General features: G+C 61.3%; 1 protein-coding gene and 1 long non-coding RNA gene across 2 annotated transcripts; one reads left to right on the top strand and one right to left on the bottom strand.

Annotated features, from left to right (window-relative positions):
- Positions 1-5,425: 5,425 nt before the first annotated feature.
- On the top strand, positions 5,426-38,429 carry LOC123586592 (calpain-8-like). Its single transcript, XM_045455816.1, is given in 15 exon segments — positions 5,426-5,825; positions 13,593-13,662; positions 23,293-23,411; positions 24,055-24,188; positions 24,784-24,952; positions 25,699-25,788; positions 27,143-27,228; positions 29,029-29,103; positions 29,661-29,821; positions 32,932-32,991; positions 32,994-33,106; positions 35,918-36,007; positions 36,595-36,725; positions 37,277-37,405; positions 38,114-38,429. Coding segments are annotated over 15 exon segments (1,965 nt in total). The 5' UTR covers positions 5,426-5,588; the 3' UTR covers positions 38,415-38,429.
- On the bottom strand, positions 17,210-19,481 carry LOC123585317. The gene is made up of 2 exons (XR_006706057.1): positions 19,164-19,481; positions 17,210-18,734 (listed from the first exon to the last, which is right to left on the bottom strand). It is a non-coding gene; the product is annotated as an uncharacterized LOC123585317 (long non-coding RNA).
- Positions 38,430-69,272: the final 30,843 nt, after the last annotated feature.

The following is a 69,272-nucleotide window of genomic DNA, read 5'->3' on the forward strand; positions in this document are numbered from 1 at the left end:
CGTCAGCAGATACCCGAGGGCGCAGGTCCCCGGTGAGGGCATCGCTCTGACAGCCTGGAACAGCGGGGAAGCAGAGGGGCGGCGGCCGTGTGCGTGGAGGTGGTGAGGGGCCCTGGGGGGGACAGGGCAGAGCGCGGACACGCCGCACGCAGCCGGACCCTCAGCCTGGTCAGCGACCCAGGACCCGTGGGCCCGGCAGTTTCTCTAGCCCGCTAGTTAGCGGTGGGCTTGTCCTCAACACGCCGGAGCCAGAGCTGGAGCTCGGGAGGTGGTGGTGGCCCGCGGGGCTGTCCCGGCCCTGTTGGCAGAGACGACGAGGGCTCCGAGGAGGCCAGCAGGCAGCAGGGCAGAGCTAGGTGACTGCCCGGTGCGAGGGGTCGTCTATGAGGGCAGGGCAGCTGGGCTCGTCCGCCGCCTGGTGACCACACAGAAGCCCCCTGCCCTCTCGCTCTCCTGTGCCCGCAGTCGCTGTTTCATACCTTCTGTGCCTCAGTCGCCTCCGCCCCCGGGCTCTCCCAGCGAATGTCTTCCACCCCTACGTCCACGAGGAAACGTCACAGCCACGGGAAGAGAACTTCCCAGGGCCCCACTGTCCCGCCGCCCCTCACGTGCACACACACCTGTCTTCTCGCCTGTGACAGGGACGGACTGCGCATGCTCCCAGGAAGACCAGCCCCACCCCCCGCCTCCCCTTGGGCTCTAGGTCTGAACTCAGGGACACCCTCGTGCGATTTCCCTCCGTTTCTAGAAGGAGAGAGCGTGGACTGTGTCCAGTGAGATGGGGGTGGGGAGCAGCCACTGGTTTGGGCCACCTGAAGGTCACGATGGCCTCTGCGGAGCATGTGACTGAGTGACGGGAAGAGAGGACGGTGGGGGGTGGGGTGCAGAGAACTCGGCTCCGTGAGGGTCTCCCCTCCCTGGCGGAACCGTGTTCTGTGTTGTAATGAGAGAGGGAGGGGCGGGGCAGGGGTGCAGGGGCGGGAGAGGTTAGAAACAGAAGACGCTGAGGGACAAGGTCCAGCAGAGAAGCCAACGGACGACGCAGGGCGCCCACGGCCACTGGCAGCGGGGCCCGAGTGCCGGGAGCGTGTGACATGGTGACACAGTGACAACACGAGCCGCCTCAGAGACCCCGCAAGCAGCGTCCAGGTCACAGGTGGAGACTCCTGTCTCCCGCGGCCCCGTCTCTGAACAGGCCGGGTCGGGGGGTCGCCATCAGCTCTCGTCCGGCTTCCAGCAGCTGCTTCCCGACTCTGCCTTCTTCCGGGTCCCCCGCTGCTGCGGCCACTCCGGAGACTGTCATGCTGCCCTCAGGTCTGGGATGCCCCCTCTCACGGCCTCTGTCGGGACCCTCAGCACCGTCCAAGTCTCCTGTTCTCCAGCAGCAAGGCCCCTCTGTCTCTCCCACAGCACCACGTTCCTCGTGGGCAGGAAAGGCGTTTATCTGTCCTTTCCTCCTTCTACCCGGTGTCCACCTCTGCCTGCCCCGTCTGTGGGGCGTTGCCCGGGTCAGGGCTCCCCTCCAGCAGGCAGGGCAGGTCCTGTGTCATGGCAAGAACGTGGAACTGAGACACCTGGGGTCACGTCTGCCACGGAGTGACTGTGGGCTGGCCTGACCATACCGTCTACCTGTAGACCTTCCGTGGGTCTCCGACCCGCCCTGGATCTATAGGGGCCACGTCGACCTGACCTAATCACCTGGTCATGCTGGGTCAGCAGGATCTGGGTTGGCCGCTGGGGGGCGGTGCGGCGGGGTGGGCGTCTGTGGTGGCGAGTGATCCCACAGGGCAGGAGAGGGACGAGCCCTCGCTCCGGGTCCCCCCTTCTGCCTCCTCGGGGCTGGTCGGTCGGGCTTATCTCCCCCCGGCACACTTCCTGTCCTGGCAGATGGGGCCAGTCTTTCCGCAGAGACCAGTAACAAACGCGTGGATTATAGCAGGTCTCCTCTGCCCTCCTGTTTTCTTTTAAATTCTCTATCAAATCAAGTTCTCCCGATGCGAAGCTCGCCGTTTGAAAGGTTCTTGGTGCGCTCTCTGTGCTGGGCGCCCATCACCGAAGGCTGGTCCTGGAAGATTCCCACCACCCCGAAAAGAAGCCCCGTCCCTGTGTCAATCCCTCTCCTGCGTGCGTCCAGTAATCTTCGCTCCATTTCTGTGGATTTGCCCATTCTGGGCATTTCTCATAACTGAAGCCATCAGTTACGCGGCCCTTAGGGACCAGCCTCCCTCGCGTGACCCTGTTGTAGCATGTGTCGGACCTCCTTCCCTCTTACGGCTTCTCATCGCTTGCCCGGGGACCACGTTGCTTACGGAGTCCTCCGCTGACGGACGCGGGGGCCGAGTCCATTTCGTGTCCCCGTGGGCCGCCGCGAAGGGTGCTGTATGAGCACCCAGGCACAGGTCTCCCTGTTCCTCGGTTCCCTGCGGAGGAGGGAACGCGGAGTTACCGTGTGGCAGTGGGAGGGCCCTCCAGACGGCTTTCCCGAGGGTCTGCAACACCTCGCGTTCCCCCCAGCACCGCGGACACTGGGTCCGTGCCTCGTCCGTCTTCGAATCCGGCGGTGGGAGGGCCCGGGAGAGAGGACGCTGCCGGCTCTCGCCGCCCCTTCCCTGATGCTGGTCACGCGGGACAATGTGCTCTGCCGGCTGTAATTGTGTGAGACGCACGCCCGGCCTTTGGGCGATTTCTCGTCCTTGCCGGGGGGACGACGCAGCCTTGGTCCTTCTGCGGATCTGTGTGCACGCACCAAGGGGACCCGTGTGACTCAGGTGCTGCGTGACCACCCTGCCTGGCATCCCCAGTCTCCGAAAGGGGCCAGGGCTTCGTGGAACGGAGTTGGCGGGGTCTTGCAGGGCCTGGGGCACGAGGCTGTGGGGACGTCTGTCCCGGGTGACAGGCTGCTTCCTCCGGAGCATCGGCCGGGTCACACTGAGCAGGAGGCCAGTGCGGGTGCTGCGTCTGGGGCTTTCTGGGCTCCAGCGGCACAGCGGCCAGCACGGTAGGAGGGGGCGGGTGGGTGGCATCCAGAAAGCCTATCCTGGGACACTGGGTGTCTGAAGGATGAACACAGCAGGGCACCGCCCTGGAGCCCGCATTCCCGCGCCCGAAGGACAGCCAGGAGGCGGGGAGTGGAGGGAAAAGGGCCGGGGTCCCGGCTCAGGGGTCCCGGCTCAGGGGTCCCGTGGGGCCCCTCCGGCCTCGTTCCCCTGAGAGCGGCCGGCAGGGTCTGGGCTTCAGGCCAGGTCTGTGTTTGAAGTGAGCGCTCAGGTCAGTCTTGGCTTTGGACACTTGGCCGTAGATTCCAAACTGAAAATACGTATTTCCTTTCCTTTCCCACAGACCGGCTAGATTTCTCCTGGAGGCCAGTGCGTCTGGAAGATTCCGTGTTGACTGAATGGAGCCGTGGTCCTGCTTCTCCGGGAGGAGGGGCCACCGGCTGAGAGCAGGGTCACCTTTGGGGGCCGGCAGCAGATCCAGGGCAAGTGGGAGTCCAGCAGGGAGGGTGGGGCCCCCGAGTGGCCGCGGCCCCGTCTCCCCGCTGAGGCCGGACAAACTCAGCTTTACGGTGGGTGCCTGGCGCCTGGCCCAGACCTGCCCACCTGCCTTCGCTCCCAGACCGTCCCCGGCTCAGAAGGTCAGAACTGGGTGCCGTGGAGGTCAGCTGGTCAGCTGGCCTGGAGCGCCCCGAGTCTGCAGATCCGGGTCCCGCCTGGGACCCTGTGACTCAGACCTGTTTTTGGAGGGCGGGATGGCGGCAGGGCCTCAGGAAGGCAGCGTTTTGGGCAAGCACTCTGGGGGATTCTCGCCCACACCGTGTGGCTTCCGGGCTGCTGTTCGCAAGTGACTACAAACCTGGTGGCTCTAGAAACACAGAAACCCTTTGGCCACGGTTCCGGAGGCCGGAAGTCCACACTCTGTTTCCCTGTGGCTGCCGCCAAGGCCATGTGCCTGCAGAGGCTCCGGGGCTGTGTTCCCGGCCTCCCCCAGGTCCGGGGCTGGTGGCATCCGTGGCCTGTGGCTGCAACGCTCCAGCTGCTGTCCCGTGGGCACATCGCCTCCTCCTTTTCGTGCTTGACACGTCTGGCCCCGCCTGGGTCTCTCGAGGACACTCGTGGTTGCATTTAGGGCCAGGATAATCTCCCCATTTCAAGAGCCTCAACTTAATCTTATCTGCAAAGATCCTTTTCCGAATAAGGCGCTGCTCACAGGTCCCAGGGATTAGGTGCCAGGTCTTGGGGGACCATTCTCCAGGCTGCCACACACGCTAAATTCAAAAATCCCTGATGTGTGAACGGGTGGTTTCTGGAGGGGAGGGGAGGGGAGGAGAGGGTGGGGAGGGGAGGGAGAGGGAGAAGAGAGGGGGAGGGGAGGGGAGGGGAGGGAAAGGGGAGGGGAGGAGAGGGTGGGGAGGGGAGAGAGAGGGAGAGAGGAGGGGGAGGGGAGGGGAGGGGAGGAGAGGGTGGGGAGGGGAGAGAGAGGGAGAGGGGAGGGGGAGGGGAGGGGAGGGGAGGAGAGGGGAGGGGGAGGGGAGGGGAGGGGAGGGAAAAGGGAGGGGAGGGGAGGGCGGGGAGCAGGTGCGGGGTTGAGGGAGGCAGGCTTCCAGTGACCATGAGTGCATCTCGGGGGTGGGAAGTGCAGAGCGGGGACTGGAGTGGACAACACTGTGATGACCGTCCGGTGGCAGGGGTGACCACACCGGCCGTGGGGAGCACCTTGGAGCGTGGAGACATGTCGGGTCAGTCTCTTGTGCGCCTGAAACCAGCATAACGCGTGCGTCTACTACGCTTCAACAGTGAAAGTTAGAACGATCACGCATGGGGTCCACGTCCAGAGAGGAGACCAGGCCCAGGGAACAGGAGCCACGAGAAGAGTGACCCATCCAAGGTCACATTCCCTTCTCCGCAGAGAAGCTGTGACTCCTGACCCCCAGGCCTTCCCTTCCTGGCCCCCCGGGTCCCCAGGAACAGCAACAGCTGACACCTGCTGAGTGAATCCCACACCCTGTCTCGTGACGCCCCGACTGGTGACACTCTCAACCCTGCAAGGCGGGTCCCCCTATTATCTTCCATTTTACAGATGAGAAAATTGAGGGGAGGAGGTTGAGTAATATGCTCAAGGCGAGCTAATTACTGGTGGATGTGGGACAGAAACAACCTAACCTCGCTCGTGGGGCAGGCTCCGCTGGGCTCGCTCTGACATTCCCACCCCCCCCCCCCTTCCTGGCCATCCTCTGAGCCACTCCCCCAGGGCCCGGCAAACACTGGAGCCACAGGACTGGTCTTCCCACCTCAGCCCACCGGGCCCACCGGGCCAAGGGCAGGGGAGCGGGCCTTGCCCAAGGTGGGAGTGGCTGGGATGCCACCAGACCTCCTAAGGAGGGGCCCCCCGCAGGTTCCCAGCCTCCTAAGTGTTTGCAGAAACGCTCAAGGCAAAGGCGAAGGTGGGTGACATTCATTAGTGCTTTTGTGACTCACTTCCCAGGGAGCAGGCCCCTGGATAAAGGTTCCCGGCAGCGTCACCTCCCCGTGGCAGGTGCCCGAGAGCGCGGCACGGCTCTGCCCCCTGTCCCCCCTGGGGAGCCCTCGGCCATGTCTGCGCTCGTGGCCAGCGTATCTCAGCGGCAGGCGGCAGCTCACGGTCTTGGCTCCCAGCACAAAGCCGTCAAGTATTTAGGCCAGGACTTCGAGACCCTGAGGAGGCAGTGCTTGGACTCGGGGGTCCTGTTCAAGGACCCCGAGTTCCCAGCGTGCCCGTCAGCCTTGGGCTACAAGAACCTTGGACCACACTCCCCCCAGACTCGAGGCGTCGTCTGGAAGCGACCCCTGGTAAGCAGACCGGCTTGCAGCTGAGGGTCTCACGGATGGAGGGTCCTCACTTCTGGTCGGAAGTAGTTGAGGGAGAAATCGTGCCCCTGGGCCCTAAGTTTCTGGGTCCCCTATTTTGGAGCAATCCCCCCCACCAAGACTTTCTCAGAGGCAGTGAGGTATGGAGGGAACACCACACACAGGCTTTGGGACCAGACGCGTTGGATCTGAGCCCGTATGGCCGTGTGCAGAAACCTCACCTTTCTCATCTGTGGAAAGGTGCTTCAGGGTGGGGGGTGCAGAACCGTCCTCCCCAAACCCAAGCCGTGACCTCCTGCTCTGGGACCCCTGTCTGGTGACTCAACTGGAAGGATGGGGGCCCCTCTGCAGGGTGAGAGCCGAGACCAGGGCTCCGTGCCGTGTCTGGCACATAAGGCCACAAGGGACCATGATCAGTGGCCCTACGCCAGGCGCCTCTGTTCTCGCCCACAACGGGAAAGCCAAGCTGTGGGAGCCGTCTCCTCGGCAGGGGTGGGGAACAGAGCGCAAGGCAGGGACAGCGCCGTGGACGTGATCAGAACCGTCCTTCGGTTCTGGCTCCCGCTGCCCCAGGGTCTGCGTCCTGCCCGGTTTGCAGGACGGTCTGCTGGAGAAACCCGTCACCCCACTCGCTCCTGCCAACCCGGCCCATCCTCCGTACCCGAGACCTGAGGGGCTAGTCGGGGGTGTTGGCAAAATCGAGGCCAGGAATCGGTTTTGGGTTCTTATTTCGAGAGTTGACGGCCGTTTAGTTTCCAAGGACAGGTCGTCCAGCCTGAGTTTTCGGCCAGGCGTGGGCTCCGTCCCGGGGAAGGCGGTCGGGGAGACCCTGAGGAGGGAGCTGTGGTCCCAGCTGTGAATCGGGGACAATGGAGGTGCTGCACAGAGACGTCGACTGCGAGCCAGGGGACCCGGGGTGTCCAGAGGGGGCAGCCTAGTGGGGCTGGGGACCCCAAAGGGCCTGGGGAGGGGTGAACGGGGATGACGGGGGTTTTGCCGGGTGACCGAAGCCACGGGTCAGTTAACCTTTGCCAAGGTTTTCTCCTTCATCTGAGATTCTCAAAGCTCCTACCTCCCCGACCGCTTTGCTCTGCCCCAAACCGAGTCTTCACCAGGTCTCACTGTCCACATAAACACGGTCGCTGTAGAGCGGACGCGTGGGTTTACGCGAGGCTGTGCTCACACACCGTGAGGTGTCACACATCCTCTGAGACCCTACCGACGTCACACAGGCTTCCGAGCTGGAAACGGCCCTGACCCTCCCTCCGTCGGGCGCCTGCCCCAGTACCTGGGAAAACCAGCCCGGCCAAGAGGCTGTACCCCCTCCCCAGACGCCTCGGGGCCGCCCTGACTGGAGCTGCGCTGATGGGCCCACTTCCCCCTTCTCTCCTTCCTTCCTTTTCTTGCTTCTACTTGTGGTAAAATACACATAGCGTAAAACTTCCCGTCCCAACCGCCTCTAGGCTTGCCCGCCGAGCGCTTACCCTCTCGTGCACTGCCAGCACGCCATGGGCTCCCAAACAGCTTGTGAAACGGGGCCTCTGTCCTCACTAAACACTGTACGTGGAACCACACGGTATTCGTCCTTCCGTGACCAGTTCATCTCACTCGGTCCGATGTCCTCAGGGTCACCCCTGCGGTAGCAGGTGTCAGAATTTCCTTCCTTCTGGAGGCTGAGCCCCAGTCCACTGGGGGTGGACGCCACGCTTCTCTCATTCACTAATCGAGGGACGTTCAGGTCGTTTCCACCCTCTGGCTGTCGTGGGTCATGCCATTATGATCACGGGTGTTCAAGTATCTCTTTGAGACCCAGCTTTCAATTCTTTTGGGTGTATGCCCTGACGTGGAACCTCCAGATCGTATGGTAATAATGTTTTTGATTTTTTTAAGGGAAATAAAATGTATTTTTTTTTAGTTTATTTTTAAAAAATGTTTATTTATTTTGAGAGAGAGAGAGAAAGAGTGAGAGGGGGAAGAGGCAGAGAGAGAGGGAGGGAGAGGCTCCCAAGCAGGATCCACACTGTCAGCGCGGAGCCCGACGTGGGGCTCGATCTCATGAACTGTGAGATCGTGACTTGAGTCGATATCGAGAGTCAGACACTTAACCGACTGAGCCCCCAGGCTCCCCTTGTTTCTTTATTCTTCTGTTTTATTAATTTTTTTAATGTTTATTTGTTTTTGAGACAGAAAGACACAGAGCACAAGCAGGAGAGAGGCAGAGAGAGAGGGAGACAGAATGCGAAGCAGGCTCCAGGCTCTGAGCTGTCAGCAAAGAGCCCGACGCGGGGCTCGAACTCACAGACTGTGAGATCATGACCTGAGCTGAAGTCGGACGCTCAGCCGACTGAGCCACCCAGGCGCCCCCCAACAAGTGTCCTCCTTAATGCCCATCACCCATTTAGCCCAACCCCCCACCCACCTCCCCTCCAGCAACCCCCAGTTAGTTCTCTGTATCTAAGAGTCTCTTAGAGTTTGCCTCCTTCTCGGTTTTTATCTTATTTTTCCTTCCCTTCTTGTATGTTTATCTGTTGTTTCTTAAATTTCACATGTGAGTAAAGTCCTAGGACATCAGTCTTTCTCTGCCCGACTTCTTTCGCTCAGCATAATCCCCTCCAGTTCTATCCGCGTTGTTGCAAATGGCAAGATTTCCTTCTTTCTCGTGGCCGAGTAACATTCCACTGTGTGTGCATACAACGCCGTCTTTGTCCGTTCATCGGTTCCTGGACACTTGAGTTGCTTCTGTATCTTGGCTGTTGTAGGTGATGCTGCGGTAAACACCGGGGTGCCTGTATCCCTTTGAATTAGTGTTTTTGTATTCTTTGGATAAACACCTAGTAGTGCAGTTGCAGGGTAGTTCAATTTTTACCTTTTTTTTTTTTTTTTTTTTAAAGCTTAACGTTTCTTTTTTTTTCAACGTTTATTTATTTTTGGGACAGAGAGAGACAAAGCATGAACGGGGGAGGGGCAGAGAGAGAGGGAGACACAGAATCGGAAACAGGCTCCAGGCTCCGAGCCATCAGCCCAGAGCCCGATGCGGGGCTCGAACTCACGGACCGCGAGATTGTGACCTGGCTGAAGTCGGACGCTTAACCGACTGCGCCACCCAGGCGCCCCAATTTTTAACTTTTTGAGGCACCTCCACGCTGTTCTCCAGAGCGGCCGCGCCATTGTGTATTCCCACCAGCGGCGCACGCGGGTTCCCCTTTCTCCGCGTCCTCGCCAGCACCTGATGTTTTCTGCTCTTTGACAGTGGCCGTCCTAATGTGCGCGGGGTGGCCTCTCACTGTGGTTTTGGTTTGTGTTCCCCCGATGATGACGCTGAGCGTCTCTGCATGTGTCCGTTGGCCACCCGGATGTCTTCCCTGGAGAAATGTCTGTTCATGTCATTTGCTCATTTTTAAGTTGGGTGATCGGCTTTTTGGTTTCACTCGCTGCTTTGGAGGGTGATGCCTGACTCTGTTTGTTTTTTTTTTTTTTCAACGTTTATTTATTTTTGGGACAGAGAGAGACAGAGCATGAATGGGGGAGGGGCAGAGAGAGAGGGAGACACAGAATCGGAAACAGGCTCCAGGCTCTGAGCCATCAGCCCATAGCCTGACGCGGGGCTCGAACTCACGGACCGCGAGATCGTGACCTGGCTGAAGTCGGACGCTTAACCAACTGCACCACCCAGGCGCCCCAATGCCTGACTCTGTTTGTGCCAGGGACTTCACGCCAGCTGCCTGGCTGTGGCTCTAATGACCCTGCCTCGCACGAAGCTGTTAACTTGTACCTGTCCTGCGGGGCGCGCGGATGGGGTGGGCTGAACACGCATGCACGTATGCTTTGGTCCTCTTGACAGATGATGCTGGCTACTTAGATGTTTCCTGAAATCATAAAATTTGGTATCCTGACCCTTTCAGGGTCTTTGCCTGTTTTGTTTTTTGTTTTGTTTTGTTTGCCTATTTTTTTTTCAACGTTTATTTATTTTTGGGACAGAGAGAGACAGAGCATGAACGGGGGAGGGGCAGAGAGAGAGAGGGAGACACAGAATCGGAAACAGGCTCCAGGCTCTGAGCCATCAGCCCAGAGCCTGACGTGGGGCTCGATCTCACGGACCGTGAGATCGTGACCTGGCTGAAGTCGGACGCTTAACCGACTGCACCACCCAAGTGCCCCTTGTTTGCCTATTTTTACGCTGCTGAGCAGAAGGTCTGCTTGGGCTCTCGTCTCGGTGGTGGAAGACGAGTTTGCCCAGATTGAAGATCTCAGGGTCCAGCTTGTAAGCTCAGGATAAGCTTTGGCTATTCACGATCCGAATGAGATTTTCTCCGCTGGGGCTGGACACGGACGACAGACACAACGGTGGCCGTGTGAGACCCGGGGCCTCCCGCCACCCTCCCCATGCTGTCCATCCTCGTGTCCCCACGGCGCCCGGGCCCGCTGCCTGAGGGACGCCTGGCGTGCGCGGCCCAGCTGATGATGTTCTTTTCCGCCTTTGTTAGCAGTTGAGCATTTGGTGGATCCTGAGGACAGGCTCCGGGGGAGGGGGTGATGCCTGCTGCGTAGTGAGGACCCAGGGGAGGGGTGGAGGGCGTGGCTCTTGGGAGGTTGGGGTGCAGATGAGCGGCCGGGCCTCCCCCTGGGGCTGCCACACTCCCTCCTCTGCTGTCTCTGGACTAATGGATTTGGCCGCATCTATTAGCGCTGGTCACACACAGATGCCAGTGTGGAGCCTGTGCGAGCCTTCTCCAGTGGGGAGCAGGCAGCGTGTGGCTGAGAGCCTGGGTCTGGGCGCCAGGCACATCGGGATTCTGGTCCCCTCGGTGCCGTCTCCTGGCCCTGTGACCACGAGTGAGATGCTGACCCCCCAGGACCCAGTCTCGACATCTGTAAAAGGGGTAATAACATCACTTACCTGGCGGGGTTATCCGGAGGCTTGGATGAGAGAGCGGGAGTGGGTTGAGCACGGCGGTGCTCGGGGCTGGGAGCACCCCTTGGTTCACGTCAAAGGGCGAAGTACAAATAGGAACGGAACACACGGGGCCAGGGCAGGGGCGTTAACCTGACCGTGGAGTCCGGGACAGTTCATCACTGCGGACATTCGAGTCGGAAGGTGGGGTTGGGAGCAGGAGCAGGAGGGCACGGGTGGGAGCGAGCAGGGCTGCGCAGATGTGCGGGAGAGAGGGAGGCTGTGGGAGACAGAGGTGAGGCTGGGAGGTCAAGGGGGCCGGCCGCAGGGGTGGGAGCGCCAGGCAGGTGATGAGGCCGCCACCCTGGCGGTGGTGACCGAGGTGACAGCACCGTGGGCTCTGGAAGCCACGGTCGGAGCTCCTGAATCTGTCAGACGTGGGCTGATGCCCCGGGGCGCTGTGTTTCCCCGTCACCGCTGTCACCGTCACCTGGAGTGTGCCGTCCAGTCACTTCCTGCCTCAGCCTCCTCAGGGTTCCCTGGGGGTCCCTGTGCCCTGCACCATAGGCTGATACGGGCTGGAGTAACGTATGTGTGTGTTGAGATCCCTGCCCCAGCGTCATTAACACCATTACGGAGAAGGGGGAGGGGGGGACGTGTGCCTCTCTGAAACCGCCCAGGGCCAGCGCGTTCCTCGGTATCTCCCGCCCACGTTCCGGCAACAAGCCGCGTGGGGAGACTTCGGGAACACGCTGCGGCCACAGCTCTGAGCCGAGATGCAGTCTGCTCGCCGAGCTGAGGGTCCGCACAACCCGGGAGTAGTGGCGTTTCTTGGTGCCTGTTTCCGAGGAGGCATCGTGAATGATGCTAACCGACGACGCGATAAACCAACGTCCCCTTCGCCTGTAGGCCACGCGGTGCCATTCCTACGACACGGTACGCCGCCTCCAGGTCTCGCAAACCACCGTCTCCCAGACCGAGCGCAAGATCTTAGCAGAACTTGGTCTGAGTCTGCTTAGATCTCAGTCTCATGAGCTTACGTCACAGGAACTGTGACTTGTGCAGCTGGGGACATGGCCATCCTCCGTGGCTGGGGGTTGAAGCCAGGGGTTTGGGTTGGCTCGACTTGGGACTCGAACTCATGGACCTCAAGAACAGGACCTGAGCTGCAGTCGGATGCTCAGCTGACTGAGCCACCCAGGCACCCCGAGAGTATGTTTTTAATGTTTATTTTTGAGAGAGAGAAAGTGTGAGTGTGGGAGGGGTTGAGAGAGAGGGAGACGGAGTCCCAAGCAGGATCTGCCCCATCAGCACAGAGCCCGACGCGGGGCTCGATCTCCTGAACCCTGAGATCATGACCTGAGCCAAAGTCAAGTCAGATGCTTAACTGGCTGAGCCGCCAAGCACCCTGGGAGGGGACAGTCTTTCAGGAGGGTTTTCAAGGAGCGAGATTCTGTGAGACCCTGCTTGGTGCATCCTCTCGTCTTTCTTCTCAATGTTTTTTGTCCCTCTCTTTTTAATTTTTCATTTTCCAAATCTGTCCCCCTTCTGCTCCCCAAGAGCTGACGGTCTGGAGGCCGGGAGCCCCCAGTACCTGGCATCAGCATTTGCAGCTCTGAGAACCCCTGGTTTGGCTGACACCAGGGCGTCTCTCAACTGCCCCTGGAGGTGGCCGAGAGGGACCCGGACAGAGCTGCAGGCCCGCCAGCGGCCCAGCCGCATAACCTGCGGTTCTTACAACGAGGTTGTGAAGTCTCCACTTGCTGAGAAAGCGTGGACAAGACACGTGTGATCGAAAGCCGGCATCTACCGCGACCTCCTGCCTCCCCCCTACCCCGGTCCTTCTGCCTCCTGCCTCCTGTCTCCACACATACACACCCCATCCTCCTGCCTCCTACCTCCCCCCCCCCCCATTTCCCCATGGTCGGTCACAGAAGGGTCTCTGTTCCTTGAGGGTCCACCCTCGCCCTGGACAGTCTGTCGGAGGCAACGCAGACCCACCTCTCCCTTGGGGACAGAGCCGTGGTCAGCCCCTCGGACAGTCTGCATCCTCTCCCACCCAGAGAGCCCCAGACACAGTCCCTCTCGGGTGTTTCTCGTTTTCCCCCTGAGCGTATGCGGCCTACACCCGGCTTTTCTCCGACTCTTCTGTGAGGGTCAGTCCTGGTTTCCCGAGCAAAGGCCGGAAGCACCTTGAGTCTCAGGACCCGTTCTCCCTTCGCTCCTGCCTTGCCCTCTTGCCCGCCTGCCGAGCTGTGCGCGGAGTGGGCTCCCGGACGAGTTGGACAAGCTGCTCGGGGGAGTACACCGGCCCTGTGGTGGGGGGTTCACCGGAAGGAAGGACGCCTCGCGGGGCCCGGAGCTCCAGGCAGATGCCCCGCGGAGGGGCGTGAGCGCAGGGAGCGCGGCTGGGGTGTGTGGGTGCATCACCGCAAGCTCTCGCCTAGGGTCACACCCCACGCTCCAGCGCCTGGGTCAGTGCAAGGGGCCCCCTTCACGCTGTCAGGCGGTTAATGAGCGTCCGTGGGTGCACAGCACTAGTTGGGGCGAGGAAACGCTCTGTAAGCCCCTCTGTAGGTAGGGGTGCTGAGAGGTGAGCTCACGAGTCACCACATTATTGCCGGGGCCACTGCCTTTCGTCCCTCCCTGCCCTGCATCTCCACTCTGCACCCTGGCCGCCTTCCCCCTCCGCACCTCTGCTCCGCACCCCGGCTGCCTCCTCCTTCCTCCAGGCTGCAGAGTCCTCGGCAGGTGATCTGGGCTCCTCCCAGGCTGAGCCCTGACCGTGACGCTCCCTGACCTCCACTCCTTCCGGCACCGGACGACCAGTGACTCGTGTTTTGTCCCCTTGCTTTCAGGAGCTGTGTGCCAGCCCTCAGTTTATCGTTGATGGAGCCAGGCGCACGGACATCTGTCAGGGAGACCTGGGTGAGTACGGGGTCAGCCACAGCCCTCTTTGTCCGTGGTCAGGGCGCGCGTGTGGCCGTGTGCTGACTGACGCGAGATCAAGCTGTTGGACGTGCCATCGCCTGTGCGATCTTCTGTGTGGGTCTGCGTTTCTGGGCGGTTGTCTTCACTGTGAGTCTGCACAGTTGGGAGTGTCACTCCCCAGTGGGGTCCCGCATGGCACCCGGCCCCGTCTAACGCAAGAGTCACGAGCCGGGATGGCGGGCACACGGTGGCGACCGTGCTGCGATGCGCATTGAGGCTGGTTGCCTGTAAGTGGATGTAACTCGCCCATGGAATGGCCACGTCCGTATAATTGTGGTCTGTCCACGGGACGGTTCTAAACTCCGTAGGAAGACGAGGATCCCGTTTTCTCGCCAAGCTGTGTTTCGTAGCCTGGAATCCTGGGAGAACAGCGTCCACCTCCCAACCTCCCACACTCCCTCCGAATCAGATGCACTTACACTTAGAAAATCGTTTGTCCCAAGTTTTTGCTAAGTTCTGGCCTCGGGTGGGGGGCCGAGGCTCCCCTTGAAGGTGCCTCAGCGCTGCTGGCCTCTCAACCGTCCCCAGCCCGTGGGGTCTGCACACGGAGTCGCCCGACGCCGACGTCTCAGGGGACGGGGTGGCCCTCGGTCGAGCTCACTGGGCTCCTGACCGCCAGCCTGTGCCGGCTGCAAGGCCAGAACTGGAGATCAGGCACCGGGTGATCCAGTCCCACCCGGAAAACCAGCAAAGCAAAAGGAAGCATCCACACAGGCCCGGAAACCCTGTCTTCCCAGGAAGCCCCTCCCTCCTCTCCTGCTGGTTCCAGCCGAGAACACCTGCTCTCCTCAGCCTGCCAGAAGGTTCTAGGAATTGGAAGTTCACAGGGCATTTTATTTTAAGTGTTCCCGCATTCTGGCTGTTACACGTGGAGCAGACACCGCCTCGGCCGGAGCCCACAGAGCGTGAGAGCAGAGCGGCCGGGACGTGGCCGCGGCCTCCTTGTCCCAAGCCCTGTGGCTTCTGTGCCCCTTGTGCCCGGACTCACGGCCCTTTTACTTCCAGCCAAATGTTTAACCTAATTAGCATGCGTCTCAGGGACACAGCTTTGAATGTCCACTTGTAACAGCTCCTCGTTATAGATGCGTTAACTTTGGGAAAGGTATTTAATAAGTGCCTTTTAATTGTCGGCCTGAATAGAGGTTCTTGAGTAGTTTCGAGCAGGGAGAGGAGAGGTTTCCAGAGGAGGCCTGCGTGTTGCCATGGTGAGCGCATGCAGCCGCGGAGCCAGACAAGGACCAACTGCCCTCAGAAGCCGCCTCCTGGGTAGTGAGAGGGGCCGCCAGCCGGTGCCCCGGGGGAGCCCTGCCTCCGCGGTGGCCTTTCGAGAACAGAGCGTAAAGGGGCTGGAGGGCACGTGGTGGGGGCCTGAGGGCCAGCCGGGCGCCCTGGGCCCTGGGTGGAGGCCCCCGGGGGAGGCTCCCCATCCGACCAGGAGCCTGGTGGCCCTGGCGAGTCAGGGCGCGCCTCCCACGGTGTTTGTCCAGTGCTGAGAGTCCGATATAGCACAGGGGGCCCTACTCTGGGTTTACTACGTTTTTATCACCATTGCTACCCCCGGTCTATCATTTTGTTATTTCGGATGCACGCCGTTCACCAGTGACAAATCCCGGAGAGTGTGCGGTGAAAAGCTAGCTGCCTGCCTCCCCGGGGGCCCGCCGCCCTGTCACCGCCTCTTGTCCGGCCCGCTGGCTTATCGCGTCCTTGCGCTGGCGGCAGAAAAGTGTAGGCACCGCTGTTTGTTCTCTTTGCGCTTAACCAAGTGCTGGTCTTCCCACAACGTGTCGGAACAGCTGGGTCCCCTTCCCGCTCAGCGCTGTCCCGTCTTGACGTCGCCTGCCGAGCCGTCTTCTCCTTTGCTGTTACGACACGCGTAGCAGCGGATATCCTTCTTCCTCTGCCCTGTCGCACGTGGGTGCCTGTCCCTGGGCCTGCGGCACCGCAGGTTCAGTCCGCAGGGCGCTGATCTGCCGCCCGCCGGGCCGGGCCTGCCTCCCGGAGGCGTGAGCCGCTCCGCGCCCAGCGGAGACTCTGGGCTCACCTCGGGTCCAGGGCCTGGCCTTCTCTGGAGGCACAGTTTTAGGAGAATAAAGGCTGGGAAGCGAGTGATGCTAGCCAGCTCCTAGCGCCGTGGGCCAGGAGCACAGGAAACGCCCGTTCTGGGCCCCTGAGGGGCTCCGCGACCGCGACTATGGGGCAGACGTCTCCGGCAAGTGGGTTCTGACACTCGCTGCCTTCAGCAAATGGGGAGCAGAGACATCCGGAGTCCAGAGGGAAGTTAGATCATTCCTTTTGTTTTTTGTTTTAGGTTTATTTATTTATTCTGAGAGAGACAGAGAGAAGACAAGTGGGGGAGGGGCAGAGAGAGGGGGAGAGAGAGACTCCCAAACACACTCCCCACTGCCAGCGCAGAGCCCGACGTGGGGCTCGAACCCACAAACTGTGAGATCACGACCTGAGCTGAAACCAGGAGCCGGACGCTCAGCCGACCGAGCCCCTGGCGCCCCGGAATTAGAATGGTTTCCGAATCACGACTGCTGCTGCGGAGCAGGGTGAGGGAGAAGGGCCCCCTACGAGGCCCTGGTGGCTCTGGGGCCTCTGCCCTGCTTCCTGTCTGCCTGGCAGCGGGCGTGGGCGCTGAGTGTGGGCGTGGGCTCCCGGGGGCTCCCCGCACCTCCCTGGAATCACTGTCCTTTCTTCCTGGTTGTCTTTCTTCCGGGTCAAGCCCTGTGTTCTCGTGAAGGGGGCGTGGGTGGCCCGTTCCCCACGTCTCCACAGAGAACGAGCAACAGGTCCTAAATCCCGGCTCCTTCTCTGACACGTTCCCCTCACGGATTTTTCCGTGTGAGTCGGCGCTCCCGCGAGGGGGCCACAGCGGACTGGTGTCTCCATCCTTAAAATGCTCTCCGGGACGCCTTAGATCTGTGGCCTCCTTTGAGGAGGGCGTGAAGTAAGTCAGTTCATCAGGACTGGCGACCAGACGGCCTCAGCACGTAGAGAGCCAGACCCCTCACAGACTCTGGTGGGCGCGGGTCAGGCCTCCAGGAAGTGCTCAGCCGCAGATGGCCGTTCCCGCAGCCAGGCCTGGGTGAGGAGGGCGAGGTTCGCTTTTGCCAACGGGGCCTTCTCCTACTTAGGGTGGTCCCCCTTCCCTCCATTTGATACCTAGTGCTCAGTGCCCCTGCGCTCGGACCCACTATCACAGTATCCCGTCTACTCTGAGGAAGGGGCCCAGGACAGTCATTTACATGTTAGTATGAATCTGAGCCAGTGCTTACAGGAGGATTTGTGTGTCCTGTGTGGTCGGAATGGTTGCAGGCAAAGATGTGCAGCTGTGGCAGCCGCGGATCACATCACAGTGGTTGTAAATACCTCAAAATACCGTTTCAATTTCTACTCATTACCACCTCGTAATTAAGCTGTCACCAGGCCCCACCCCAAACCTTTTACATCGAACGTTGACAAAGAAACACAAACCTTCCTGTGTCATAATTGAAAAAACATTTTAATAACGGTTTCGATACAGTTTATGATGTCCTGTTTTTCATGTTATGCATTTAGAAACATTATTCTATCCGTCCCTCACGGGCAGAGATGCTGCTCAGCTCCGCTGGGGTCACTGGGTCTGAGGCCCGAGGCTCCCTGGCCCCCCAGAAGCCCTGCCCAGGGGCTGGGGAGTGACGCTCACCGAGGCCAGTGTAGAACTTTGTCTGGTCCACTAGCAGAGAGAGTCCGTCCGGGGTAACCACTTGGTCTTCCAGACGCCTGTCCCCCTCCCGTCTCCTGCCCCCGATGCTGCTGGGCTGGCCTGACAGTACCCAGCAGGGCATGTCTGCGGTGGGCACGGTTCCCGCCTGGGCCTTCTGCCGCCACGCGCCTCGGGTACCACGCTCCTGGCCTCTTGTGCTTTGCTGAGGCCACGGGAGGCCTTGTAGGTATCTCTGCCCTCCCAGGGCTTGTCTCCTCCTCGCCGGCTGGAGGCCGCTGGGTCCGTGCAGATGGTCCCTCCTCACCGGATTCCGTCTCGGTCCCCGTGCCCGTGGGCTCTCGGTCCCTGTGCCCACGCAGCCCCCCGGCACCGCCTCCTTGCTCTAAGCTTGGAGCCCCTGTTCCCACTGATCCCCACCCGCCTTCCCAGAAGCTGTATCTGTGGACGGGGTCGGGGTCGAGGTATCCTGAGGACATTACGTCTGCTGTTAACCCCCGCACGCACGTGTACCTGTTATGTCCCGATCCCCTCTGCCAGCTGGGGATTTATATTCATATGTGTTCTTAAACATTCCTCTTGTTACAAGTAAGTCCTTTTTGCTCAGTGCCAAATGATCCTGTGCAGTGAATCGTGAGGTACAAACCCATTTTACAGATCAGAAAACCCAGGACCACAGGAGTTAAGTGGGGGCTGCAGGTGGCTCAGCAGACAAGTCCGAACCCACGTCATTTCTGCTTTTCTGAGCTTGTAGGGACCGATTCTCAAAGCTCTGATCCCAGCGTCCTGCAGACTGTCCCCCACAGTGTGGGGTTTGGTGGTGACACACAGAGCAGGGCCCCCAACCTGAGGGCGGGAATCTCCCACAGGTGTGTCCTCCTGGAGGGGGGCTGGGACTCTCACCCTGTGACTGTAAGGGCCCAGAATGTCCACGGAGGCTCCCGCTCGGGTCCCTCGGGGCACAGGCACTGCTGACTTCTTCACTCACTGGCCCCTGCACCGCCCAGCCTGCCTGGGCAGATACTGCGACCAAGTGGCAGTGTGGTCAGGGAGCAGGTGACGATGACCAGGGTGAACAGGAGCCGGGGACACCCGAGGCCGTGTCCCAGCTGCTATGTGTCCCAGGCTGCCGGGCATCTGGGCTCTGGGCAGAGCCTGGGAGAGGGCAGAGAGGTGTCCGTGGGGCAGAGGCTGGCCCCAGAGGAGGCCGGGGCTCTGGGGACCCGGTCACCCGGTGACTCCGAGGCTTGGAACTGTCTGGCTTTGTCTCTGCTTGCTGGGGTGAGGGCTGGCATCAGTGTGCCTTGGAGGGAAAGAAGAACGGTATAATTACAGGGCTCGGAGGGCCTGCAGGAGGCCACGAGGCCACGTTCCCAAATGCGGGTGGGCCTGAGACGGGTCCTGCTGTGACAGCGTCTCACGTGGGCACCCGGGTGAGACGAGACCCCTCTGCTGGCCTGGGCACCAAGCCAGAGCGGCGAGAGGGAGAGGAGGAGCAGGGGAGCGGAGCGGGGCTCCCGGAAAACTCTGTAGCGACAGGGTTAGAAGGATCGTTGTCACCACCAGGGACGTGTTGCCACAGAGCCACATCAAGCTGTCTTGTCCGACCTCTCTCCAGCGCAGACCCCTCCCGTGGGGCTCTGGCTTGTCAGCCCCCCGCTCCCCGTGCCAGCATGCCCCTCCCCCAACCCCGGGGACGTGTGCGATGTCTGGGGGCGGTGTGGGTCGTCACTGTGGCCTGGGGTGGGCTGAGCATTCTGTCACACACAGCGGGATTCACTCAGGATACAGGAGCTCAGAGACCCACGTCTGCTTCTGGTCTTACCCGCTGTCTCCACTCTCCCCGTGTGCAATGTCGTTGCACAGCAGCTAAGGCATGAGACCTTCTCCCCAGTAATCAACACACAGCTTTTCGAATCACTTCTGACAATTTCGTGCCGACCCACGTGATTTCATTCAGGTAGCATTTTATCCTGGGGTCTGCGAAAGCGTCCGGGCCCGCTGCCCGCCTCCACTGGGCTGTCCGTGCAGCCGGGGGAGGCTGGGAACTGTGCGGGAGGGGACACCCCTGTGCGGGACTGTTTTAATGCAGCCAGAGGTGGGAGGCCTGGAAGGCGCCAGACGCGGAGGGGAGGAGGCCCGGTTGGCTTTGCGCCAGCGGCAGAGCTAAAACAGCACCGGCTGGTGACGGCCCAGCAGGCGGAGGCCTCGGCCGCCCACCATCGAGTCTTGAAGGTGGACTTTTACAAGGTGGCGCAAAGCCCTCCATACCCTGTGCTGTTCTCAGTGGGACCCCGGCTCCCTGACCACAAGTTGGGGGGAATGCAGACCGTCCGATTACAGGGGTTCCGCCCTGTCTCTGAGGGGCTCCCATCTCTTTTGGGCCAACACTCCTCATTCAGTCGCCCTTTTGGGGGCGCTTTCTTGCTTCATAAAGGCCAGCCCCTCCCCAGCCTCCCCGAGACGCCTGAACACAAGGAAGGCCAACCGTCCCCTGGGCAGGGGAGAAGGGCCACGAGTTTCTGACTGCGGTCCCGTGTGTGGCCTTCCCCCGGGCGGTTCTGCGACACCCACGGGCCGTCCTGTGATCCAACTCAGTTCTGACGTTGTCTAGGTGGCGTCAGACCCACCAGCCCCGGGCTCAGCCCTACGAGACCATCCCCGCCTCGGACGCCAGGCTCAAGTCCACGGGCTGACCTGTGCTTCTGACCAACTGGCTGTGGGTGGGAAGGTCCCACGACCCCTCCTTGGGTCAATGTGCCGGAGCCGCTCTCACTGCGCAGGCAAGCATTTTACTCACTGGAGCTGGTTTCCTAGAAGAGGATGCACCTCACCAACAGTGCCGGGGGAGAGGCACAGGGTGAAGTGGGGACGGGGCGGGGGCGCTGGTCTCCCCGAATCTGCATGTGTGCACCAGTGACAGACGCCTGGTGGATAGGATCATTGGCTGCCGGGGGATGATGGGCTCCCAGGTCCGCGGGGGGGGGGGGGGGGGCGTGGGGGGGGAAGGGGGGACTGAGGGCTCCGTTCCCCTGGCAACCAGTTAGGTAGGTCACCTGCCCGGGGTGGGGGAGGGGGACTGAGGGCTCAGTTCCCCTGGGAGCTTTCAAAGCCACCTCATTACCATAACAAAAGAGTGAGTGACACTGTCTCCCACTGCTTCAGCCTGGGTTACCATAACTGAAGAGTGACACTGGGTTTCCTGAGCCCTGAGCCCAGAAACAGGTCCGAGACTGTCATTCATTACTATAAACGTCAGAGCATCACAGGCCGGCTGGTGCCAGTGTGGTCCCTGTACCCTCCAGCCCGTTCTCCTGCTACAGCCCAGGGTTCCTACGCCCGACCCCGCAGCCACCACAGCTCTGGGGGGCAGGGGTTCACCTGCCTTGTTCCCTCCCGGCTCCCAGGGGGCGTCCCGGTGGCTGGGCTGGCTCCCTCCTCTCCACCCCACCCCCACCCCCAGGCTCTGTGCATCCTGTTCCCAGAGTCCCGGGGGGGGGGGGGGGGGGGGCCCGCCCTCTGCTGTGGCTTTGTCTCAGCCCTTCTGCTCTTTACTCTGGTTCCTGCTGTTCAGCTTTGAAGGGGCCCCTGCAGGGGCTCCGGCACCTCACCTTTCTCCGTCCTTCCTCCCACTTCCTCCCTGCGCCCCCGTGGCCCAGACGCTGCCCCCCTTCTCCCTTGGTGTCCAAGTTCTTGACACGCAAGGTTCACAGTAACACAGTAACACTGGGTGTTCAGACCTCAGGCTTTGACTCGGACGTGTCAAGGGAATTTTTGATTTAGTGACTTCTGTGTCAAAAGCCTGACTCAGGATGGCTGTCTCTTCGCGGACTTAGAGCTTCTTTTGACAGAGCGCCTCATCGTTAGGGCTCGGGTCTGCCTGCTGCTTCGTGGCCCTGAAGCCCGTGGCTGCAGGGGTGGAAGACTCCCGGGCGTCCTGATTTCAGTGGGATAAAAAATCACTTTGTTATTTTAATAGACATTAGCCCCCTTACAGTAAAACCTGAGTGAGAGTGGGAGGAATGAAGCTCAGGTGTCCCCGACTTCCCCTGAGGTCAGAGACCCGGGACCCCCAGTTCCAGCTGCCTCGTTGCTCCAAACTCTGCCCCTCCTGCGGCCGGACCTTGCTGGAAGGTGGCTGGCAAGGAGGGACTTGTCCGTCACAATTTCCCCCTCCTTCCCGCCCGCCTTGTTCGTCACCGAAGCCTTGTGGCTGCTTCTGGAAATGCAAACCCGGCCACAGATCACAGCCGTGTCCCTCTTGAGATTCATGTGGCCCCGGCTTCAAGGCAGGTCCCCAAACAAGTGCTGGAAAGTTCTGAGCAACAGAATACATGTCCCCCCAGGAGCCTCTCGAAGGGGAACATCCTGGCTCGGCGTGTTCCTTAGAAAGAGCATCCGCTCGGGGCGCCTGGGTGGCGCAGTCGGTTAAGCGTCCGACTTCAGCCAGGTCACGATCTCGCTGTCCGTGAGTTCGAGCCCCGCGTCGGGCTCTGGGCTGATGGCTCAGAGCCTGGAGCCTGTTTCCGATTCTGTGTCTCCCTCTCTCTCTGCCCCTCCCCCCGTTCATGCTCTGTCTCTCTCTGTCCCAAAAATAAAAAAAAAAAAAAAAAAAACGTTGAAAAAAAAGAAAGAGCATCCGCTCACGCCTGACCGGGGCTGGTTGGAAGCCCAGAGCCTGTGAACCCACCACGTGCACTCCGAGCTCTGCGCGAGCACGAGGGGGGGCCCGCGAGACGTCAGGACTGAGGCAGATGAAAGGAAGATTAACCTCCTCGAGCTGGGCAGCCCCGTTTGATGTCAGCCACTGAGGGACGCTTAGTTTCCGTGACTTGACTTGTAATGTCTGAGGTATCGGAGGTGGGCAGCCGGGAGCAAGGTCAGTGCCAGAGGGAGCCGGGGGGGCCGTGCCTGGCCGTGAAGGCACCTGCCTCCCGGAGTGGCCACCCTGTCAACCCCTCCCCAGGGGCACAGGCCAGGGTGACTTCCCTTGTTATCTCCCCCTGCCCCCAGGTTTAGGGGCAAAGGCCCCGACATTGGTGGAGGTGGGGCCTGTGGGCCCAGAGCATGTCCCCTGGGGCCTCGCTTCCCCACAGACCCGGGAGACTCAGGAGCAAACACGGAAGGTGCTCCTGGGGGTTTGCACAAGGACAAGATGTAATCCATTCATTCATTCCGTCACTTGCTTATTTATTTTTGTCGAACACTCATTGAGCCCCTACTATGGGTCAGCCACCTGCGGGGGATGCCAGACAAGGAATCCACATCCCTGCTGGGGCTCCAGGAGGGTGCGCCACCTGAGGGGGGAGGCGGGGTCATGCCTCGGCTGAGCACCTGCCGTGCAGAAGGAGCTCTGAGTCCACACTGGGTGCTGACCATGACCCCGAGGTGCACAGAGCGGTTTAGATACGCTCTTCGGGAAACACAACGGAACAGAGTGACGTGTGGCTGGAGAGGGGGCGGGGGCCTTGCAGCGACTTGCAGGCAGAGGGACCAGGGACCGAGGGGTCAGCCACCCAGGGGGAGGCGAGGGCACGCTCGTGCACATCCGAGTCTGACCAGAGGTCAGGTTCTCGGTAGGAGAGGAAGGAGGAAAGCTGGAGACGTGGGTCACGTTCGCGTGTTTTCTGTCTTTCCACTGTCGACCCCACCAATTGGGTGCGTGGAGGTGAAATGGTCAATTTTCAGGGATGGGGGGGTGGGAGCAGAGAATTTCCCAGGACTCCCAGGGAGGGTGCAGTGGCCACCGTGACCCCAGGGTCCATCTGACCCTGAAGGGTGAACTGAACAGGACGGTGAGGGCCAGAGAGGGCAGGGACCCTGTGGGCCGGCCTGACCAGCGTCCCCGTGTCACGGCGCAGGTGACTGCTGGCTCCTGGCGGCCCTGGCCTCCCTCACTTTGAACGAAGAGCTGCTTTACCGCGTTGTCCCCAGAGACCAGGATTTCCAGCAAAACTACGCGGGGATATTTCATTTCCAGGTATCGTGCTCTGCTCGTGGCCCTTGAACAGCGTGGGGATTGGGGTGCAGCCGGAAATCTGTGGATGACGTTGGACCCCCCCCAAATGTCACTACTTTTAACTTACTGTCGACCTGAAGCCGTCTCGATAATGTAACCAGTCGATTCACACGTAGTTTGTGTGTTACGTGTATTTACACACTGTGTTCCTAGAATAAAGTAAGTCGGAGAAAACAAAATGTTACTAGGAAAATCATAAGGAAGAGAAAACACATTTTCAGGACTGTGCTGTATTTATCGAAAACAGTCCACGCGTGAGCCGTTCTCACTGTGCAAACCGCGTGGCCCAGGAGCAGCTCCCGCCCAGACCCACGGAATCTGTGGGGGGCCGGGGGCACGGCGGTCCCCCCGGGGGCTTCTGGCGCTCCCCTGGGTCTGAGAACTGCGGCCCCCACGCATCCGCGCTCCCCGGCTGTGTGGTCTTGAGGAGGAAGCCCCTTTGGGTGAGGGTCCCGGGGCGTGGGGTCCGGTTGCCCGCTGCGCCATGCGGGTAATTCGTGCCTCCTGCGTTTCCTGCTTTCTTGTGGGTGCGGAAGACCAGGGCCCGCCCTTGCGGGAGCTGGGAGCTCAGGGGGGGCACTGCCCCGTGTCTGTGCGCCCGCAGTTCTGGCGGTACGGCGAGTGGGTGGACGTGGTCGTGGACGACAGGCTGCCCACCGAGGATGGGGAGCTGCTGTTCCTTCGCTCCGGGACGGGCGGCGAGTTCTGGGGCGCCCTGCTGGAGAAGGCCTACGCCAAGTGAGTGACCCAGGAGCCAGAGGAACAGACCTCGGGGCCAGGAGGTCACGGCTCAGTTCTGTCCCCCGTGACCGCATGAATCGGGGGCGAGCCCCTCAGCCTCTGTGCCTAGTTTTGTCCTCTTTGGACCCCACTCTCCCTTCTAGGTCCAGGCGTATTTTTACAGGAGTGATGAGGATGAGTAGATGGGGCACTTAGATGCTGACCCCTGCCCTGCGGCCGCCTCCCCTTCCCGTGGGCTCCCCACGTGTGATCTGACGCGTGTCACTTTCTGGCTCCCTGTCCTCCAGCCCCATTCCTCCAGCCCTCTTCCCAGAGCAGGCGCCTGGGGGACTCCCAGCCTGAGGGAGGGGCCCCCTCATCCCTGCCTGTGCTCCCTGCCCCCAGGGTCAGCTGTTCAGAGGCTGAACTTTGCTTTTAAAGGGGCAGGTGGGCGGCTTGGTGACAGATGACCTGACATTCGTTCCTGCACCTTGCTGGTCCAGAGCAGACTCGGCAGAGGGCCCTCCCTTACCTTCTGGTCCACGCCGCGTCCCAGCCCCAGCCCCCACGGTCCCCTCGCTTGTGAATGGCGCGCTCTTTCCTTCTTTCACAGGCTCAACGGCTCCTACGAGGCTCTCACTGGAGGGTCTCTGGTGGAGGGGTTGCAGGATCTCACAGGCGGCATCTGTGAGTGTTATGACCTGAGGAAGCCTCCGGCCGGCCTGTTTCAGATCATCCGGAGGGCCCTCCGCGCGGGGTCTCTGCTGGCCTGCTCCATTGATGTGAGTCAGTGCGGGCCCCTCTGTTCCCCTCGTGCGGCAGGGGAGGGGCTGGGCAGGAGAGCGGCCAGGAGGCTTTGGGCCAGAGCAACATCCAGGCTGAAGGGGCAAGTCTGGTGACACATGGGTCCCAGCACGCGGGGGCGGGTTGGGACCTGATTAGTGGGTAGAACGGGGGCTCCGATGAGGAGTTAGCAACCAGGGAGCAGCCCTGAGAATGGAGATCTGCTCCGGATCCCAGCTCCCTCCTGTGCTCCCCCCTCTCTGCTGAGTAACCGTGGGCTTTAGGAAACAGATTTAGGACATACTTGACGGGCTTTGGGACCCCTGAGGAAAAGGGAAGCGGTTCTGGAACCAGGGTGCTGGCCATCCCGACCCTGGGGCGGCGTGGACGGACGCACTTTTCCGCAACGTCTCTGCATTAGTGTGTCTTTGGTGGAGAGACGGTGCAGGGCCCGGAGAGAAAGGGGGGAGAACCAGGCTTGTTCAGAGCAGCCGTCCTGGATCGGTGGCACGGGGTCACCCTCGGGGAGCAGGTGACACCCCAGTTTCCGGGGGCATCTGGAGGCTGTGAGCCTGGAGCTGTGGGCCTGCTTGGAGGGGCTGGATGGGGAGGGCTCTGCTCCCTGAGGTCACTGCTGCACCTGCACCCCAGCACTGCACGAGGCCCGTCTGGGCGGCGTGTCCTCGGAAAGCCCTGTAGGGGCCACCCGGACAGGGTCAGGATCAGGGTCCTCATTCCCCATCAGGTCTCCAGTGCAGCTGAGGCAGAAGCAGAGAGCACAACCTGCCAGAAGCTGGTGAAGAGCCACGCGTACTCGGTCACTGGCGTCGAAGAGGTAGAACGGGGGAGGGGAGGGGAGACTGCACGTGCCCAGGGCGCCCTGGGAGGGGCCACCTCTGGGAGGTTCCCTGCCCCCCAAGGTCCCTCTCTGGCTGCCCCTGACACTCACAGCAAGGGCCCTTCTGGCCTTGTGGATGATGTGGCCTGTGTGAGCCACAACTCCGTGGTCTCCGAGGAGATGCGGCCTGGGGGGCGGGGGTGGGGGAAGGCCCTGGAGAAAGTGTAGAAATTGTCAGATTCCACACTCACCCCAAGCGTGTGTATACAGGTGAAGGGGTGGAAGCCCGCACGACCCCGAAGGGGATAGAGGCAGTGATGTCTGCTCTCGGGACGGGGCGTAACAGCGGGAAGGAACATGGGTTTTCCCTACTCTCCAACCCGAGCAGAAAGCAGGGGCTGTGGTTTTCAGTATTTTTAGTTACTGGACTCTGCCCACTTCCCTAAAAGGATTTGCAGTTGTTTACAGAGAAAAGCACAGACACTGTCACACCATAGCACGAGGGTAAATACACCAGACAATCCAGGCAAAAGACAGTGCTACCGTTGAGAAGTGAATTTTGCTTTGGGTTTCCCGCTGGCCAAGGCAAAAAGGGAAATGCGATGGGTATCTCAGTTTTTGTTATTTATTAAAATGAAACAGGTGTTCGTTGCATGCGTTTGTGTCCCACAACTATCCTCTTTAGTGAAGCCAGTTCTCCAGTACAGATGGAGCGTGAATGTGTAAGCACAGGGCTGGGTGTCACGGGAGACACAAAGGAAAGCAGGACACCGAGGACCTAATGATTCGTCGTGTCTGTGTGTGCGGATGCAAATACTGGCATGAGGGCTCCTAGTGAGTGTTCAGTAACCACCAGGGAGGCAGGAGGTGTGGGCTTCGGAGACAACTGCCCAGATGCCCACCCTCCCTCCACCACCTGCTGACCCTGGATAACTTAACCCTCTGAGTCTAGGATTTCTGAGCTGCAAAATACAGGTGCTAGCAGCACCCAGCTCGTAGGACCCCCATCAGGTTTAAATGAGGTGATAATGCCCTTGAACCGCTTAGCGCCCTGCTTAGTCCGGAGCACATGTTCCGTGAGTGCTGACTGCCATGCTGCTGGCATTTGTCTGGAGGGCGCCTGTCACCGTTAGGTTCGTTCCAGCCGATACCAACTTGTTAGACACACTACATGTCCAACCCAATTGTGGAAAACAGAGCAGTTGGCCGCATCCTGAAAATGTGTTAAAATAAGGGTGTGGTTGTTTAGGGGCATTGAAAGTTGAGTGGGAGCCCCCTCTGGGCAGACGTGGGGGTGGGGCAGCCCGGACACAGCAGCTCAGGTGCTTTCGCGCGTGCGTGGACCTTGCAGGTGGATTTCTGGGGCCGTCCCGAGAAGCTGGTCAGACTCCGGAACCCGTGGGGCGAAGTGGAGTGGACGGGGGCGTGGAGTGACAGGTAGGCTCTCCCTCTCCGTCCTCGCCTCCCCCTGCAAGGGCGGCTCGCAGACACGGTCCTCTTGAGACCAAAAGCGCCGTGAGCACCGTGGCACTTTCTGTCCACGAGCAGCCTGTTCAGAGCGTGCTGCGTGGCTCCGGGCTGGGAAGGCACAGCTCACAGCACGTGGTGGGGTCTCTGCCTGGCGTTTGCAGATCTGGCAGCTGGGTTGGAATTCCGCTTGTCACTGAAGTTTGCCTGTTTCCCAACTGCCACACCGCGGTGACCCCAAGGGAGGCCAGACCCTCAGGTTGACGCCTCCCAACTCACAGACCCTGGTCTCTGACAAAGGCCACGCTTGGAAAGTGGGGTCCACCCCCAAGGGCCAGCAGGCAGTGGTGGGTGGACGCGAGCGGGGCTCTCACTCACCATGGGACTCCTATTGGTCCTTCCGGCAAGGTTATGAAGGACCGGACAGGCTCCCCTCAGGCAGGCCTCCCGCCCTGGACGAGGAGCCACTGGAAATGGGAATGAACTCCCCTCCCTCCCCTCAGTGCGTCCTTAACCTGGGAGGGGGGGGGGCAGGGATCTGAGTGCTGTCTGTGCGTCCTTAACCTGGTGGGGGGGGAGCTGCGTGCTGTCCGTGCGTCCTCAACCTTGGTGAGGGACAGGGAGCTGCGTGCTATCCGAGCTCGGCGATCGCGCTGGGCTCTGGGGGGCCTTTGGCACCTGCAGCCACACGTCACCCGTGCCCACCTGCCTGCCTCCCTTCAGGTGTGCGCCACCAGAAACAGGTGTCCCTGGGGCCACAGATTCTGATGCCCCTGCCTGAGCCTGAGCAAAACCCAAAACCTCCCTCCTGCCAACGGCCCAGAAAGGGCAGAAACCGAACGAACCGCAGCTCCGAGTTTGGGCCATTTTGGCCGACGGCTGTTTGGCCGGAGGGCTTGTTTGAGCCCGGCTCCTTGCCTGACGGCTCTCAGTCTCTCAGAGGTTGGGGCAACTCCGAGCGGAGGCGTGGGCGCAGGTGAGGGTGCAGGCGGGGACCTGGCAAGGACGTGGGCGTGGATGTGGGTGTGGACACGGGCGTGGACAGGGGTGTGGCCGGGGCTGTGGGTGCAGGTGTGGTGTGGGTGTGGACGCGGGTGTGGACAGGGGTGTGGCCAGGGAGTGTGGGTGTGGAGAGTCGTGTGGACGTGGGTGGGGCGTGGACACGAGCGTAGACCGGGGTGTGGCCGGGTGTGGGCGTGGCCAGGGGCGTGGCCACGGGCTTGCATGCCTGACCGGCTTCCTCAGGCCTCTTCTCTCGACCCGCTCCTGTCCTCCGGGCCAGGAGCCTCAGTCAGACACGGGAAGGGGCCCGAGAGTGAACTTAGGGCAAAGTCCCTGCCGCGCAAACTGGGGTCGCCCTGCAGGTGCCGTGGGGTCCGTGTCCCCGGCCGGCGTCCTGTCCCAGGCGCGTGCCCCCCGCCCCCACTGTCTGTTCTGCCTCTGCCTGCTGGGCTTCAGCTCCCATCTGTCTGTGGCCTCGGGGGACATCTGTCTATTCTAAACAGCGTGCCCTGCAGGTGACCTTGCTTAGACGACCACCTCGGCTTCGATTCAAAGTATCTCAGGGCGGCCTGGGGGCTCCGTTGGTTAAGTGTGGGACCCTTGATCTTGGCTCAGGTTCATAGATCCAGCCCAGCGTTGGGCTCTGTCCCGACAGCACGGAGCCCGCTTGGGACTCTGTCTCCCTCTCTGCCCCTCCCCCCACTCACACTCTTTCTCTCTCAAAATCAATAAATAAACTTAAAAAACTAATTTTATGATTTCCACCAGTGCACCAGAGTGGAATCACATCGATCCCAGGCGGAAGGAGGAGCTGGACAAGAGAGCCGAGGACGGGGAGTTCTGGTGAGTGCCGTCTGAAGGAATGTTCCGGAATGCGACAGGGTCTCCTCGGGGGCTGTTCTTCCCCCCTTTATCCCCCTTCCTGCGTGTCTGTAGCATCGAAGACGCACTGTCCGGGCCTGTCCTCCCACGTTCCCGCATCCGTCCGTCGGGCAGAGCACTAAGCTGGGCTTAGCAGTGAGGCAGGGGGACTCCCTCATGGCGGGCGGAGGCAGGTGACAGGGACGCCATGAACGTGACGTGGCCTGGGGACGTGTCTGCAAGTCATTGCTTGGAGTTAGGTCGGAGGACGCCTGCTCAGGCTCCCAAGTGGCCGGCCCGGAGGCAGCACCCGCATGCGGATGGGTCTCTGCCTGGTCCTTACCGCGCTGGGGGGCGGAGGGGGGCTCCCTGATAAAACGGAGGCATTGACAGTAGCAGGGACTCGGACAGCAGCCCCGCGGGTGCAGAGAGGGTCAGAGCCAGCCGCGGCCGCCCCTCTGTCCTGCCCGCAGGCTCCCCCTTCTCTCCTCTCAGCCCTGCTCTCTTGACCCCCAGCCCTCTGCCTCTTCCACCCCCAGGATGTCATTTTCGGATTTCTCGAGGCAGTTCTCCCGGCTGCAGATCTGCAGCTTGTCCCCGGACTCCCTGAGCGGTGACCAGCTGCACAAATGGAACCTGGTCCTGTTCAACGGCCGCTGGACGCGGGGCCCCACCGCCGGGGGCTGCCCGAGCTTCCCAGGTGAGGCAGAGGGCCGAGGGGGCCCAGGCCCTTCTGGTGCGCCCTCCCAGGGCTGGCTCCCGGCACAGGCCCCGCGTCTCCCTGGGCTTGGGGGCCCCGGCAGCCCCCCACCCGAGGCCTGAGCCCAGCTAACACCGTCCCTCAGCTTCTGTGTGTTCAGGGTGTCCTCAGGCCCCCCACTGCCCCCGCCCCTCAAGGGCCTGCTTCTTCTTGTTTAATGTGCCCTTGGCCCCCGGTGCCAAGGCCCCCTGCCCTTTCCTTGGGCTCCTCCCGGCCCCTGGCAGACAGCCTCCCGACTCCGAGAACCTCTGCTGCTTCAACACGCCGCATCCCCCAGGGTGCGTGTGCGCCTGGGCGGGCAGTGGACACGGAGGCGGAGGGGCCTGAGCCGGGGGTCCGGACGGCCCCTCCGCCCTCTCCCGGGGCCACCGGAGCCCCACCCCGGTGGGGACAGCCTGGTACAACCATCCACATCTGCACGCCCGGGCCCTCGTCCTGCTGCGGGTGGAGGGGCCCTCCTGGCTCCCAGGACGGCACCGACACACGGGCGCACTGAGAAACCCACCGCACGTCACTAAGAAGTGGAGGAAAGCAAAACCCACTGTCTGCACCCCTCCCTCCCCGGCGCCCCACCCACCCCTGCCCGGTTCCCTGCCCTTCCCTGCTCTGAGGCCTACGGCCCCACCGGCTGGTGGAGACCATCGGCCCCCCCAGGCAGAGCTGGGTCAGGGCTGTGTCGTGCTGTGCACGCGGCCCCGTAATAAAGTCCCACATGCGTGCAGGCCACGTCTCCTCCTTTGTCACCCCCCTCCCAGACCCAAAGCCCCACTCTGGCGGCAGAGACAGCGGGCGCCCACCTGGTTGAACAGGTGCCGGGCCCTGGGAGCGTCGTTTGGTTTCCGGAGCCTCGTGGTATGGTGAGAACACCCACCTTGGAAGGCGCTTTGTAAACTGGGTAGTGTTCCGTGAACGGGGTGTAGTATTTTTACGGCCCATTCTGTTCCTCCGGTTCCGTTAAGGAGTGAACAAAAAATGGAGGGATTGCGGTAAGGTTGCATTTGGGAGAAATTAAATATGCTCGCCATTAGCAAGCTCTCAGAGAATGCTGGGAGATTTGCAAGGATTACTTAGGGGCTCAGAGCCATGGGGGACAGAGGTCTCTGCACACAATCCCCGTCACCTCCGCATCCTTCCCGCCCTTCTGCAATGGCTTCCTGAAGCCACAGGGGTTTGCCTTTGAAATCCACACACTTGTGCCCTAAACAAACAGTCCTGACGTGGGGATTGGGAAGGCGGGGTCGAGTACGTAATATTACCACTGATAATCCGTGATTCTTGGTCCCCTGTGTGGGCCGTGTCATTTCGTCCAGTTGGGCCCTTCCCAGAGGATGTGAGAGCCCCCCTTCCCCTCCCCCGCCCAGGGTCCAGTCCCCCCACCGTCCCCTCCCCCCAGGGCCCTTCCCCAGAGGATATGAGAGCCCCCCCACTCCCTCCCCCCCCAGGGCCCTTCCCAGAGGATGTGAGAGCCCCCCCTTCCCCTCCCCACCCAAGGCCCAGCCCCCCCCATGGTCCCCTCCCCCCAGGGCCCTTCCCCAGAGGATGTGAGAGACCCCCACTCTCCCCTCTCCCCGAAAGCCCTTCCTCAGAGGATGTGAGAGCCTCCCCTTCCCCTCCCCCCCAGGGCCCTTCCCAGAGGATGTGAGAGCCCCCCTCCTCATCCCCCCCATCCCCTCCCCCCAGGGCGCTTCCCAGAGGGTGTGAGAGCCCCCCTTCCCCTCCCCCGCCCAGGGTCCAGTCCCCCCACCGTCCCCTCCCCCCAGGGCCCTTCCCCAGAGGATATGAGAGCCCCCCCATCCCCTCCCCCCCCAGGGCCCTTCCCAGAGGATGTGAGAGCCCCCCTTCCCCTCCCCACCCAGGGCCCAGCCCCCCCATGGTCCCCTCCCCCCAGGACCCTTCCCCAGAGGATGTGAGAGACCCCCCACTGTCCCCTCCCCCCCCAAGGCCCTTCCCCAGAGGATGTGAGAGCCTCCCCTTCCCCTCCCCCCCAGGGCCCAGCCCCCCCACTGTCCCCTCCCCCCAGGGCCCTTCCCCAGAGGATGTGAGAGACCCCCACTCTCCCCTCCCCCTGAAGGCCCTTCCCCAGAGAATGTGAGAGCCTCCCCTTCCCCTCCCCCCCAAGGCCCAGCCCCCCCACCGTCCCCTCCCCCCAGGGCCCTTCCCCAGAGGATGTGAGAGCCCCCCACCGTCCCCTCCCCCCCAGGGCCCAGCCCCCCCAATCCCCTCCCCTCAGGGTGCCGCCTGGGTAAAGGGGTTGAGGCCCCGCGTGGAGATGCCCGTCGGGCCCCTCTTCGGTTGCGCTGTGCCACTTTACTCTGTCACGGAACGCTGTGTGCCCTTGGATGACCCATCTGACCTCTCTGTGCCTTGACTTGTGTAGTCGCTCACTGAGAGAGTTTTAAGAGTCAAGTCGCAAGTGAAGCGGTCTTTCAAAATACCCGTAGGTGGTGACACAGGGGTGCTTCTTAGCTGCCGACCATTACCCCTCCTGCGCCATCGAGCGAGAGCGTGACCCCGGCCACGTAGGGAGGCCCTGGCCAGGGGATGGACGGTCAGCCCCCCGAGCTGCTTCGGGCCGTGATCTGGGGCAGGGGCCCCCTCTGCAAATGGACAGATGCCCATCAGACAGGTTGTCTCTATAGCCTGTCCTGGGGCGTGACTCCTCCCCCCAAAACCTCCTTCCTCAAGGAGGTGGGCCTGTCTCCACAGGCCAGGAGCTGAGAACAGGGGGTGTTAACCGATTCCCCGGGGAAGGCACCGAGGTTACTTGCCAGAGTCCTGGTGTGGCCCCGGGGCCATCGGACCTCAAATATTCCCAGTCCAGCATGTCTGGGCCCCCGGTGGCTCAGATGCCCCCGTGCCAGGTTTCCCGATGTTACGGGATGTGTCTGCTGCTGCGCGGGAGGGGGAGGGGAGGGAGGGGAAGGCTGAGCACCCCGTGAAGACGGCTCGCGGACACCTGCCTACACGTGGCTGCCGTTCTCTGCGATGACCCAGCCCTTCCCTTGTATCCTTCCCTTCCTCCCCCGCCACCATCTCCCGGTGACTTCCAGCCACTCACTGGACCAATCCCCAGTTCAAAATCCACCCGGACAAGGTGGATGACGGCCAGGAGGGGGGCTCGGCGAGCCCCGCTGCACGGCGCTGCTGGGTCTGCTGCAGAAGAATCGCAGGCGACGGGAGAGGACAGGATAGGGCCTGCTCAGCATCGGCCTCAGTGTCTACAAGGTACTTCCGGAGCTGGGCCGTCCTTCATTCCACACTGGGGGGGGGGGGGGGGGTCTTTGCTTGGGATGTTTTGGCCAGTAATTGGGGTGCATCTTTCCTATCACTTGGATATTTCTCATCAAGCACTCTTCTTGCTCCCCTAAATGCCTCTACTGAGGCTTGAATTCCACCATTAGAGATTCATTCCTATGGCTTACACCTCTGCTGTTAACGTCGAGATGTGTAATTCCTTAAAGTTTGCTGGTTATCGAGGGCTCAGTGTTAATGCACTTCTTGGGCTTTCCAAGTACAGGCTTCTCAGGGGACCGGAGCCAAGAACATGGGACATGAGGCGCTTGGGTGGGGGGAGGGAGGCTGGATGTGGGAGCCAGACACACCTTTCCTCCCGTGCTGGGCAACCTTGAGACCCTTCTCAGAACCCACAGGCAGGGCCGGGGTGAGGGCAGCCACCTGGCCACATTTGGTCCTGTCTCTGGGTTACGGACACCCTCTGTATCAGGCGGTGCCCTGCTCTGGTTTGCAACAGAAACCACCCTCTGTGACTCCATGGCCTCAGGGACATGTTAAAGCAAGGCCTCGCTGGGAACGAATCGGAAGCCGCCTTTTTACACAGGCAAAGACTCCTTGCCGCAAATTCCGGAGGGGTTCCTGGTCGTTGTTTTTTTTTGTAATTTTGTTAAGAATGAATTTCTTGGAAAAAACGCAATTTCAGTCCGGAAGAACACGAGCTGGCTGGAGGCCCGGCACCTCAGAATAAAGTGACGCACGAGAAAGGAAGCCCACTGCCGAGCTCCGACCACCCCCGGCCCCTTTCTTCCTCCTGCTTTGGAACGTGAGGCTTTGCAGTTCAGGGTGTGGTATGTGTGCATCTTCTATGGCGGAAGCATGCCCGTGGAAAGTGGCCGGTGGGTTGCTGGCAGGAGACCAGAATGTCCGGTAAACAGGCCCAGTGCCACCCCAGCTTGGCCCGTCCCCCCCACCTAGAGCGTGCAGAGCCCCAGACCGTCCCCCCCTCCCAAACCTACAGCGTGCAGAGCCCCGGACCGGACTCCTTTCCTGTAGGGATGAAAATCGAGAAGGCGTTTAGGAATGTGTGTCAATTCCACGTGCTTTAGCGAGTGTCTGCTTTGTGCCGGTGCTGTGCTGAGCATAACACATGGTTATGCTCTCAGGAGACGTTAAAACCCCAAATTCAGCTGAGTGAACGTTAAAGACCGTACTGGCTTTGTTCAGTGACTTGTGAATCGGGCAGCGTCCCATTTGGCAAGGAGGGAGGAGCCCTGGTTACAGGCACAGGGTGGGAGAGGGGAATTCCAGGGAGGGGCGGATCGGTTCAGGCTGGGTCACCTTCCTTTGGGGGACAGCTGGGGTCTGTCAGGTGGGTCATCTCTCTGGTGCGGCCCAGTGATTACAGATGAACTGGGTTGAGATTTCATCCCTACGAGAGGATCAAAGTGTCGTCCAGTCAGGTATCAAGTGTCACTGGTCGTGGGGAGCACCTAGGGCTGCGGGGAGCACCTGACGTTGTAGGGAGCATCTGATGTGGGGAGCACCTGGGGTTGTGGGGAGCACCTAGGGATGTAGGGAGTACCTGGGGGTGTAGGGAGCACATAGGGTTGTCAGGAGCACTTGGGGTTGTGGGGAGAACCTGAGGATGTAGGGAACACCTGATGTTATGGGGAGCACCTAGAGTTGTGGGGAGAACCTGACATTGTAGGGAGCATCTGATGTTGTGGGGAGCACCTAATGTGGGGAGCATCTAACATTATAGGGAGCACTTGATGTGGGGAGCACCCGGTGTAGGGAGCATCTGAGGATGTAGGGAGCACCTGGTGTTATGGGGAGCACTTGCTGTTGTAGGGAGCATCTGATGTGGGGAGCACGTATAACTGACTTGGAAAGCTCTGTGCGTGTGCAATCTGGAGACCTGTGTAGTTTGAAAGCTGACACTGTTTGGGAAGCAGCCCTGACACCCCAAAGGCTAAAGAGCCCAGGTGTCCATTCCCTCTGTCCCCTGTTACCTTCCTGCTGTGACAACAGGCTCAGGCCAGGCAGGCCTGTCATTTGTACCCAGGATCCTGCGTCTCTAAGGTGACCGTCCCTCTCCTTCCATGGGCCTTGCTTTTCCTGGTCTGTGCTCTCCATGCCAGTCTGTGAGATATCATCTGCTCCTGGGATGTCAGTCCTGAGTGAGGGACGTGGGGTCCCGGTCCCTGGGGTGTCAGTCCTGAGGGACGTGGGGTCCCTGCCTCCAGGGTGTCAGTCCTGAGTGAGGGACATGGGGTCCTGGCCCCCAGGTGTTAGTCCTGAGTGAGGGACGTGGGGTCCTGGCCCCTGGGGTATCAGTCCTGAGGGACATGGGGTCCTAGTCCCCGGGGTGTCAATCCTGAGTGAGGCACGTGGGGTCCTGGCCTCCGGGGTGTCAGTCCTGAGGGACGTGGGGTCCCGGCCCCCAGTTGTCAGTCCTGAGTGAGGGACGTGGGGTCCTGGTTCCCGGGGTGTCTGTACTGAGGGACGTGGGGTCCTGGTCCCTGGGGTGTCAGTCCTGAGGGATGTGGGGTCCTGGCCCCCAGGTGTCAGTCTTGAGTGAGGGACGTGGGGTCCTGGCAGATCGTTCAGTCAGGACACAAAGTAAAAACCTAGAGGCTTTCCCCCTTCGGATTTCTGGGGTTTGGTGGTCTGGACGGCCTTCCCATCAGCGACTTTGCAGTGTCAGAAATGCAGTCTGTCTGCAAGTTGTGGGGAGGGCCGCGAGGCACGGAGGGGGGCCCTGCTCCGGCGGGTGACCTGCCCTTTTCTTCTGCCCTGCAGGTCCCCAAAGACGTAAGCAAGCACCTGCAGAGGCGTCTTCCTCCCACACCATCCCGAGAGCTGCTGACCTTGGCAGGTGGCAAAGACCAGGTCGGCTCCCGCCCTGTCCCCGAGGCGGGGGGGTGGGGGGGGGTGGGCAGTGGTGACCTTTGCCCCTGTGTGCCGGTGATCTGATCTGAGCCAGGTGATTACCGAGGGCACCTCCTTATCTAGCCGGCGAAATGAGCACCCTGATCGCTGATAAGAGGAAGAGGCACCAACTTTATCTTTTTGGCTCCCGGCTTTTCCTGCGCGTCCTCAGTGACACAACATCATTGTCACCCTCACATCGGGGTTCCCCCAGCTCCCCGTGCGCTGGGCCGGCCGCAGGCAGAGCCCTAGACAGACAGCACCTCCGGGGAGGGGCCGGGCCTGGCTCCACGAAGTCCGGCCCCTTCCTTCTGGCCCCTCCCGTGAGCCCCTCCTTGGCTGCCCTCGGCCACCCCTGGGCAGTTGTAAAAAATCGTCATATCCAGGCCGCACCCCAGACCACCTACGCGGTGACCCCAGCGTGCAGCCGAGCTTGGGAACCACGGCTCCGTCTGGGGCCCTCGGGGTCACATGGAGGTGCATTTTCCCACTGCATCGCACCCCCAATTTCCTGGGGCCGTGAGCCGGGCCGGCTTCTCAGGCCCCAGCCCGTGCCTCGGTCCAAGGCCGCAGACCCCGGCCAGGTCCGCCTGCCTGCTGGCTCCCAGATGCGGGTCAGTGGCTGTGGGCGTCACGTGGGACCAGTGCAAGGTGGGGAGCCCACAGCTGTTCCCAGGAAGTAACTAAATCCAAATCTGTGTCAGGTCTGGGGACGCTGGCTCCCATCAGACACGTCCCCTTCATGAGAGAGAGAGAGAGAGGTCACTCGAACGCACAGTGTGCATCCCGGGGCCCTCCACGGTCACCATGGATCCCGAGCTCTGCATGGATCCCTCACTCTGCAAGTGTGGGCTCCTCGGGGCCCCCGGGGTTCTGAACACGTGGCCACCCCAGGAACTCTGGGGCAGGCTGAGACCGTGCACTTCTGACACATCCCCAGGGACGCTCCTGCCGCCCTGGGCCCACCTGCCGTTGACATGCACCCTCACTGGGCCACGCCTTGATGGCACGTGTGGGCCAGGGACCCGGTGGCACACACCTGTCTGGGGCCCCTGGAAGGACAGAGGGGCCCCTGTTGCCTCAGTGTCCTCCAGTTCAGAGGCCGTGGGCTCTGTACCTGCCCCACTGGCTCTAGGACCGTGTGTTCCCTTCCTGACCCGCTCTGAAAGAGTGTGCGTCCCCAAGTCGGCTTTACTGCTGGTGCCCTGCTCCCCCCACTGCCGTCATCAGGGATGGCGACAATGACGCTCTGCCCTTGGCTGTGGCCCTGCTGGCTGCACCCCTAGCATTCTCTGGCCCAGAATATGACAGTTCACGGGGGCGGGGGGGTCCTAAGAGCGCCTTTGACCTCGGACCCAGGTCGGCAGGGCCTGCCTGGGGATCCCTGTGGAGTCCTCACCGGGCAGTAGGGGGCAGGTGGCCCCACTTTCCACCCCCGCTTCGCAGACCTGTGATCCGAAGAGGGTCTGGCGACTGTGGGTGGACACTGTCCCTGCTGGGGTGGGCGCTGCAGGGCCGGGTCACATAGAAGGTCGCAGCCCTGCAGCGTCACGTGCAGGCGTGAAGACACCGAGCTCGGAGGCTGAATCACAGCGGTCCCAGCGGTCCCAGCGCCAGCACCTGTGGCCACTAATTAGCCTGTGACACACACCAGCCCCTCCCACCACACGTAGACGGGTCACCGGGTCACTGGGGGCACCGTGCTGGGCCCGGGGGCGGAACTGGCAGCTCGCCCCACCCCCACCCCGTCAGCTTGCAAGACGGTTTCCCCCAGGCCGGCAGGCCCTCTTGGCTGCTTCTGTTTGCCAAGCAGGATTTAAGCCCCTCCGGGGCCGGGCCTGAGCTGGGGCCCAGCACTGCCCAGTTACAGCCGCAGAGAAGGGTCAGTGGGACGGGCGGTGGGTGGTTTGCGAGGTCAGATCCCCAGCGGGAAGTGCGGCGCACCCTGGAGACCCCGCCGTGCTTCGCCGGGGAGGGGCAGGGGTCTGCACCGAGGCCCCAGCAAGGCGGACCCTCAGACGGGGCCCTAAATACATGTGGGGACCGACACGGGTGAGTCCCCAGCAGAGTCCGGGCCTGCCACTCCTCAGGTCAGCCATCCCCAGGTCCCCAGATCAGACCGGGCGAACAAACTCTCGAGCCCCGTCCCCCACTATGCTCCCCGATTCTCCGCACACTGACCCTGACCTGCTTTGTGCAACAGCAGAGCCCAGCCGACGCGCCCCCGGTCCGGAACTTCTTCCTGGGCCGCCAGCCCACGGCCGGCTCCGACTGCAGCTGCCCCCGGGGGAACCTGCTGGTGCGGCCCTTCCAGGACAGCGACTTCTGCCTGAGGGTGTTCTCGCAGGGCAAGGCCACAGCCCTGTGAGCGTCCTGTCCCTCTGTGATGCCAGGCAGGCGGGGTTCCCGGGCGGGGGCGCACAGGGCCGACAGGTGACAGCCTGGCTCACCTCCACTGGCCCCAGAGGACTCTGCAAACTCCCTGTTCCCCGGGCCTTTTACGCGGTCTACAGGGTATATACACCCCATAGACTGTTTGCTTAAAGACGGTCAAGGCTGGAGAGAAGGGGTGCCAGTAACATCTGGGCCCAGGGGTTCCTTCAGCAGAGAGGCCCCTGGGCCCAGAGAGTGGGAGCCGGAGGGAGCACGGCCTCCTCCACCCCCTGCACGTGCATGCGTGTACACGCATGCACATGCACACACACACATACACACATGTATACACACACCCACTCCACATGCGTACACACATATGTGCACACACACAGACGGGCACACACATACCTGCACACACATGCACACACACATGTATACACACATACATATGCATGTGCACACACATACACACATACACGCACATGTATATACACATGCACATGCATGCATGCACATATGTATACCCTCCACAGTGCACACACATACATACACACATGCATATGCACACACGTATATACACACACACAGATACCCCCACTTGCGCGCACACACACACTCACATACATATACACATATACACACATGTATACACACACATGCACACTCCCACATGCGTACACACATGCATACACACAGACGTGCACACACATGCACACACACACATACACACATGCACACACATACATATGCATGTGCACACACACATATGCACATGTATATACACATGCACACACATGCATGCAAATATATACCCCCACACGTGCACACACATACATAGACACATGCATATGCACACACACGTATATACACACACAGATACCCCCACATGTGCACACACATTCACATACATATACACACATACACACATGTATATACACACGCACACACATGCACACCCCCCCCCCCACATACACACACGGACGTGCACACACATGCACACACATATACACACATACATATGCATGTGCACACACATACATACACATACACACATGTATATACACATGCACACACATGCATGCATATATATACCCCCACGTGCACACACATACATACACACATGCATACGCACACACATATACACATGTGCATACACATACACACATATATATCCCCCTCCACCACACACACACCACAACACACACCACATACATGGTTGCAGGTGCACACGGCTGTGGGCTTGCCGGCTCCTTGCCCAGAGACAGTGACTATAGGATTCACAGAGCTGGGTCCCCAGAGAGGACAGAGGGGACTGGGTGGGGAGAGAACTCTCCATGATTGGGGGCCAGCAGGACCGAGATTTCAGAATTCACGAAGGGTCACCGAGCTGGGCGTTTCTGTCTGGTGATGACCCGGGTGGGGAGGGGACTGAGGCGGGGGAGGAAAGCTGGTAAAGATTCTGTTTATGCAGTTTGGGTGCCAGTGGGGTCTGAAGGTCTTGGGCGGGAAGCCCATCCTGCAGAAAAGTGAAATACTTCCTGAAAGAGCGTGGCCGTCAGCGGTGCGTTTCACTTACTGGTATTTGTTTTTCTTCCTTTTGTGTTTCAGGGAGACGGGAGGTGTGGTAGCTGGAAACCCACAGGAGGTAGGAATCTCTCGGAACACCGAGCTCTGGCTCATGGGGCTTTCTTGTTGATTTGTAAATGTTCTTTATATGTTAAGGATCATAACCTTTTATTCATCAGGGCCACAACATTTCCTAGGTTCTGGCCCTTCCTGCCAAAGACCAGGCGGCATCAGTGGGACCCAGGTTTGGTGGCACCTCCCTCCCTCGGGGGTGGCTGGGCCGTATGTCCCCCACATGCAGTGGGCGGGACCCTCAGACAGAAGAGCCTGGGCCGTTCTGTGCAGGGCAGGGAAGGCGGTGGGTGGGAGATAGACCCCAGGCTTTCAGGGATAGATGGTGGGAGCGAATGAAGCCGCTGAAGGAGAGCTCATCCAGAAACGCCAGACACGGGCCGCTCCCTTTACCCTCCGTCCTCACCCCGTCCTCCGTGTGCTATCCCTTTTCTCCTGCGGCGCATGTGGGGGCAGCACGCGGAGGGGCTGCTCCGTGAGGGGTCGTACTGTCGGTGTCCCCGGGCACTCGGGGTAGGAGGGACGGCCTCCGGGGCACTGCCACCATCTGCCCCGCGGCTGGGGTGTCTGTAGACGTGCACGGGTGCCCCGCGGCTGCGGGTTTGGGTCTCGGACCGAATGGGGCAGACGTGCTCTGTCGCCGGCACCTGTTGAGTTTGTGAGCTCATGTTTCTGCAGGGGGAGGAGAAGCCGGGGCTTCCCTTGATCAGTGCCATCCTTCTATTTGAACTCCAGCAGGGTCCACACACGCTGTGGGGTTAGTGTCAGGTGAGCCATGGCGTTTCTGTCACGAGTTCGTGAGGCAGAACTGCCTGCCCCACTGTCCGTGCTCGCATTCCGGTCAGCGCCCCTGCCAGGGCTCAGCCGTCGCACCTGCCCCGAGGTGCTTTCCCGGCTGGCGGCTCTCGGTCACCAGAGCTGCCCGGGCCCCACCCGCAGCAGTGGCCCAGCCTCCTGGTGGACCTCTCCCCAGCCCCCCACCGCCTCTCTCGCTGCCGTCCCAGGGGGTCCGAGAGGCCGGTGTGCCCGCGTGGAGGGAGCGGGTCGGAGCCCGCAATTCAGGTGGTTGGACCCATCCTTCACTTTCACCCTTTTTGGTTCCTGTTAAATCATCTTAGTCCTGGCCCTACTCCCCCCTGCATCAAGCGTGTGGGAATTCAGCCCAGAGACTGTGGGGGCTCCCCGCGGCCCCCTCCCGTGGTCTTGGGGTTTTCTGAAGCACAAGACAACGGAAGACTCTTCCGATCGCGGGTGCTCGCTGCTGTCCCCAGAGACGCCCCGTCAGCTCACGGTGCTGCCCCAGGCCTTCTGCACGAGGTCTGGGGCTCCCACCCTTTGTGAACCAGGAGCCCCCAGGCCTGGGGCCCAGCCTTCCCTCCTGAGGTCCCGCGGAGCCGTGAAGGGCTCCCAGGATCCCAGGGCCCCCGACGCACACGCACACGGGGATCACGTCTGCAGGGGACTCAGGACTTACAGAAGACAGGGACAGTCCTTGCCTTCAAGGACTTCCCTTCTCCTCCCTCCAGTCATGACAGTCGGATGTTTGAGAGCCGGACTGTCCGCCTGGAGTGGGGCGAACAAACACTTGGGATTTAGGTGTGGTCTTGGCCTGTTGGGTGACACGCTGACCACGGTTTCTGCGTGGGCAAAGCGTGGTAAAGCATGGGCAGGGGTGAGGCCAGCCATGAGTGGTGAACGAGATGCTGGCACGCAGCCCGTGGCCATCGAGGGACAGCGTCGTCAGAGCCCTGGCACTCTCTCCAGCGTGGCGTTGGTTCGTGCTTTTCCGAGCAGTGGTTCTAGAACACCGACTTGGCTTTCTGGAAACTCCTGGAGACATCCGGGACGCGTGTAACGGTTGGGGAAGAGCCCGTGTCAGGCTGGAAAGTCTCTGGACAGACCCGTTCATGGAATGATCGGTCATTGTCATGGGACGTTGACACACACCAGCTCGCATGTGCTTCTCTGACCACCCCCCCCACCGCCCACCGCCCCGCAGGCCCAGTCATTTAACAACAGAGGGAGGAGGGAAGGGGGCTCGGAGCCTGAGCCAGAAACCACTGAGCGACCCCTGTGGTGTTTGAACTCCCGTCTTCCGGCTCCGACTCCCACTCCTCCCACTAGGCTGTGGCCTCAGCCAGTCTCCGATCCCGTGACTGCTTGAGAGCCTGCTGGACGCTAAGAAAACACAAACAGACACTACATACCCGAGGGTCTCGGCGGGGGCGGAGGAGGGGGGTCTCTGGGATGGAGATTCTCTGCTGTCGGTGTTTCTGTCCTTCTCTGAGAGCAACTCAGGACTGAGACTGGAAATTCAGGGCTGGTGGGATCACTCCCCACAGCGGAGAGGGGACGCACCTGCCCGTGGCGCGTGTGCGGTAGGAAGGGGCAGCGAGGGACGTGGGGTCTTCACTCTCCCAGCGACCCCGGCCTAACCCTGGTCGTGCTTCCCGCCAGCCGCACCCCCGGGAAGTGGGCCAGGAGTACAGCCAGCCCGGGAGCCTGCTGGGGAAGGTTGCAGGGAAGGTGAGCGGGGCCCCACGACATCCCAGACAGGCAGGGCGTGTCCAAGAACTCAGGCCACCTAGCCTTTGTCCCCTAGAGTCCCTGTGAGCCCAGAGGGTGGCTCCACCCTCATGGCCTGGTCACCTCCCACAGACAGGCACACCTGCTGTTAGCATCACACTGGGGCTCAGGCTCTAACACGTGGATTTGGGGGCACAGACGTTCCGTCCTTAACAGGAGGAGAAAAACAATATTCTCCACCCCCCGGGGAAGTCCAGGGGCACTTAAAAATTTTTTTTAAATGTTTTTATATTTTATTTTTGAGAGAGAGAAAGAGAGAGAGTGGGGGGAGGGGCAGAGAGAGGGAGACCCAGAATCCCAAGCAGGATCCAGGCTCTGAGCTGTCAGCACAGAGCCCGACGCGGGGCTGGAACTCATGAACTGTGAGATCATGACCTGAGCCGAAGTCGGAGGCTCAACCGACTGAGGCCCCCAGGCACCCCTATTTTTTAGAGCGAAGAATGGAATAGAAGAAAATACAGAGGAAGCCTTTGCAGGAAATGAAGCCTGCCTACACTCCCTTTGCATAGCCATTCAGGCTGCTTGTGCAAAAATGGGTCTATTCACGTTTTCGACGGTCGCTCGGACCAGTATTTTACTGACGGGGCCTCGTTGCCGTGGCCGCGGAGGGATCGTATCTTATTGAGAACGCAGACAACAGTGAACAAAACAGCCTGTCTCCCCTCCCCTGCTGGTGGGGCCGCGCTGGTCGCTGTCCCTGCTGTGCCGGCTGAGGGGCCTCCAGAGGGACAGGCCGAGGTCTGGACACAGGCTCTCAATACCCCTCCCTTTCCTGGCAGGCAGAGGGTGGTGGGGTCTTAGCGCGGGCACCCGGAGGGGCTTTGGGAGCACTCCCCTTGTCCCCGGGAGCCGAACCAGGGCCCAGGTGGTGGGGCTGTGGGGTGCACACGGTGACGCCACACGTCACCAGGGGAGGAGACGCGGCTGAGGTCACACGGCCACCGCAGCCCAGCGCCCTTCTTGGCACCTCGTGTGTCCCCTGCCTGAAGCCTGTCCCCAGGTGAGCTTTAAAGGACGAATGAACCTTCCCTCTGGCTCCGGTGTGTGCCCTTTCCTGGACAGCTGGAGGAGTGACCCTTGGGGTCAGACCTCGTTAGGTGTCCAACCCTAGCCCTGTCCCTTGGTGGGTGTGAGGCCCCAGCAATTACATCACGTGGAAAGCCACGTCGCATCGTGACTGTAGGTGTGGACAGTTTACAGAAGCACACGGCACCACGGAGGCCGCGTGGCTCTGGGGGTTTGTCAGCTCCTGGTCCCGTCCCTCCCTTACTCCTGCTAGGCTGCGGCAGGGGTGGGGGGGGTGGGGCCGGGTCAGCCGCCTGGGGCTTCCTGCGGGTGGAGGAGGGGCCGGCACCCGGCTGAGCGGGGGCAGAACCCGGAGGGCAGGGGAGGCGGCGGCCCAGCGAGGGGAGCCCTGGGGAGACCGGCTGGGGCCGATCAGGGTGCTGGCAGCGGCCTGACGGCCTCCCCTCCCCCACCCCGCTCTATGCTCCAGGCCTGGCTTCTGCCTCTGCTGAGGAAGGGGTGAGAGATGGGGGGACGCCTGCGGGGCCTTCGGCTCCTTCCTCCGTGGCTCCCGGGGTGCAGGTGAGGTGGAGGCCCGGGCGCAGCTCCAGCAAGGAGCCTGTAACGCTGTATGGCCACTCTCCCCTGCCGTTCCGGGTGGTCTTGAGCAAAGCACTCAACCTCTCTGGGCCTCAGTTTCCCTCTCCACAGAATGGGGATGCCGGTGGTTTCGCCGGGGGCGGGGGCGGTGGTCGTTCCGAGGACGAGGCGGACGGGGCACAGAACAGGGCCGCCCGCAGTGGCGGCTTGGCTGAGAACTCACCGTAACTCTCATTATCCCACTTCATCGCCGAGCAGCCTCGGGGGGGGGCGAGTGTTCCTATTAGTGTCATTCCCGCTCGATGGGGGAGGGGACCAGAGACGGGCTCGGGGAGGTCCGCTCCGCTGTCCAGATCCTGATTCCCGCCCCCCCTTCCATTCGAATGTTTAGAAACAGACGTAAAATTCGAGGGATTCGACATCAACACTTGTAGGGAGATGATCAGCTTGATGGACGGACGTATCCTTTGATGTTTCCCTTTTCCCGGAGTTTGACGACTCCCGACCTTTCCCAGTGAGAAGGGAGGGAAGGGACTAGAAGGGGCGGAGCGCGTGTCCGTGGGCTGCGCGCAGTAAGGAAGAGTGCGCCTGCCCACTCATTCCTCCGTAAGCCCGCCACTCTCTCTGCTTCACAGGTGGGAATGACAGGTGAGGACGCTGACAGGTGGGGATGCTGACAGGTGGGAAGTGACAGGTGGGAAACTGACAGGTGGGAAATGACAGGTGGGACACTGACAGGTGGGAAGTGACAGGTGAGGACACTGAGGCACAGTGGAATCCAGAGACAGCAAATGCACCTGTGCCTTTCTCCTGTTAATCCCATCTTCCTAACCCTAATCCTATCCCTACCCCCTCCCTTCCTCCTCCTGCCCCTCCCCCCCCTCTCTCCCCTCCTCTCCCCTCCCCTTTCTCACCTGTCTCTCCCTCCCTCTCCTCTTCCCTCCCATTTCTCCCCTCCCCCTCCTCCTCCCATCAGCCCCTCCTTTTCCTCCTCCCCCTCCCTTCCTCTCCCCCTCCTTCCCCCTCCTTGCCCCTCCCCTCCCCTCCTCTCTCCCTTTGCCTCCCCCTTCTCTCCTTTTCCCCTCCACTCCCTGCCTCTCCCCCCTCCTCCTTCCCTTTCTCCTTTTCCCTTCCCCTTCCCCTCCTCTACCCTTCCTTTCCCTCCCCCTCCTTGCCTCTCCCTTCCCCCTCCCCTCCTCCGTCTCACCTCTCTCCCCTCCTCTTCCCTCCTCTCCTTGCCTCTCCCCTTCTCTCCCCCTCCCTTTCTCTCTCCCCTCCCCCTTCTCACCTGTCTCCCCCTCCCTTCCTCTCCCCTACCCTTCTCACCTTTCTCCCCTCCCCCTCCCCCCTCCTTGCCTCTCTTCTCCTCTCCCCTCCCCTCCTCCCCTCTTCTCTCCTCCCCCTCCCCTCCCCACCTCTCCCCCTTCCTTCCACTCCTCCTCTCCCCTCCCCCTCCACACCCCTCCCCTCCTCTGTTCTGTCTCCTGCAGTAACACAGCTCTCCCATGGCCACCACCGCTAGTTTAGAATTATCGCAGGAGATAAAATCCGTTTGTTTTCTCCTGGCCTCAAGTAACCTCACTTTACACTGAAGACGTGTGGGAGTTTTCAGAAGGAAAGGGAAGGGTGTTCCAGGTGGAAGGAACGGCGTCCGTGAAGTCGCAGAGGGAGAATGGTCCAACATCTCCTCCTGGAACCTTGCCTGGGGCCGCCGTCCTCCAGAGCGTGGAGGTCAAGGCCCTTTCTCGGAGGCGGAGGCTTGGCGGGTCCTCAGTCTTCGGGATGGGTTTGCGCAGCAGTCCCGCAGAGGGGTTAGCGCTCGCACAGTAAATGCGCGTGGTCCACAGAAGAGAGGTCCCCCCAGGGCTGAGCAGTGGCCCCTGGGGAAGCTCCGAGCCCCTTCCAGGCGCTGACACGCACACGCAGGCCGCGGGGCTGCCGATGACTTTTCTGTTGACATATGGCATTCTAGCCAACTAGTTGTTACGATTATCAGTCACAGAGATAACCGACTAGTTGTTGCAATCACAGGTCACAGAGATTTAAGTCAGGAAGCGACTTTCCAGGGCCTCTAGCCCAGCGCTCTCAATAACCAGCACGACGGGGTGTTAGGTGCTCCTTAGCGATGCTGCTCCAAGGTCTTTGGGCTCATGACCTGCCCTTTGCTCTGCGCCTGACCTCAGAGGGGGCCGTAGTGGGTGCCTGACTCTTTAATCTTCATTTGAATTGGTTTCCCACCACCCTCCCCACCGTGATCCCCCCGGGGCCCCACTCCCTGCACACATGGGTGGCTCACTGAGGCCTTAGGACAGGACGGTCACTGTGGTCACAAGAGAAGGTGGTCCTGTGGACTATGGGCGTGTTGGCCTTTATGGAGCCCAGAGCCATGGAAAGGGCACCCTGGGGCTGGCAGAATTCAGGGTGATCTGGCTGAAGATTCAGAGGTACCTGGTGAGTCTTCCCTTCTAGTGTGGGGGCTGTCCTGGGGGGGGCCTCCTGGGTCGTGTTTCCAGCCTCTTGCCCCCCAGATGGGGACTGTCTTGGGGGGACCTCCTAGGTTGTGTTTCCAGCCTCTTGCCCCCGAGTTGGGGCATATCCTGCAGGGGGGCCTCCTAGGTCCTGTTTCCAGCCCCTCGCTCCCCCCTGCAGGTGGGGGACATCCTGGGGAGGGGGCGCCCTTCTCAGTCCTGTTTCCGGCCCTCGCCCCCCCAGGCACTCAGTCCTGGTCTGTTTCCCACCCTAGTCTGCACAGATGCTGATCACAGTCAAACCCAGCACAGAACCCGGACATGTGGTTCAGGAGGGCCTGGGACGGCAATGAGGTGCCAGTGCCGAGCCCTTCGAGGAACGCCCTGCCATTCAGGGGGCAGAGGGGACATCTCTGGCCCTCAGCCCAGCTCTCACCTTTGTTCCGGAAGCTTCTTGGGGGTCAGGGAAGCCGTGAGTGGAGGGCGTAGCTCTGGCAGGGCCCCCAGAGTCTCTTTCTACCTGGTTTCTCTTCTGCTCTAGTTGGTTTATGGGGAAACCGATCAAACCCACTCGGGGGCCATTGACGCCCACGACCTGAGGGTGGCCTTCAGGAAAGCAGGTGAGGACGTGCGGTGTAGACGAGCCTCGGGGACGGGCGTCTCACTATAAATACTCCTACTGGGCTGGTGATCATGGTGGTGACTCTCCTCCCTGGGGCATCCACGTGATGGTGGCTTGAGAGCCTTCCCCCCACCAGGGGTCTGTTCAGCGCAACATCCAGGCTTCTCCCAGGGCCCTCGCGGCTGCTGGGAGGGTGCTGGGCAGAAGGTGCCCTTTCTTGCAGCGGTGGCCGCGATGTGTGGCTGGACGGGTGCTGGGGCCACAGGCCTAGTTCGGTGCCAGGCTTGTCCTGAGGCGGGGCGGCTCCCAGGATTGCCATGGGGTGATGACAAGACCTTGGAGGAGGCCGGCCGTGTCAGCCAGAGCCCCACCCTGCCGTGACCCGGGCCCTCCCTTCGGGTTTCACGCTCCGCAGCCGGGGGCGGGGGGGGGGCAGCAGACCCTTGCCCTGTGGTACACACACAGCAGATGCTGCATCGACTTCGATGGTTTCTCTGCCTGTGTGACTGGCCCGGAGGCCCTGTTGGGTGAGTCCCTGTCCCTCTGTCCCTCCCATTTTGCTGCAGGTGCGGGGGGGCGGGGGGCAGGGGCATGTTGGTCGGTGGAGCCAGGAGGACCTCCTGGGGGAGGCGGGGCACACTCAGGCCATGCCCAAGGTCAGAGACTGCCTTTCTTGGAGACTCCAAACGCTGCTGCCACATCAATAGTTTGCCCGCTCGTGGTTCAGGTTGTTGACTGCTAAGTACAATCACTAGGCCAGGCTGATGGCGTCCCCGTAGTGGTGAAATGGCTTTCACTGTCTGTTGTCACCTGTGCCTCCCTGGGGATCATGTCAGTGGGGCTGGAGACCCCTTGGAAGGGCAGTGAGTGGGCTCCCTCCCCGTCGGGCTGTGGCCTCACGACAAGGTGTCCTGCTAAGGGAAGGGTTTCTTCACTGAGGGCCGGGAGGTGGTTCTAACGGGAGCGGGTGGGGCAGCCAGACACGAAGCTGACAGAGGGGGTCATCTGCCAGGGGGGCCACCGTGGTCTGTCTGCAGTTCCCTCTTCCCTCCACCGCCTGGAAACAATGGCAGGTTCCTAGAGCTTCAGAGGGTGGAGGGGACCAGAGACTGTCTCTGCTCACAACTGCGGTTTGTCCCCTGGGGCAGGGGGCCGTGTGCCCCCCAACCCACCCTGCGCGCTAAATCTACGCGCAGCTTTTCAGAGTCCCTGAGGCAGGCGGGAGCTGGGGGGTCAGGGAGGGGCTTCCTGGGGAGGGGTGTACGGAGGCAGCTCTCTGGCGGTTCCAAAGCCCAGGACCGCCCCAATCTCCTTCCTTCTCTGGCACTCCAGAACTGTTCAGGCTGCTGGACGAGGACCAGAGTGGCAGCTCTTCCTCTTTGAGGAACTGCTTGCTGGTGGGACTTGGAGGTTCCTGGACGTAAGGGGGGCTGCGTGGAGCTCATTCACGGTGACCTGTGCTGAGTTCTCGGGTGGGCACCGCAGGGAGGAAGGCTGTCGCCGTGCAGCCGTCCGAGCACGTGTGTTGATTATGACCGCGAAGATAATTTCGGGGGTGCAGCCCTTGTTAGTGTGAACGGAGCTGTGGGTGGTGGGCCATCTAAGGCCTGACTTCCAGGACCGGAGGTCTCAGATTAACGCAGACCAGGGAGTCAGAAGCCAGCGACAGGTGGGAGTGTCCGTGGCTTGGGTCCAGGGACCTGGGGAAGGTCTTCCGGAAAACATGCCCGAGGAGGTCCACCTGGTTCACCTGGAAGCGAGTGTGTACATGCGTGTGCTTGTACACACACACACGCACACACCTGTTTGGGGCAGTTCCTCTCGGGTCTAAGCCTTCCCTAAGTCACGTTTCTGCTCGTGGGGGCGGGTGACTGAGCTGAGGGCTTCCTTATCGGGCAGCGCTCGCTGGCGCGTGGACGTGTCGCGGGAGAGCGTCTCCGGCAGGCACACGGCTCACCCTGGTGTCCTTCTCTTGTCGTGGCTCAGCTGTGTGTGGGTCTGACCCGGGCTCGTGGCCATCGGGGATGCTCTGCCCGCCCGCCCACGCTTTCCTCCCCATCCTCGCGGTTCTGTAAGCCTCGGTCCCCGAAAGGCCACTCTTCCTACCTTCCTTGCCTGTCACCATCCCCGCGCGGACCCCGGCCTGTCCCACCCGGGAGTCTGGGGGCCGGGGCTCAGTGTTCAAGCCGACCCCGGAGCCCAGAGGGCAGACGGAAGTGAATTAAAGTTTGACCCAAACGGTTCCTGCCTTTGTCTAGTGTTGTGCAGGGTGGGGAGGGCTCTGCTGGTCCTGCTTCAGGAGAGGGGTTTTGGGAAAACTGAGCTGCAGGGGTGGAGATGGGGGGGCTGCCTCCGGGGTCCGCAGGCCAGACGAGGACGAGGACGCATGGGTGGCTGCTTCCTGCCCTTGTGAGGAAGAAGGGGGGGGTCTCCCTTCCTCGCTGGTGGCCGGGAAGTCAGCGCATCCTTGCTGGCTCTCCCCCGCCGCCTCGGGAAGGGGGAGGAAGGTGTGAGCCTGCTGTGGCTGCTGTAGCCGCGGATCCAGGGGCCCACAGATCCCGGGGCCTGGAAGGCCAAGATCCGCGCGCGGGTGGCCAGGCTCTGGGGAGAGCCCCCTGGGCCGCGATCCTCACTGTGTGTGTGGGCAGAGAGCAGGGAGGGGGCAGGCTCTCTGGGGCGCTCGCAGGGCACAGACCCGGTCATGGGGACCCCACCTGTTGGGGCTCATCAGATCCTGGTCTCCTCCCGTGGGCCCCGCCGCCTACAGCTGGTGCCTGGGGTCCAGCTTCACGCGTGGATGCGAGGGGGACAGCCACTCAGCCCCTGCCAGCGAGCTGCTGGAGAGAAACCACGCACACGCCTTGGCCCCTGCGGCTCTGGCGGAGGGTAGTCTTCCGCTTCTGGAAGCAGAGCTGGACGCACGCCCCTCCCAGGAGCACGACCGGAGGGCACGAGCACAGGCCTTTAGCTAGGGCAGGGGCTCCGGTGTCGCCCCTGCAGGCAGTGCTCTGTCCTGACGGCGGGGGAGGAGGCAGGTCTGTTCCGGTGGCCGTGTTCTTCCTTGTCCGCTCCGGGGTGACATGGGGCGGCCTGGGGCCAGCACCTGCCTGTCGCCCAGCCCTGCTGCTGTTGGTCAGGTGCTCGCTGACCCAGCACAAGCCCCACCCCACCCCGTTCTTGGAGGACAAGGGGATTTGGCCTGATTCTTCCTTACACTTCAAGTACAGAATGGCTGCGTACGTTTAAAGTGACGTGAGGGGCACCTGGGGGCTCAGTCGAGCCCCAGGTCGGACCAAGCGTCCAGCTTCGGTCAGATCATGATCTCGTGGTTCGTGGGTTCGAGCCCCACGTGGGGCTCTGTGCTGACAGACCCCTGAACCTGCTCAGGATTCTCTCTCTCTTCCTCTCTCTGCCCCTCCCCTGCTGGCGCTCTCTCTTTCAAAAATAAAGATTAAAAAGAAAATAAAGTGCTGTGTTGTAATCAACTTGCAGTAACTTTATTTTATTTTTTTTTACAGACTTTTATTTCTTAATTATTAAAAATGTTTTAAGTATTTATTTTGAGAGAGACGGAGCGCGAGCAGGGGAGGGGCAGAGAGAGAGGGAGACGCAGAATCCGAAGCAGGCTCCAGGCTCTGAGCTGTCAGCACAGAGCCCTATGCAGGGCTCAAACTCACGAACCGGGAGATCATGACCTGAGCTGAAGTTGGACCTTTGGCCGAGCCAGCTGGCCACCCCCAGGGGGGTTTATTTTAAGGCCCGCAGGCTTCAACTACTTTCGCGGATAGTCTGGTAACCAAAAAAATAGTCTCATCATAAAATGGTGTTTGCTGTGGGGTCTCACGTCCCCAGTACAGGTTGTGGGGGACGCCTCACCCGTGCAGCCCAGGAGGTGGGTAAAGGTCCCAGCAGTACAGAGCTCGCCTCTCACACCCCTGCAAGCTCACGTTATGCTCCTGTGTTCCCCTGGACCGAGGCGGTTGGAGACATTGCTTTTCGATGTGACCTCTTCTTCCCTCCTGGGTTAGGCTGCGTCAGCCGGTCGCCCTCCTGGAATCCGGGGCTGCACCGTGTAGCCCCCGGGGAGGCCCCCGTGGTGTCCTGTGCCTCCCCTATCTGCGCCCTCTCCACCGACCCGTCACCGCGTGCTTCCGCAGCTCCCTGGAGCCCAGGTCAGCGCCCGGCACAATGTAGGCCCTCTGAAAACTTGGTCCTTTTCTTTGCCAATGAGGAGGGTCTCCCAGTGGGAAGGGGGCAGGGGGGGTGTTGCATTCGCTCCCAGTAAGCCGTGGCAGCAGAAGCAGGGGGACTGGGGTGCGGGTACATCACCGCCGGGCCTCTGTGGAGGTGTGGAGGGCAGGGGCCTGGGGAGACACGTGGCCCCTGCCCCGCTCCATGACACCAGGGGCATGGGGGGGGGGGGGCGGCCTTTGATTCGTGCAGAGGGTCCGTGTGGGCTCTCAGCGTCCCCACCTCCTCTGTGGGAGACCACACGGCGTGGCCGGCCGGGCAGCGGCTTCGGGTCTCGCCCCTTCCTCCGTAGCTCCAGTCCCCACTGCCTGCAAAGCCCTGTCACTGCACCCAGAAAGGCCTGCTGCATTTCCTCCTGGGAACGTGGGAGACACGTGCCCCCATGCAGTCCCCAGACTCAGCCGAGACCCCTGGGAGCGCGGAGCCAGCGCTCGGGTGGCAGGCATCAGGTGCACTGGGTACTCGGGACGGCTGCAGCCCGCCAGGCCCATCCTGCCCGCACGCAGGGCTTCCCGTCAGCTTCGTCCCGGGACGGCCCTCTTGTGACTGTGCGCGCAGTCACCAGAGCAGCTTGGAGCCCAGGAGCAGACCGCGGCCCCACCGTGGGCAGCAAGGGGCCCCTCCCGCAAGCTCCCGATGTCCTGCTGTGTGCCCCCCGCCATCGGCAGCCACCACGTTACGGGTGTGGGACTGCGGTCCAAGCAGGGATGGGGACACGTGTCCTGGAACCGTCCACCTTCAGTCCCATGGGACCGGCCACATGCATGTCCGGCTTGGGGTCTTTGCAAAGGATGACATCAGCCATCCGCTGGCGGACGGCCCGCCAGCAATGGGGCAAAGCGCCACCACTGGAGTTTGCACGTCGTAAAGGCAGGTGTCACTCATGTTTCTGGAGGCCGGTGCGGCTCACAGCTGATGAGGCACAGGGCTTTGCAGGGTGGAAATAAGGGACGTGGTCTGGGCCACCGAATCCCTGAGGTGTCCTGCTCCAGAGCAGGTGCAGGGCTGCAGGGGCAGGGCTGGGGCGGGGACTGCATTTCCACTTGAAAAAATTTATGTTACTGATATGTATGCATTTATATTTTATACATTTTCTAGACACATTATCACTTATTAAGTTACATATAAATTCATGTACTTATTTACACATTTACATATTTATAAAATATTGATTTTGTATAAATCTGATATAAATAAAGGTGAAGGAAATGTATAGTGAAACTCCATATACGACCATTCTTTGCTGAAGAATTTTGCTGAAGTAAATCACCGATATTGTGACATTTTACCCTAAATTATGCGCTTCTAGAAAGGACATTTTATTACACAGTCACAATACCATTATCCCACCTAACAAATTTTATTTTATTTTATATTTTATCTTATTACGTTTCATTTCATTTTATATTTCTTTATTTTATTCTTATTTTATATTTATTTTATTTTAACTTAATTTTATAATTTAATTTAATTTTAATTTTCTTATTTTATTTTATTTTAAAGTAGGCTCCACGTCCCGCATGGAGTCCAGTGTGGGGCTTGAACTCACGACCCTGAGATCAAGACCTGAGCTGAGATGAAGAGTTGGCCGTTAAACTGACCCAGCCACCCAGGCACCTGTATATCCCACCTAACAAATTAACAGTAATTCTTTAATCACACCTAAAAACCAATCTATATTCAACTCTCGGGGTTGACTCCAAAATGAACTTTTCTGGTTAGTCTGTTTGAGGGGGGACCTCACCTTGCCCCTTCTGGTCTCAAGCCGGGCCGCTGGACGAAATAAATCTCACGCCAAGTGCCCGTTCCTCCAGCCTCCTCCCTCTCCCCAGGGCCGCGTACGCTGGCTCGCAGGGCACCGGAATACGGGGAAGGGGCCTAATCTCCCCCCACTGTGGTGGCCACCTCCGTGCGCAGTCCTTGGAGGCGGGGTCTCTGCTCCTGGCCGTGGCTCCATGTCGAGGCTTGGGGGGCTTCCCTGGCCTCCAGGAGCCTCCCCTTCCCGGTCCTGCCTCCTGTACCGAGGCCCAGCTTTCAGGGAGGAGACGCCTGAAAGCGGGTTCCGTCCCCATTTGTCACATTCGTCCGCTGAGCCAGAAGGCACCCGGCTCGGCCACCGACTGACAAGGGGGGCAGGAGACTCACAAGAGGAACGGTCGTGAGGCCTCAGTGCACCGGCCTGCATGTGCATGTAGTGGAGAAGTGGGAAGGGCACAGGGTGCCCTCCAGACCTCTCCAAAGGGCTGGGACCCCCTGGGCCGGAAGTTCAGCATGAATCACCACTGCTCCCCACCTGTAAGCACGTTTCTGCTCATTTCCCGGACTGTCGTCATCCCGCAGGCCTCTGTGCCTCAGCTTCCTCGCCTGTAAATGGGGCCACAAGAATACACACCTTATAGGGTTATTGTGAGGGTAAACGGGACGCTTCACGAACCACATGGAGCAGCGCCCACGTGCTGGGAAGCAGGCCGTAAACGACGGCAATTTTTACTGGTTTGGGGCTTGTTTTTGTTGTTTGAGGCACAGTGGGGGTCTTGTGACCGTGATCTGCTTTTAGGCCCGGCTTTTGGGCCCAAGTGAGAGGGTCCTGAGGTTCAGCTGTGTTCCCAGAGTCAACATGCCAGCTAGCATCCCTTCTGGCTTGAGGGTGGGGCGGCCCCAACGACACCAGGCAGGGAAAACACGGCCAATGGGACCTGCGTCTGGGTTTTCACCAGGGGGCATGGCTTTGTTAGCAAAACACCGGGAGAGCAGAAGGGAACTCTCCAGATTTTAGGAGGTGCTGGGGCAAGCCTTCCGTTCCAGCTTGGATGGAGCTGAAACCAACAAGGAGGAGAGGACTGGGAATTGAGCAAAGTTACCTGGTGATGAACTTCAAGCCGACAGGTTCCGTGGTCAAGTTCATCGGTTTACACTCCGGAAGGCGTTGGGGAGGAAGGAATTTCCCTCTGTCCAAGGCTCTTCTGGCTCATTGAGAATTAATTTGACAAGAGGGAGATTAACAGGAAATAAAATTTAGTTTTGTACATAAGGGAATCCACACCCTTGTGAGATTTCAAGTCGGGGGAAGTGAGGTGCACGTGCTGTCCTGGGCTAAGGAGAGGGGTGGGGGCCCGGGGACACTGCGGGGAGGACGGCCCTTCGCGGAAGGTGAGAGGTGCCCTGCTGCACAGCGAAGTTTCTGAAGGCAAAACGGAATCTGTGGATGGCACTCTTCCAGCTATAGGTCCTTTATCGAAATTCCTCTTTAGGAGCGTGGTTGGGGGGGGGGGCGATTGTTCAAAGTTGCTTCCTGAGTCCTTCGGGCGTTCGTTGATTTTATCTTAGAACAACCTACATTTCACTGTAGACTGTCTTGGGGCGCCCGGCCTGTGGTTCCTATAGAGAGATTGACGCGGAGGGTTCCAGAGGCCCATGCATGGATGTGCCCAGGGTGCCTACCCAGTGGGCACAGGGGCTCCTGTGTGGTCCAGCTTCCTCCTGGTGACCCGGAGGGGCATCCCCTCACCGTCCCCAGGCGGTGGAGCAGTTCCACTCAGGAATTCAATCCATACACGTGTCTCAAACGTCAACTACGCGTGAGGCTCAGTGCTCACTCTGGGAGTTGCCGGGCAGCGTGGGAACATGAGTAAGACAGGTGCCCGCCTCTGACAGCTTCCTGTCTAATGGGGCAGACAGATTCATAGACAAGTAATGACAGCTTGAAGGAGCATGACATCAATGTTTGCGGTGTGGAAAAGTCAGGCCACAAGGGGATGGAGTGTTCCATGCTGCCTCAGGAGGGGGAGCGGGCTTCGTGCAGGTGGGTGGGCAGCTGACAGCTGGAACTTTCTTCATTTGCTCAGTAAATACTTATTAAGCATGAGCTTTACCCCAGGCATTGTGTAGCCACTGGACAATGAGAGGGGAGCTGCCCTGGGTGCAGGGAACAGCATGAGAGAAGGCAGGGGCCCAGGAGAAAGACGCAGTCGTTTGGAGAAGGCTCTTCTGGAAGGTTCTGTCACTCCAGCCCCGGGGGACCCTTCTTTGCTTATTCCCATCTTCCTGCCATGATCCTGCCCAGGGCACGGTTCCTTTCTATGTCAGAGGCAATACTTCCAGACTACTCCGGATAGGGCACGACCCTTGGCCTCCTGAGGCTCAGGTCGCTTAACGGTGTGGTGTCCTTGACCTCCATCCTTGGGCAGGAGGACCGCCTGCAGACCCCGGGGGTTCTGTGGCTGCTGCCACTGGCGGGGGGGTGAGGGGGGTGGGCGGAGCACCCTGACAGGCAGCCAGCTGGGGCTCCGAGGCCCATCCTGACCGCCCAGAGAGGAGAAGAGGCCCCGGGGACAGTCCTTCATGGGGAGCATCCCTGGTGAGGCCGGAAGTGCTCCCCTGCAGCTGAAAAGCGATCCCGAAGCTCAGCTGGCAAAGTGCACGGGCTCCCCACCATACCTGCAGCCCTGGAACATTCACTGATTAATGATTAAGATCTGAATCCCTTGATCACATAGGGGACCCACCGGCAGCTCTAAAGGGTTGTTGTCTGTTGCACAAGTGATTCTAACAGACGCTCTTCCAGAAGTGGGGGGGGGGGCGCTGGGGGGAAGAGGAGGAAGAGGAGGGAAGCCTGGCTGGCAGGGCCCTGCTGGGCTGGGGGCTGCGGGCCAGTGGGGGAGCTCAGACAGGCGCGGCTTCCTTGGGAACCCGCGACAGAGCAAACACCAACACAGAAATGTAACCGACGACATGCCCGCATCGCGGCCGGGGGGGGCCTCTCGGGGCGCTGGCCGTGTGTCAAGCCTCGAGTCCCGTTTTGCGCTGATGGAAGCAGATTCTGGCTTCTTCCTCTTTTTCTGTCCTGTGGGGTTTTTACCGACACGTGGACTTTTCACCTTCGTTTTCTTCTTTGGTGTTTATATGAGGTTGGACAGTGCAGACAAGTGGCTTCCGTACCGTGTCGGCATAATTGGATTACCGGACTCCAGATTACCGGACTCTGTCAGGCTCACTACGCATAACGGAACACCTACTATGTGCGGGGACGCATGCTAGGTGGTGGCAGGGCCACAGGTATGAGCGAGATAGGATCCTTGCCCTTGGGCGTGCGGCTACAGCGTGAGGAGAGCTGCAGGTGTGAGACAGGTGGCCCCGGCCAGAAGCTATGGGCAGTGGTGGAGACATGTAGGGGGGGCCATCCCCACCCCCGCGCCGGCTTACAGGTGCGAGGCTGTGGGCAGTGGGTGGTCCTGAGTGGCGGCGTTGGCCGTGCACTGAGGTCCAGGAGGATACAGGAATCGCGGCAGCTGTCCGAAAAGAACGATCAATGTGACACATTGTTGCTGCGACCGTCGTAACCACTCAGTAAATGCAGCAAGAGTGCTCATAGCAGCTGCCACTGCCTGTGGGGTCCACGAGCAGAGAGGAAGGACACAGGAGCTTAGACACTCAGAGGCGAGACCCCGCCGAACTGAGACTCAGCCCCGCAGGAGCAGGTGCCTCGGGAGGGGAGCCCGTGCCCCAGGGAGGCCCCCCGGGTGCGGGAAGAGCTGCAAAGTGGGCTCCAACGTGGCTAGCGCCCTGGTCTGCAGATCCCACTGTGGCGGGTCATGTAGACTCACGAGGGGCTCGTCCCAGACGCTGGAGGCTCACTCATTCAGCACGGGTTCCGGAGCGGTCGCGGGACGTCCGGCACCTTGTGGCCTTGGAGAAAACGCATGGTGAGGTGAGGGGAGAATCGTGGGGCACCCGGGAGACCAGACGATCTGAGCAGGAGCAGGAGCAGGAGAGAAGCTGCGGGGGCTGGACGTCACAGCGGTGACAGGGACAGTGGCTCAGCTCAGCCTGCTGCCCGTGAGGGGGAGGGGGCCGCCGGGCCACTGGGCTCACTCCGAGGGAGGGCGGTGGGGTCTGTGGTTGGCCCACATGGGCAGGAGGAAGTGGCCGGAGGGTCACAGTACCTGTGTCACCGGGGGTTTCATTGCTTGTTTAATGCTGGGACGTCCTGTGGTGGTAAGTCAGGGAAAGCCGCGCCTTCATGCGCCTGGAGAACGTCAGCCTGAAGAGTGCGTCTCAGTGCCCCGGGGCCGCATGGCATCCGCCACTCCGAACGGGCACACTTCCCTGCTCACTCCCCTCCTGCCCATCCCGGAGTCCGGGGGGCCCTGCCTGTCCCCCCCGCGCCCCCCGCCATGAGGCCATGTGTCCCCTCCTCAGCTTCTCGCCTCCTCCTTCCCGGTCTCCTCTCTGCTCCTTTCTGGCGGTCAGGCCCGGACCCCCAGCCCTTCTCCAGGCTGACCGCCTCTGACTGTGTCCTGGGGGTCCGGCTGCCTTCTGGGGATCCGTGCACCGTCGTCCTGCAGGGTCTGAGATTCTCCCTGTCCCCGGGTCCTCTCCCCGTGTACCTGGCCCTCCCCCCAGGTTCTTGGTGCCCCTCGGTCTCGGCCCAGCTTGCTGATTCCTGGCCTGTGCCTGCCTCCGGGTTCCGCCTCCCCTCCCGCCGCTGGATCCGGGCTCCTTCCCTCTCCCGTGGCCCGCCCCAGGGGAGGCCTCCTGAATCACCCTCGTTGGAGCCCCCGCGCTCTGGCCCTGCAGTGAGAGGCTTCCCAAAGGCAGCCTGCTCTGTCTCTCAGAACTTTGTGTGGTCTGATGTCGGGAGAGCACAGTGTCCAGGACCCCGAATGGGCCCCATGGTCCCTCCTGACCTCGCCCCAGCTTCAGGGCCCAGATCGGCCTCAGGCTGGCTCGGTGCCCCCGCAAAGGCGTGAGCTCTTCCCTCACCTGTGCCCTCCTTTCCTCCTCCCCCCGCACCCCTCCCCCTTGTTTCCAGCACTCGACCGTCCCCTGCAGCTGGAGCCTCGCAGCCTGGCGGACAGAGGGCTGGGGCCCTGGCCAGAGGGGCCGGGTGTGCGGTGCCCTGAACTTGGGCCCCAGCACGGCATCAGCACAACGGGAAGGATGGCGCCTCCGGAGAAGGAGACGCTTCTCTGTGGCGGGCGGTCACCTGGGAGGACCCTGTGGTCAGCCACGTGTCTGAGGAAACCACAGAACGGCAGGGGTGTCTTTGGGCGGCTCTGGCCTCACCTCTGCTCTCAGGAGGGACGAAGGTCTCTGCCGAGCGCCCGATGTCCCAGGACACCCAGCCCAGGGCCCCTTTCTGGATCTCTCCCGGCAGCTGGCCTGCCCCCGACCCCCACTCCGATCTGGGCCCACAGCCTCCGTGGTTCTTTCCCGGCTTTTCTCTCCCGTGTGGGCTCTGCGAATGTTTCGTTCTCCTCCCCCACCGACCCCACTTTCAGGGGAGGCGTCCAGACCAAGCAGACCAGATTCGGGCCAGCCCTTGGCCCCCAGGGATAGGCCTGCAGGGCCCCCCCAGGACAGTCCATACAGCCTGGTGCTTCCTTGTCCGCGGGCTCATTTGCTCGTGGCCTGTGGGTCTCCCAAGGGGACAGCTCTGGGCTAATGGAGGCTGAGTGGCCGTCCTGGGGGCCGTGCTGGGAGGACCCCGTCCTGCATGAGCGTCCTGGTTCTGGGGGGCTCTGTAGGAGGGCGTACTCCGGTGGCCCCTGGGGGCAGCGGCTGGGTCGTGCCAGGCTCGGGCCGCTTCCCAGACTGCCTCCTGCCCTGCTGTCCCCTCCAGGCCCCGCCAGGTCCTGAGTTTCCAGCGTGTGGAGTTGACTGTTCAGTGTGAATTCTGTGCCCACACATGTGTCACACGCCAAGACTCTGGTGCCCAACGCGCGGATTCATGGAAACCAAGAGGCGCACAGGGTGTGCGACACCCAATCCGCAGCCCGGACGGCGGGCCCCGCCTCCCTGCCGCTCCCGCACCCGTTCAGGGACTCCTCCGGGTGTCCGTGTCCTCGTCTGCCGTGTGAGGGAGTCCGGCCACCGCCCTGCGACTTCCTGCCCTCAGAACGCAGCGCTCTGTGTTTGCGGAGTTCAAGTGTCACGAGGACGTGGTGTCAGTCACGGGGTCGGCCACACGCCCCGTTGGTGGGCAGGTCTGGGGCGGCAGCGAGAGCGCATAGTAGGGACGTGGCCGCCAAGGTCCTGGATTTCCGTGTCCTCACCCCTGCTTGCCCCCGCCCCCAGCCCACGAAGGCCCCAAATTAGCAGCAGTAACAGCTAACAGTGGCCGAGTTTTTCCAAAAGCCAGGATTTCTGTGTCACTCCATTCGATCAGCAGGTGTCGTGGACGTGACCCCCCAGTTCTGCCGCTCGCCAGCAGTGTGGCCATGGGCCACGTGGTTGTCGCATACCTCTCTGTCCCTAAATTTTCTCATTTGAGAACGGGAGGAACGATCGTACTTACCGCAGGGCTGTGGTCAGCGTGACAGGACCCGGCCACGTGTTCAGAACAGTACGTGGCGAGTACTCGTTAACGTCTGGCCCTCAAGGCCGCAAACATCCTGGGAGCGGGCACCTCGTCCCCCTGGCTGCTGAGGAAATCGAGGCTCAGAGAGGGGAGGGCAGGGGCCGTCTGGGCACCGCGGACGGGCCGGAGAACAACAGACACTCACTTTTCCCGGATCCGCGGGTGGGACTCTGAGGTCAGGGTGCGGCGTAGCCGGGGTCTGGGCAGAGCCCCCTTCCTGGCTGCAGCCCCCCTCCTCGCTCTGCTCTCCCTGCCAAGACAGGGGCTCCACCCTCAAGGCCGGGTCGCCTTCCACAGGCACCAACTGCAGACACCATCACACTGGGGCTCAGGCTCCAACACGCGGATTTGGGGGCTCAGACGTCCAGCCCATCGCGGCGTCCTCCTCACACACCCCGGCCTCCTGGGACGGTTCTCCCCAGCCTGGTCCTCAGCGCGGGGTCCGGGTCCCCATCCCCTCCCTCAGATGCTCCTCGAGACTCTCAGATTGAGAGGACAACAGTTGATGTGACAATGAGCAGATTTCCCAGGGAACCGCAGGAGAGGCAGGCCGAGGACAGGCGGCGAGGAGGCCCTTCCCGGCGGGGTCCTCTCAAGACGTCACCGGGACCGAGGCCCCCTCGAAGGCCGGGCGCGGGGAGCGTGTCTGCGCCCGGGGCACACAGGCTGGCCCATCCGCAGGACTGATGGACTCCGCCAGCAAGATCGTCAGCAGGAACGGAGAGTCCCCCAGAGCGATTCCTTCCAGAGTGCGACGGAATTAACACGACTTATTTAGTGCAGTGGTGATGAGGTCCGCGTGGTCTCCCCAGACGACAAGCCGACTAGCCGTTTCCTGGGGAGGCAGGGTGGTCAGCGGGAGGACCTGTGGGCCGTTTGCCGGGCGGCCTCCCTGGCTCCCCAGCCGCTGCCTGGCGCTCGGGGTCGGCCGCTCCTCCCCAGGACGGTGCCCTGTGGGCGGCCCGGCAGCCGGGGGTCCCGTTGTGCGCGCGACAGGTGACACGGCAGGTGGCCGGCTGTGCCTCTGGTTCAGGGAGAAGAGCTGGGTCCTCGCGAGTCACAGTCAGACTGGAAGCATCTCCTGGCTGAGCGGACCTGGATTTACCCCCCATCCCAGCCTCCCAGTTCCTCACCAGCACCGGGACACCTCGAGCCACCGCTCCCTGCCTTGCTGGCCGCGGGGACATTAGGGACAACGTTCTGCCCCCAGGGCTGGGACCTTGCAGTTCTTGTGCTGTTATCTCTCCTTTTCCTTTCGCTTCAGCCCTTGATTCAGGCCGGTGGGTTTTCTGCGTGGACTCCTGTGGCTTTGAGCCATTTCTGGAACGGAGTGGAAGATAAATAAATTACGAGTAGGGGTGAGGGTTAGTGACCCGGGCAGAATGAGAGCCCTTACGGTGTCCCTCCCTCTCTCCCTGCGGGACCCCACTGTCTGCATCCCACTCTTGCTGTGGGAAGGCCACTCCAGGAGCCACCAGGACGGGGGGCCAGGAGGGGGGCCAGGGGAAGGAATGAGCAGAGCCTGGGGGCCAAGGTCAGAGCTGAATAGATGGTCCGAGACCCAGGCTGTCAGGAAGCCAGTCGATCGGGCAGAGCCGAGGAGTGGAGCGGGGCTGGTGGGCAGTGGTCAGAGTGGGTGGTGTGGGATCCTGAGCAGACGTGCCCACGGGGAGCCAGTTGGGGACACTATGGGCCAGGACGGATAAGGGGGTGTCTGGGTCCCAGCCCCTGGCTGAGCCCAGAAATGACGCCACTGCTGCGGGCCCGGCGGCCATTCAGCAGGCACCACCAACATCACCCTCTGCCAAGGAGTCGAGGGGGGCCCAGCTGGCTCCCAGTGCAGGGAGCGTGGGTTGGGCGCAGAGATGACTAAAATAAATAACTAATTCACTTGAAAAAGTGGTAAGAGGAGGAACTCTGGGAAGCACGACAGTCGGGCCTCTAGGCCTTGAAGGTCAAGGCAGCCCGGGCACATCCGGCTGGAGGCACCTGGGCTCCACGCAACTCGGTTCCCCCCACCTAGACTCCACGCACTTGGGCTCCGCCCACCTGGGCTCCGCGCAACTTGGTTCCGCCCACCTGGGTCCCGCCCACCTGGGCTCCGCGCACTTGGGCTCCGCGCACCAGCAGACAAGCTGGGAGGCTTCTGGTCCAAGAGATAAACAGGTCTGAACACAGATGGTTCTTTCTTCAGGTGGAAGTTTAGTTTTCTCAAACCTGATAAAAATGAAGTATTAGGAAGGGCAGAAATAGAGAAAGTCTGGACAGAATTCCAGAAAAACGTCAGGACGGATGTTGACTAAAATCCCAGGCTCTGAGTCCGACAAACGTCAGATCACCAAATTCCTAGTCATGCGGCCCCGCCCTGGCCTTGGTCTTGTCATCTGTAAAACGGATGGGCTGGAAAGCTGGGAGACTCCGGGGCATGGGGCCCAGCTCTGGGGTCGGGGACAGGCCCAGTCCCATTCGGAGAATCCCCAGAAGCGTGTTCTTCCTGGGGTGACGTCGGGAGCTTCGACACAGCCAAGGAAGCCACGAGACCCCAGATCCGGCTTCCACGAGCGCTACTGGAAACAAAATTACAAAGCTTTGAAGCAAATTCTATCGCGTTTAAAAATACTTTGTGTCTAGGGACTCCTTTACATCCAATTCACCAGATATGATCATTTTAAATGCAGATGAGTTAGGCAAAATCTGTTTTTCTATTTCTTCACACCTACAGGAGATTAAAAAACAAAATTTGCTTTGGGATCAGGGTCCCACGTCCATGCTTAGGTGCTGGAGTTAGGAGGTCTGGGCTGCGGTGGGGGCGTCGGATAGGGGGGCGGGGTGCTTCATGGGGGCCTTCTGCATGAGTTATTCTGATGGGGGAAGGGCGGCACACAGGAAAGGGGCGTCAGGGTGCTGGGCGCGATGCTGGAGTTGGGAAGGTGATGTGTTACAGCAGGGCCTCTGGGCCGTGTCTGTGGGGACAGGGACATGAGAGCCCAGGGACACGAGAGCCCGGCCTGGAGGGAACAGAAGAGAACGGGGTGTCCTCCCGGCTGTGGGAGCCCCCTGGAGAGCAGGCGTCAACCCAGCGTGTCGCTGAGACAGCGCACCCAGCGGCCATCTAGGGAGGTGTCCTCGGGGTCTTCTGGGCCGTGGCCTCAGGAAGGAGGAGACCCCGCTTCTCGTGATGTACGTCTGCTCACCTGTTGTCCGTCTCATTTCCAGCATCCAGACTTGGAGCTTTTTCCTAAACTAAACCCCTTGTGAGGGCAGAGCATATACCACAAATCTCTATAATTTTGCTGTGCACTTAAAGCCTCTTTAAAAAAAAAAAAAATTAGATCTTGGAAGAAACAGAGTTCAGGGGAAACGGACGGCAGCCCACACGAAGGGAAAACTCCTTCTGTACTTCCAGGGGCTTTCGGGAAGGAGCACGTCCCGTCTGCCGTCTCCGCGGGAAGCGCCTTCTCCTGTCCGGGTCAGTGACTCACGTTGGGTCGTTTCCCGAGTTTTCAGCGTCATGGCGCAAAGTGGTTGTGCATTTTCTCCTGATATTTAAATCTCTGCTGTATTTGCAACGGTGGCTGCTTCTTTCCTGTTACGTTTACTCGTGTCTCTCTGTCTCTGGGCACATCTCTGTTTCCTCGGCGACTCGGAGCGCCGGCCCGTCCGTGCCCCCCCGTGCGCCCCGCGTTAGCACAGGCTGGGCTGGCCGCCAGGACGGGGCCCTGCATCTGAGTCCGTCTGGTTTAAGCTCAGCGGGAGGATGTCACGTTGTCCCGCGGAAGGGCCGCGCGCTCACCCTCACACGATCCCATTCTGTCTCTGCGGGTTTTCCGGACCGCATCCCACTGACCCTGCACACCAGGCTCCTGCAGAAGAGAAAACTCCCCTCGGGAGGCTCCGTGGTGCTTAAGAGTCGGCATCTCCTCCCTTCAGAGAATTGAAGACAGTAATCTGTAGAATCAACGTCCACGTCGGGGTTGTTTTAATATTTTAAGTGGATTCCACTGCTGGTGATTTTTTTTAAATGTTTATTTATTTTTGAGAGAGAGGGAGAGAGAGAGAGAACGAGCAGAGGGCAGAGAGAGAGGGAGACACAGAATCCCAAGCAGGCTCCAGGCTCTGAGCCATCAGCCCAGAGCCCGACGCAGGGCTCGTACTCGCTAACCGCGAGATCGTGACCTGAGCTGAAGTCGGACGGTCAACCGACTGAGCCCCCCAGGCGCCCCTCGCTGCTGGTGATTTTTAAACACACGCGCACAACCTCTGCTGCCCCGTGTGGTATCGGGGGCACGGGGGCCGGGACAGGGTCGCTGCTGACGATTCATTCACACGCCTCACACCCAGACCTGCTTTCCTGACACGGGCTGGTGAGTCTCTGCCTCCAGGGGCAATTCTCCCTGCTGTCCATAGCGTTACACGTACGTGACGGTCACTTACATGCAGACTTTTTACGTGGCACTTTTGCAGAGGGCTTTACACACACAGCCCCCGCCCCCGGCCCATTATCCCTCCCAACTCCCGTATGTGGGAGACCTGTCTGCACATCAGGCTTCAGAGCATTGGAGGCCTGACGCTTCCCCCTCGGGTCCCATGAGGAGTCACAAAGCAGGGCCCCTGGCTGCCAGGCCTGCCCACTGGCTCCGGTGTGCCGGAAGCTTCCTCTGCAGGGGCCGTTTCCAATTCGAGTGGGAGGTTCGCAGGCTCAGAAGGACCGTGAGGGCAAGGGAGCTGGTGTTGGCCCCGACGTGGTGCCAGGACATTCTCGGTGCCAGAACCCCAGGAGCTCGGGGACAGAAGGACGCCCTCTCTGCCAACAGCACCTTCCCTGAGGACACGGTCCCGGGATGGTCACCGAGATCATCACTCCTGTTGGACGGTCACCGAGCAGACAGACGCTGGGCAGGTAGCTGGGACCATGTGGGGCCCGCCAGCCCTCCCGGGGGTGATGACGTGGCCGGTCCCTGAAGGCCCCGAGTGCGGGCGGGGTGGGTGTCTGTGAGGAAGTGGCAGAGTATCGTGTCCCCTCGGCTCAGGGCTTCAGTCTCCGGGGGGATGAGACGCCTGCCTTTCCTTCCTCTCCCGGGATGGCCAGCACACCCGTATTCACGCCATCCGCTGTGGCAGGGCCACCTCCCGCCTCCTCACCCCACGTGACCCATCACCCCACGTGAGGTCTCACGTCTCTGGCTTCAGGAGGGAGCCGAGTGCACACGGGACGCTGGCTCGAGGCCCCAGGGCCACTGCAGTCACCGAGATTTCCGGGCAGGTCAGACAGGCTGCGGATTTCAGGGAGTCCCTGCCTTCGTCTTGAGGACAAAGGTGGCGTCCTGACCACAGGTCCCCGGTCCTCCTGCCGGCCGGAGGGGCTCACCCTTCCACCTGATTTGGTGAAAACATCTCCCACTTTCTGATCCAAATGCTGCCTGTCACAGGGACACCTGAGCTGTGCCCTCCTTCACCCCAGGTCAGGATGGAAGGGTCTTACACGGATCGGCCAGAAGCTCGATGTGGGACCCCTCAGTTTGGACGTGGAGGTCCAGGGCCGAGCACCCCGGACAATCTAGAAGGTGAGGGACAGGCTCACTGGTTTGTGAGGAAAAAAGCACGGGTTTCTGCCGCCCGGGATCGGCCCGCTCTCCCAGGGCCAGGCAGGTCGCAGGGCGCGGTGAGCCCCCTGACCTCCTTGCATGAGCGGGGGCCAGTGTGGACAGTCGTGGGTCCTGTCCAAGTGGGCTGTTGGCGGGGGGCCTCGGCTGACAGAGGGCTGGGAGTGGAGAGTAGGGTGGGGACGGGCTGGTGCAGGGGGCACAGGGTGGGGACAGGCTGGGAGTGGGGAGCACACTGGGGACACGATCTCCTTCACACACGTCAGGCAGCTGGCTGGTGGTATCTCCAGTGGAGCCACGAGGGTGTAAGAGACAAAGTTCTCCCCCCAGCAGAGGGGGTCCGTGCAGGGTCACCCAGGGTGCCAGGCAGGGGGGACAGTCGAGCCTCCTCTCCCTCGTTATTTCTCCACCGCCGTCCAGTTGCAGTGGGTCAGTGGAGGGGGCTGGAGAAGGAGCGGCCACACCAAGCAGCCAGTCTTGCTGCCCCGCAGGTCGGCAGGGGTGAGGAGAGGCCTCTGGGGCCACGGGCACTGTGTGTTCCTCGGGAGGGACAGCAGAGTCCTGGGGCCGGCCGTGTCCTCACCCGGGGACAGGGGAAGACGAACAGAGAGAAAATTTGAAACACAAATAAGCTGCTTGTTGAGAGTGGTGGTGATACAGCCTGCTTCCTCCCCCGGACGGACGGACAGACGGACAGCCGTTCTGTGTGGGGGCGTGTGCGCTTCCTCGTCAGGTTATAGCCACGCGGTCAGGGTCTGGGATACGGGCGCTGCTCTCTCAGTCAGCCGTGGATTAAGTAATTCTGCTTACCAAGCCGTCCACACTCAGCAGCCCCAACAAATGCCGCGAGCACGTATCTCCCGCTCGTCCGCCTGTGGTTGGGCCGCTCTCCGCTGAGCCAGTGGGGCCTGACCGCAACCCCGAGCGGGCCGGGGGTCCACCCCACCCGTGTCTTGTCCCCAGCCTGGCCTGCTTCCCTCAGGGAGAGGCGGGACCATCAGAGGGCATCCCACACGCGGTGACACGGGCCGGCTCAGGTCCTGGGGGGCCGTGAGGAATCAGCAGCAAGAAGTCAATCGACTGCAGGCACCATGTGAAATTTCTGGCCCAGACTTCCTAAAACTCCGGATGACCGCAGGTCGTTCAGTCACGGTGACCCAGGGGCTCCACTGAGCAGGAGTGCGCGTTGGGGTTGCTGTTGGGAACAGTGGTTGGGCATCTCTGAGCCCTGGGCCTCCCTCTGCCGACGGATCTAGCAGAAAATGACGCGGTTCCTGAATTCTCGGGGCCAAGACCCGGCTGCAGAACGAGGCCGAGGCTGGTTCTGTTCCGGCGTCGCGGGCAGGGACGTGCTTAGCGCTCTGCTCCGGCCGCCTTGAAATACGGTTTCCATTCTGTGCTGGCCCCCAACGCCCACGTCGCCGGACCTGCGGGGGGGCCGCGGGGTTCCTGAAGAATTACGGACGTGATCCAGCCTTGGGGGGACCATGTCCTCGGACCTGCTGATTCAGCAACAGCGACGGCGATGACAGCCACCATCAACCCCCCACAGCCACTGCCAATGCTAACAGGGCCTCACAGGCCTCGCCCCAAGCCTCACGTCAAGGAGACTGAGCGCCCTGCTAACGTGGAGCTTGTCCGACAGCCAGGCCCTCACCCCACCTCCCCTCTGCCCCGTGTCCCTGCGCGGACGACTCTGCTGTGGACACACAGCACGGCCCCTGCCCCACGGGGTCAACCATCTCACCTACAGCAGCAAACACCTACGTGGCGTGTGCCCGTTGCCACTCACCGTTCTAAGCGGCTCATATACACCGACTCACCTGGTCTGCCCCAAACACCCCGCGGTAGCGGTAGGTGCTGTTACTGGCCCCATTTATAGACGGAACACGGAGTATGGGGGACAGGGGTATGGCCCCAGGTCAGATGGCGGGGCGGCCCACGGTCTGGGTCTGCCCTGAGCTACGTGGCCTCTCGCCCTGGCCCAGCCAGCCCCCCTCTGCCCTGGTGACCAGGGTGCCATGCAAATGAAGGGGTTCCCATGCTTGGCAGGTTCTGGGGTGGACAGAGAACGGGGCACAGCCCTGCCCTCGAGGGCCTACCAGCCACACGGGAAGCAGAAGGGGGACTGGGGGCATCTGGGAGGAAGGTGGGCATTAGCCCAGAGGAAAGGGGGGGGGGTGTGGAGACGCCCCTGGGGCCCGGATCAGCAGGGCTGGAGGGCAGGGCTGGGAGGTCTGTGGCAGGGGTGCAACCAGCTAGGTCTGCAGGAGTGAGGGGCGGCCGGAAGAGGGAGAGAGGCAGGAGCACAGAGGCAGGCGGTCCCATCAGAGGAGACCCTCGGGCCAACCCGTCCCGTCTGCTGGTGTGGGTCTGCCCAGGACACAGAGGGGGTGGGCAGCCTGAGACCCGGCCCCTCGAACTACAGCCTGGTGGGGGGGAGGGGGGCGCAGGGGTCAGTGCAGCCCACGAAGCCGCCCCAGTTCCACGCACAACCCTGGCTCTTGGGTCCATTCTCTGTGCCCTGCCTCCACCCGGGTGCCAGGACTGGGGACCGGCGGGGCCCCTGTCACCCTTAGGTGACTGCCACCAGGTGAGAGCACAGGTGAGGGAGGGAAGGGAAGCCAGACCCAGAGACTGGAGGGGGGCGGGCCGGGGGCTGTGGAGTGAGGGGTGCTGGGCAGCGGGTCTGGTCACTTGGAGGCTGGCGTGGGCACCGAGCTTGCTGTGTGGCTTTCATGGTTTCCCATCGAAGACACTCATGATGAGTTTATGAGGCCTCTTGCCTGGGTCACTCTCGTAAATGAGAAGTTATTCCCAAAGGATCTTATCGGGTACAATAAATGGACGGAATTATTGAATTTATTAACATGTAGATTAAAAAGTCTGAGACACACGGAGTTTAATCAGCTCGCGAACAGCCCCCCCCCACCCCCCGCCCTCCACCCCCCATAAGATCGCAGTCTGGCAACAGCAGGGATTGGAGATGTGTTACTTTTGGACGATAATAGTATTTTCAGGGCGGCCCTGATCTGAGGACTTCTGCGCTGTCCCATCCGCGGTCATTCCTTAGAGACTTTCTGAAGCTGGGGGGGGGGGGGGGGGCGGCCACTATCTTCTGGGGCCTCCTGGTGAGGGGGAAGGTGGGGGTCTCTGCCTGCGGTGGGGGGGATGCAGGGCCATGTGCGTCCTCCGACCTCGCTCCTTCTGGGCCCCGAGACTGTCTGGCTCCCGCTCGGGCCTGTGCCCGCCGCCCTCCGTCTCCCTGTCTCCCGCCCGCCCTGTTGTTTGCACCCCCCCACCCAAGGGGCCCAGGTGAGCCGTCCCCTCCCCCCTGCGTGGTCTCGCACCTGTCGGGAAACCTGCCCAGGGCCTCCTGCAGCCGCCCGCCTGGCCCCGCGTCCTGCCCTACGGCTGCAGTGTCCTCTTCTGGCTGAGGGTCTGGGGCCTCGCACTTCCTGAAGGGCCCAGGGGACCCCTCCTCTCTCGCAAGCTCTGTGAGGAGCCAGAGGCGGCTCCCCTACCGTCGGGGCGACCTTGCTGCCCTCCCCCAACCCCCCCCCCCCACTTTGGAGCTCACTGGCCTGAGCCACTGCGCCCACGGGGAATCCCGGGCGTGCTTGCTTCTTGGAGAACGAGGCGGGAAGCTGTGCCCCACGTAGACCACAGGTCACAGAACGTCCCCATATTTTACGTGGCATGTCACCGGTGCCCAGCC

Source organism: Leopardus geoffroyi, chromosome C3, assembly GCF_018350155.1.
Source record: "Leopardus geoffroyi isolate Oge1 chromosome C3, O.geoffroyi_Oge1_pat1.0, whole genome shotgun sequence".
Taxonomy (NCBI): domain Eukaryota; kingdom Metazoa; phylum Chordata; class Mammalia; order Carnivora; family Felidae; genus Leopardus; species Leopardus geoffroyi.